The sequence below is a fragment of the Quercus suber genome, unplaced genomic scaffold, assembly GCF_002906115.3.
Source record: "Quercus suber isolate HL8 unplaced genomic scaffold, Cork oak 2.0 scaffold_544, whole genome shotgun sequence".
In the NCBI taxonomy this organism is placed as follows: Eukaryota; Viridiplantae; Streptophyta; class Magnoliopsida; order Fagales; family Fagaceae; genus Quercus; species Quercus suber.
In genome coordinates this window covers 6685-78773 of record NW_027069992.1, presented here as the reverse complement: position 1 = coordinate 78773, position 72089 = coordinate 6685, and the positions used below count along the sequence as shown (strand labels likewise).

The following is a 72089-nucleotide window of genomic DNA, read 5'->3' as shown; positions in this document are numbered from 1 at the left end:
AAGTTAATAAAACAACATAATTACCTTGGTAGAGGTATAACCGACTAGAGAGAGCACCCACATTGATAAGCCAAGTCCTAGATATCTATGCACAGTCCATTCAGGATGTGGCAGATATGGATTGAGATTAGGTAGGTATTGCACTTGATGCAATAGTAATGAATGGTTGAGATTAAAAGTTGAAAAAAGCAACTTTCAATCTCAACAATTGAAATAAAAAAGTTTAAAAACTTTTGAAAAAAGTTAAAAAGTTAAAGTTAAAAAATGAAAATAGTAAAAATTGATGTGTGTGAAAATGGGATAATTGCACTAGGTGCAAACCCTATGTATTACACCGGATCCAAATCTTGGCAGATATGGAGGCTACTGAGTAGCTCATTATTTGAGAACAAAAATCAATGGAAAGTATAATGTTTTTAATAATTTAGGGACCATAACAAAAATTAATAGTTTATAAAAACGAAAAAGTAAAATTTCATGCAAACTTTAATAACAAGACAAACGCTGTTACTTTGTGCTGGTCTTTGTTTTTAATTTTTTTTTTTTTTTATTCTTTGATCCATTGGCTTTTTGTTGGTCAAGAACAAGAAGCTCTTTTCTATATTATTACCTTTTACTTGTCTTATCTGAATTTCAACAACCTTACGTCTATAAGGCTCTATATTCATAATCATATGTTTCTTGGTGCTTATATCAACAAAAATTGGTGCTCCATCCACATCATTGGAATCCATTGTACATTTATATAATGAGTTTTATTTGTCGTTCTCATAAATAATAATACTTAATTAAATATTTTTTTTAGTTGCCTTTCTCTTGAGCAAAATAAAAAAAATCCGGCTAGGGACACAATGTTACATATATTCACCACAACCCCATCGTGACACAAATGATTGAATGAAAGAGAGTGTGGATCCCATTAAAAAAATGTGGAAAATTGGTGGTAAATCTGTGTCCACGTACTACATACTCAATAAAACCTAAAAAGAGTTATCTTATAAGAATAGTTGTGAAAAAAAATTGTGGTCTTAATTAAGACCACAATTTTGATCACTTTTATATAAATTGACCATTTTTTCTTTACCACTCATTCTATCAAAGTAAAGTTGTAGCACAAAAGATTGTGATATTAAATTTTCTCCAATAAAAATGACTAGTTGACTTTAACAAAGGTAAAAATGAAAACAATATGGACATATCCAAAGTTTCACCAATTTTCATTACATGCTTGGATGTCAATTTATTGATATTGGATTCATCTCAATCAACTATTGGTAGTTGATGAAAAAATGAAGTTATTATGCACTGCAAGATGACATTCAAGTATGTGAAATAAATATATAAACTAACAATGCTGAGACGAAAAAAAAAATTATATATTTAAACCAACAATGCTTTAGGGTGTGTTTGGATGGAGGAGTGGAAAAGTGGGAGGATAGAAAAGATTTTAATTTCCCTCCCTTTTGTTTGGTTGGGAGTGAAAAAGTGGAGGAATGAAAAAAGTGAGTTTATATAAATTTACTTATATACCATTGTTAAAAAATGATGCACAATTAAAAAAAAAAAAAATGACAAGCAATTAAAAAAAAAAAAATCACCCAAATTTATTAAACAATAAAAATNCCAACCATCACGGAAACCCACCAAAACAACCACCACCACACACCTCAGCAACCACCAAAAAAAAAAACCCCAAAACCAAAGCAGCCGCCGATCTACCATGGCAGCAAACTCACAGTCGTCGCAACCGCCACACCATACACGCACCACAACACATCCAACTTACAAAAACCCACAAATCCACCATCAACACCACCAGTAAACCCACCAAAAAAAAAAAAACTAGCAACCCACAATGCTCACCATGCTGCACCATACACACACCACCACCACCTCCAACCCACAAAAACCTACAAATCCACCATCAACACCACCAGTAAACCCACCAATAAATCCATAAATCCACCATGAACCACCAAAAAAAAAAAAAAAAAAAACCCACTAGTGAGTAGAGAAACACCATGAACCACCAATAAATCCATATTCATTGATTTCTTGGGGTGATATGGTGGTGGTCCGATCTAGTGAGAAAAGTGAGTGAGGGAGGCGGAAGAAGGTGAGAGAGAATAAAGGGTGAGGGAGGCGGAGAAAAGTGAGGGGGAGGCAAAGAAAAAAGAGGGAGGCAAGAGAGAATGAGGGTAAGGGAGGCAGATGGAAATGGAGAGCATTGAGAGAAGAAAAGGTGAGGAGTAAAGAGGAGAGAGGCAAAAAAAGTGAGGAGCAAATTTATGAGGGAGAGGCGTGAATAGGGATGGCAATAGGGGGGGCGGGGCCGAAGGATGAGGTCTTCATCCCTGCCCCGCATGGTTTTGTCTTGCCCTATCCCTACCTTGCTCCACATGACGGGAAAACTTTCTCACCCCATCCCCGCCCCTTAGGGTCCTGTGAAGCCCCGCCCCTTGGGGCCCCGCAAAGCCCCACCCCGTCCCGTAAAACTCTTCTTTTTGTTAATTTGTCCTATAACTAGTACAATTTTTTTAATGAAACTTATTTCATTAATAAAAATATAATTGAAATTACAACTAAATTTATTCCATCGAATCAAATCAATTTTTAGAAAAAATTGAATAATATATCTAAGTGTTTAATAAGACAATCACAAAAAAAATCTCATAGTATAATACATGACGAAATAAAGGTAGAGAACCACATTAGGTAGAATAAAATAAGCTAATATTGATATGTTTATTTAAATAGTAGGGTTTTAGGGTATGAAAAATTTACAATTATAACCCCTAGTAACGCGACGCAGGGCAGGGATGGGGAGGAGCGAGGCGGGGCGGGTTTAAAAAGTTTTAACCCATCCCCGCCCCACCTCGTGGTGCAAGGCTAAAATCTTGCCCCATCCCCACCCCACCACCTTTGCATGGTGGGGAAAACCCATGCGGGGCGAAGCGGGGAGAGTGAGGCAAAATTGTCATCCCTAGGTGTGAAGAGAGAGAAAAAAAATAATAAAAAATAGATAGTTGGATGAGAGAGACAATTAAATATAATATTTTAGTTTTACAACCAAGTGAACAGTAGGTTCTATATATATGAACCCACTGTTCACAGGTTGCAAAAATTTTTAAGAACTCATACTCGGATGTTGGGTAGTTTTTGAGGATTTGGATGCAAAATAGCAACTAGGAGGTGTTTACACCCCCACTGCTAGTGCTCTTAGTATCTAACATTATTTTTTTTCTTCAAAATTTAAAACTAAATACTGTTTTTGAAAAAGTGAAAGGGTGATGATTTTTCATAAAATAAATTTAAAAGTGTATATATATATATATATCAGATAAACTCGTTAAAACTTGAGTATTTTGAAAACCATTGACTTTTTTATTGACCTATTCTTATACTACCACACAAGCCTTTAAAACATTTCTTATAAATTAAAAATAAAAATAAAAAATCTTTTAGAACGTTCATTTCCCCCCCCCCCCACCACATAATGGACTCTCTCTCAACCAAATTATTTGCCTTCCCCGAAATTTTAATATCTTTATGAATACGAATATTATCACATTTTTTTTAATAAAAAAAATATTGTTAGCATTTCTCAAATAAATTATAATTAAATTATATTTGCTAGTTTGTCTTTAAGAATGATCATTTTTAGCTTTTAGTTTGTTCCATTGTTTTCGTGTTAATATTGGATCCTTGTTATATTTGTTTTTGTGAGGGTTGTGCATCCAACTCACTAATCTGACAAAACAAACTAAACCCAACACCTCAAGTTGATTTTCGTGGGTTGGTGGATTGTAATGGTATAAATTGTAGGGAGATTGATGAAAATTGTAGGGAAATTGACTTAATTCGAGATAGTCACCTTCCAGAGAGAGAGAGAGAGAGAGAGAGAGAGAGATGCACTAATGCACTAAGAAATTGGTTTATTCCTCAATTGATATCTAATGTTGAATTACAATCATGTATTTATATGAGACTAGCTCTATAATATCATTGGCCCACATGGCTCAAGATAATTGGCTAATTAATTCAACATGTGCTCTATGAATTAAGTCATGTGTTAAATAAGCTACTTGTGCTCAAATCCTAACTAACTCATCCTAATCCTAGTCTCAACCAACTAGCTAATTACTTAACTAAAGGGATTACAACAATTATTTCATATTCCTGACATTTCCCTCCCCTTGAAAACACCTTGCCCACAAGATGTTGTTGTAAAATGACACCTTTATAAAAGGAGCTCTTCGAATGGACCAATACCTTAGTGACATTTTGATCACTATATTCATGCATTTCTCTTTGACAAGCGGTCTCGTGCACATGAAGGTTTCTTCTTCGTAGATCTACAAACTTTGCTCGAATTTTTGAGCCTTCAATGGTTCTTCAATCTTCAAGGTCTAATTGGTTCTTTGAACCTTGAAATGTTCTTGTATCCTCAAGACTTCATTTGATTCTAGAACCATTAAAATTGTTGGCGCTTGCATCTTGGACTCTTGGATCACCAACACTTGGATTGCCAATTCTTGAATCATAGACTCTTGAATAGAAGCCTCCATTGGTGCATCTAGAATTGGTTCTTGGAAGATCATCATCACCTTCTTTATTGGTTCTTTGGACTGAACTTCAAAGGCTGCGTCTTTATGTATAGCATCATCCACTTTGGCACAAAAATCAACATTCCTGCTTGCAACAACAACAGTAGATTCTTGGAACTTGGTTTGTTCTTCAAGTTCCATTGAATTAAGAGATTGTAACTCCTCTTCCGTCATATTCTCAAGATCCTCTTGCAATCTTGAGAGCTCTTCTTTCATGGCCTTTTTGGATTCAGCCAAGGCCTTGACTTTCTCTGAAATATCCTTGACATTCTCTAGGGCTTTGTTCAGCATTTGCTGTATTTCTTTCAAAAGTTTTCTTTAGTCACAATTGCCCGTCTTAAGATCGATGGCTCTGATACCAAATGTTAGGACCTAATGGGGATGGGTATGAATTGTAGTTAGATTGATGGAAATTGTAGGAAAATTGACTTAATTTAAGGTAGTCACCCTCCATAGAGAGAGAGAGAGAGAGAAAGAAAGAGATGCACTAATGCGCTAAGAAATTGGTTTATTCTTTAATTGATATCTAATGTTGAATTACAATCATGTATTTATAGGAAACTAGCTCTAATGTCATTGGCCCACATGGCTCAAGATAATTAGCTAGTTAGTTCAACATGTGCTCTATGAATTAAGTCATGTATTAAATGAGCTGCATGTGCTCAAATCCTAACTAACTCATCCTAATCATAATCTCAGCCAACTAGTTAACTATCTAACTAAAGGGATTACAACAATTATTTCATATTCCTAACATAATTTTATTTTAAGTTTTAGGTTGGAATATTAATTTATTTTAATCTATCTGACCTAACCCAAACCCGTCATATATATTATTTATTTTATTTTCCTTATTTTAAATTTCCAGTTTGATATATTAAAAAAAAATGCATAGGATTTTTTTTTTTAATTGACTAAGAAATCAACCAAAATACAAGGCAAAACAACCAAGCCATAGCAAAACTAAGACGGGCCTCTATAAAAAAAAGTTTATAACAAACCCACTACAACAAAACAGCAGGCTATAACTGCTTACACCCCTTAACAGTGTGCCATGATCTCAACAATCAAGCTAAAACTGGCCACTACAAAAAATTGCATAGGATTGAGTTGAATTCTATATGTATAATGAGTTCGATTGGGTAAAGGATATCTTAATCAATCTTACCCAATTGGGTTGAAAATGCCGTCCAACACAACCCACTCTGGTCTATGCATTCTCATAATTATAAATTTTTCAACACCTTTAAGTGGACCAAACTCAAGCTTTAAAAAGATAATAATAATAAAATATTAATAATAGTGGTAGTAATTATAATACAAGACAACTTATCAATACAAGAAAAGACCAACTTGAGACATCGTGTTGGTGGATAAATGGACATTTCAAGGCAAATATCAATCTAATTTTGTGTCATTCAAACCTTTGAAACGAATAACTTTAAAACTTTATGCAAAAAAATTTCATGCAGCATGTGTTAGCAATAAGTTTATTTAACTTTTTCCTTTCTTCTCCCACCCTTCCTCAAGTTCAAGCATACCCTAAAATAGTACATTTCCGTTACGTTTAGCTAATGAGATTTTTGAAAGCAAAAGCTCATTAAATTATTACGATGTACATGTGGCAGGTCATGCTCTGCATCCCACCATTTATCACGCCGGAGGACTTGAATTTGTGCTGCCGCCAAAATTGACAACCACGATGTTTTGTTTAATTTTTCTTTTTCTTTTTTTCTTTTTCTTTTTTTTTTTTTTTTTTTTGGTTTGTTGTTGTGATAATCTAATAGTTGAGGTCCTTGAGGACGATGAGGAATGATATGGGTTGAAGTATGATATCAACAATTTTTTATTCTCCACCAATATGAATATTGGACATTTTTGTTGAAAATACCATTTAGTTTCAGCTAAACTACAAGAGAATGTTTGGCATCAGATTTCAAACAACAATTTTTAGTGTTTAAAAAAAAAAAATTGTTTGGTATGAATGTTTTATTAAGAGTGTTTGGGTTACAATTATCTTGTTTTTCAAAAGAAAAAAAAAATACAATTCTCAAACTAGGGTATTCAAACATGTATTTTCAACAGTGGGGGCTCCAGGATTTCTTTTAATGGGGGTTATTAAGAAATTTAAATTAAACAAAATTCAATAAAAAGAGAACATGAACATATCGAGTTATCGATAAAAATTATAAATTATAAATCACACGCAAATGCATATCATTTTACTATATTTTTCTATAAGTTTTCATATTTTGAAATCATTATGAGTTTTCATTATCTATTGTCAATGTGGGCAGGTATAACCATTTCATTTTGTTAAGTTTGTATAATTTTTTTTTTTTTCATTTTATGCAATTGTCATCATCTATTTGTTATTGTTTTATAAAAATATTTTAATCTGAATGACAAAACTCAATCCAACTTGCATTGTATTAATCATTGACCCAAAGCGCCACACTCATCAATACATATATAAATAATACAGTATGTCTACTTAACAAATCAAATGTTTGAATAATCACTAACTTTACTATTTTTTTTAATCACTAACTTTATAACAAAATTTTATTATAACATAATAACAATTCACACACATATAACAAACCTTCTATATTTCATAACTATTAAATTATATAAAGTTATATTATATTTATACTATACAGAACTGCATGCACACATTCATACAAATAACATTATAACAAAAATAAATAAATAAATAAATAACACACACAATCAGTATCAGACATATACTAACACAAATAATATATAAATTTATAATAAAAGGAGATACAATTACAACTCACAAACACTCACTCAAAAATCTCATTAAATAACTATAAATTTATTTCCTTTTCTCTTCTCTTTTTCTTTCTTTTTCTTTCTCCTTAAATAAAATGGTATACTTTTACAATACAGTCATCACTTAAAAAAAAAAAAAAAACACACACACACACACACACACACATATCAAACACGCAATTTTTTTTAACATTTTAAAATATGTTATTAGAAATATGATACCAAACACATTTTTTGTGTTGTGAGTACTTTAAAGTTTAAGCACGTATTTTTACATAACTTTTTAAATCACATTTTTTTGCATTGTGAGTACTTTTTTCGTTTTTTAGAGAATTTTCAACTTATGGCGTTTGCTTATGATGATAAAGAGCTATCATCAAACTAAGACATCAATCAATTTTTGGTGAAGTATGGATTAAATCACAGATCTCTTATTCAACTATTAGAGACTTTATCTGTTGAACTATTTGAAACTCACGCATTGTGAGTACTTTAAACACCTTTTTTACAATACTTTTTAAACTACATTTTTCACATTATTTTGAACACCAATACTTAAACATAGCTACCAAATGAGCCCTAAGACTTTTTTTTTTTTTTTTTTTTGGAAGAGGAGGGCCCTAAGACTCTTGGGTGTTTTGTTTTGTTTTGTTTTGTTTTTGGCGGATAAACTTACGACTAAAATCCTCATGAAAGGATTTTCTACCATAAATTTAAATCTTTCAGTTCTATCAAAAAGAAAAAAGAAAAAAAAATACACACACACACACACACACACACATATCAAACACGCAATTTTTTTTAACATTTTAAAATATGTTATTAGAAATATGATACCAAACACATTTTTTGTGTTGTGAGTACTTTAAAGTTTAAGCACGTATTTTTACATAACTTTTTAAATCACATTTTTTTGCATTGTGAGTACTTTTTTCGTTTTTTAGAGAATTTTCAACTTATGGCGTTTGCTTATGATGATAAAGAGCTATCATCAAACTAAGACATCAATCAATTTTTGGTGAAGTATGGATTAAATCACAGATCTCTTATTCAACTATTAGAGACTTTATCTGTTGAACTATTTGAAACTCACGCATTGTGAGTACTTTAAACACCTTTTTTACAATACTTTTTAAACTACATTTTTCACATTATTTTGAACACCAATACTTAAACATAGCTACCAAATGAGCCCTAAGACTTTTTTTTTTTTTTTTTTTTGGAAGAGGAGGGCCCTAAGACTCTTGGGTGTTTTGTTTTGTTTTGTTTTGTTTTTGGCGGATAAACTTACGACTAAAATCCTCATGAAAGGATTTTCTACCATAAATTTAAATCTTTCAGTTCTATCAAAAAGAAAAAAGAAAAAAAAATTTTAGTTATGTCAAATTTTTATCTAATAGCAACGCACGTAATTTTTATCCCAAAATCCTCTTTACTACTTATATTGTTTAACTTCATGGATGATTATGTAGCATCGGTAGAGGAAACCCCAGTTTCTTAGAAGTTCTAATTGCTCGTCATAATGTACCAGGCTTCATTTAAGTATTTATGAATGATGATGGAGCAATTTCTTATAAATTAATAATAATATAACTTTAGGCTTCACCATTTACAATACACTTTTTTTTTTTAATTTCGTTATATTATATAGAAAATAAAAAGAAATAGGTAACTGACTTTGATTAATGGAGTACAAAGTAAAACAATTATTCTAAGGGTGTGTTTGGATACCATTTATTTTGCTGAAATTTAAAAATTATTACTGAAAATACTGTAAATAAAAGTAAAAGTTAATTGAAATAGTACAGTTTGACCCATGAATAGTGCCAAAATATGCAATAGGACTCATGAATAGTAGCAAAAATAAGCTAAATAGTAAAATAATTTCAGCTTTTAATTGCAATCCAAAAGCACGCTAAATCTCAAGTAATAAATGAAAAACAAATAAGGGTTTATGACTTGTAATCTAATTTAAGATACTTAAATTTTGTATTACTATTATTTATATTTCTATACTTGTTTAGTGCTAAAATATTGTTGAGCAAAATTTCTAGAAAATCAAAAGATCAATAATTATGTCATCAATCAAATGTTTAAATTTCAAGTTATAGTATAAAATTATGTATAAAAAATAAGTTTATGGATCGAATAGTAAGGGTGTGTTTGGATACCGTTTATTTTGCTGAAATTTAAAAATTATTACTGAAAATACTGTAAATAAAGGTAAAAATTAATTGAAATAGTATAGTTTGACCCATGAATAGTACCAAAATATGCAATAGAGCTCATGAATAGTAACAAAAATAAGCTGAATAGTGAAATAATTTCAGCTTTTAATTGCAATCCAAAAGCACGCTAAATCTCAAGTAATAAATGAAAAACAAATAAGGGTTTATGACTTGTAATCTAATTTAAGATACTTAAATTTTGTATTACTATTATTTATATTTCTATACTTGTTTAGTGCTAAAATATTGTTGAGCAAAATTTCTAGAAAATCAAAAGATCAATAATTATGTCATCAATCAAATGTTTAAATTTCAAGTTATAGTATAAAATTATGTATAAAAAATAAGTTTATGGATTGAATAGTAAATAATATCCGATTGACACAAAATATGACTTTGTATTAAGAACATAAAAAATATTCAATTCAAAAGTTAGATTTTCAAAATATATAGTCATATTAATTTTTTAAGTATGAGTTGTAACCATTGGCTAAAACCAAGTTTTTACCCAAACTTTGTCCTTAAATATATAGGTTAAAAATATCAAATTTTTTAACTGATCTTTCCACAATTTGTCCTTATAATAAATATTTTGCTTGTTGTACATATATTAGAGTTATAAAGTACTTAATTTATGTTTTAAATTGTCTTTTAGTGCTCTTTTTTATTACTATACATATAAGGGACATGGCGTATAAAAATAATTACTATATCATCCTATTTTTATTTGGCCCCCAAAAAATAATTCTTGACTAGTGTAGCTTCCATACCGGGGCACTTGTAGGAAAGGAGTAAGGTATAAGTCACTATATAAAGAGCCGCAACATGCGGCTAGTGGGGGAACTCCAACCCATGACTTATGGCATACCCAAGAACTTACCACTAGGCCAACCAACGTATTGACTGCATATATCTTTTTTTTTTTTTTTTTTTTATTTTAGGAGTAAGTCAATAAAATTTAATTGAAATTAACTGACTTTTGCATGTCTCTCTTTTTGGATGGAAGGGAGAATAAACATCCTCTATCCAGATTTAAAATTATCAACACATTCTTGCCAACATGCGTGATACGAATTCTTGACATGAACTATATTTTACAGTGTGTTTTTCATTTTTCTCAGTCATACCTAAATAAGAAATGGTACAGGAAGCATTAAAAACTTTCCCTTTCCGCTGAGTGCTTTACAACCATAGTTGTTCAATGATAGATGTAAGTTTAGACTTTAGAGAGTAGAGACATATATGTAATAAACCACGTATTGATGGTAAGTGTGAATGTTATGAATTGGACCACGCGGATATGCATGGTCCATCTTAACTAGGGGAATCTTGTTGAACATGACCATTCAATTAGAGAGTGCAGAAAGAAGGGAGAAAATAAAGGAAAGGTATTAAATATGATTTTCATTAATAATTGAAATGCTTTTGGGATTCTTGTCACCAGATTTGGTATGGAAAATCACGGCATGCCCTCTAAATCTTCCTCACAGATTTTTATGATTCTTTCATTCGCAAGGATTTTTTTTTTTTTTTTTTTGGCTGTGCATCACAAAAAGATCTACTTTCCTCAGTGGATGCCATGTCAAGGTACTTACTAGCTAAGATTCTAGATAATATTTTAGAATATATCTCCCAATATTGAAATTGTCGAATTATCAACCACAAAGAGACAAAAAACGAAGAAAAAGAAGAAGAAGAGGAGAAAAAGATAATAAAAATAAAAGAATATGCATAGAAATACTAAATTGCCAAATTTAGCAAAAAAGAATACTAAATTGCCGAAGTTACTTATAATCCATACCATTTTCCCTCTTCCTTCTCCTATTTTTTCGAAAGGTAAAATTATAAAATATTCCAATAGGTACATAAGTTTAAATTCGCCCACTTTCATTATAACTAAAAATTTATAGAATATTTTTAAAATATAATATAATGAATGCATACTTCTTATTTATTATGTTGATCCCAAAAATTAAATTCATATTAAGACATATATTTATGTGAAAAGAGTAATATGTATGTATTGTGTGAGGGGAAGTATGCAAGGATTTTTTTTAAAGCAGAATTTACAAAGATCATAGTTTGCTGTGCATCACAAAAAGATTTACTTTTCTGGAGTGGATGCCACGACAATGTACTAACTACCTAAGATTCTAGATAAAATTTTAGAATGTGTCCAAACCTTTTTTTTTTTTTTTTTTTTTTTTGGGTCTTTAGAATCAGAATATTTCCAAACTAAATGGCGGGGGAAAAACCATTATGTTTCCCAAGTCTTCAATAAATTCTTACTTCATCTCACACAATAAATGTCTACTCCCCTTCTCACATAAATGGTAAGTCTTAATATGAATTTTATTATGAGAAATGCTAACGAATGCCTTAAGGCATTAGTTAATAATCCATTTAAAGAAAGTTTTATAAAATTAAAAAAAAAAAAAACAATTAATGTTTTGATGGCTTTTTTTCATTTCCCATAAAAGTTGTGTCAAAACTTGCCTAAAATTGATTGTTAACCAATGCTCAATGGCACTTGTTAGCATTACCCTTTAATTATTTGGATCCACTAAATAACTAAGGAGTGTGCATTCAACCACCAATAGGAAGATAACATGTGTCTAGTCATGTGCAATATACATGACTCACTTGATTGGTTGAGTTAAATGAGTCATTTGCATTGCACATGACAATGACTAATGCTATTTCTCTGTTAGTGGTTCAAGCCCAAAGCTCAAAAAATGTTTGAAGCAAAACTTTGTCATTCTATTATTTCTTTGATTATTCGATAGTTATAATGGGAGTAGGGGATTGAACTCATGTTTTTGTTTGAATATTCTATAATTTTACCTTCTTTAAAAAATTTAAAAAAAAAAGTAAAAGAAAGGGAAAAAATGGTATGGATCATAAGTAAACATGGTAATTTAGTATTTATATGTATATTCTTTTATTTCCATTATCCCTTTTTCTTCTTCTTCTTCTTCTTCTTCTTCTTCTTCCTTTTTTTTTTTTTTTTTTTTTTTTGATAATTGGGTGAGAGGATTTGAATCCTTACTATTTTTGTGGAAAACTTTATGAGCTATCAATTGAACTACAAGACTCTTGATTACCCCTCCATAGATTCAAATGGGGTCTAGAAAAATATACACACTTCAAACATGAGCAATTTCTACCAAATTGTTTCTAATTCAATCTATGAATAAAAAGATACAAAAAATTAGTTAATTGAAGGAATAAAATGTGCTTTCATGACTTTTAATTTTATTTTATTCTGATTATATGCTAATATTTAAGACTGTGTAACCTTGGAAAAATCTTAAATCCAAGATAATTTCTTCTCTCAATAACTCATACAGATTTTTTGATAAAAAATAAATATGATATACAAAGAAAACAATAATAGTCTTTAAATAATATGGCATCTATAAAAAATTGAAAATAAAATAGAAAAAAAGAATGTACTCAATTTCTATATAAGTATTATTTGGGATGATATCTCCTTCCATTAAATCCTTTGATTCTCTCAAATTTTTAGTAAGATATGCAACACGTGATATTTCTTTAATTTTTTAATGCCAAATATCTTACATCTAAATAAAATAATAAGAGTGATCCATATTTAGTTGAATGTATAAAAACAAATAATTAAAAGAAAAAAAATTGTTTGATAAAGTTGTTGATAACTTGGTATCTTTGGCTTTTATAAGGACCCAACTTTTACAATATGATATATAAAAATTGATATCAACAATTAAAAAGAATTGAAAATTTAGTAGAGAAAAAGTTAATAAGAGAAATTAAGTTTTTTTTAATCTAAAAATTGTTGTGCAATTTGGTGTAACAACTTGGCAGTTAAAAAAAAAAATCATATATATATATATATGGGTTAGGTTCAAGTTACACTTAGTGTAACTCTAAATAATGTTACACCACCCAATAACTTGTTATTAAATTAATATTTTGAAAATCCAACCGTTAAATTACATATTCTATATGTTCTTAACATGCATGACAAATTTTATATCAATCGGATGCTATTTACCATTTGATCCATAAACTTATTTTTTATGCATTATTTTAAACTACAAAAATTTGAATTTTAACCATTGATTGATGACATGGCTAGTAATATTTGATTACCTTAAAATTTTGCAAGCATGAAGAATAAACAAAAATAATGTAATATAACAGTGGATTTGTCAATATTTGCATCCAATTAAAAAATATTGAGTGGTGTAACATTGCTTAGAGTTATACTATGTGTAACTTGAACCCAACTATATATATATATATATATATCAATAGCCAAAACTTAGAGAAAATTCAATTAGATTTTAATTTGATTCTCAATTTTGAGCCACGTGTCTCATTTAATTTTTAATTTTGTGCCAAGTGAATTATTGAGTGTAAAAATTGAAAAGTTTAAATCCAATTAGATTCTAAATTAGATTTTAATTGAAGTCTAATTTCCCACCATGTGTCTATCTCAGTTTGTAATTTTTGTGGCAAATGAATTATTGGGTACAAAAACCAAAAAGTCTAAAACCAGTTTTTAATTTTTATAGTAAGTGAATTATTTGGTGCAAAAACCAAAGAGTCTAAAACCAATTATATTCTAAATAATATATATATATATATATATAATTTGAATCATATAATTATGATTGTTTTTAATTGTACCCGTACATATGCACTAATACACGAGGCTACAAACTAATTTCTTTAAAAAGAAGAGAATATTCACTTGGCACAATCAATTTTTGATCAACTTTTATTATATATTCTTATAAATAAAATATTAAAATAAATAAATAAATAAATAACCTGTTATTATATAGCATATGATATCATTTTAACATAATGTAGCAAGAATGATACATCTTAAGGATGGGTTGGATAAAAAAAAAATAATAATAAAAAAAAACCAATTCATCTTTAAAGTAAATTTGACAATTCAATTGGAATTAATATTCGAATCTCTTTATTCATTGTCTAATTATTGAATTATTAAAAAATTTATAGTTACAAAAATTAGAAGAAAAATAAAAGAATTAACTTTTACCAAGTCAGTTTGAATCTTCTACCCAAAGTCAAAAATGATTCCTAACCGCGGTTTCAAACTTTCTTTATTTCTTTATTCTTAACACAAGTGAAAGAGTCAAACAGATTTTTTATTAAAAACAAATATGATTTACGGAAAAAAAAAATAAAACTCTTTAAATAATATGCCATAGATATAATAATAAAGATGAATGTACTAAATTTCTATACAAATCATATTTACCTAATTAATTAAAAAATTTCATTTTAACAGAAAGTAATGGGAGTTAAGATTTATATCTTAATTGAAAATTCAATTAGAATTAGGATTTGAATCATCTTCTCATCATCACTAGAGCAATTTAACCACATCTAAAGTTAAAAAATATTTTACTTTTGATTGACCTCATAATATAATGCCATATAACTTTTTGTAACCTCTTATTTTAATATATATTGTAAATTGAATTTAAACTATATTCTATATTTAAATCATAATCTTAGTATATTATATTTTCTTTAAATAATAAAATATATAATTTCATATATAAATACAATCATAATAAATTATTAATATTATAATATATAGTTCTATATACAAACATAATCATAATAAATTTCAATTAATAATTACCATAATTACAAAAAAAAGAATTATATTTAAACCAAAAAATATATAGTATGCCAAACTTTTTCGTGTATTGCATGTAAAGCTTGCCTCCAAAACATATTTGGAACCAAATTCAGTCCTAAAAATATAAATATATAGTTTAAAAAACATTGAAAGAAAAAGAAAAGAAGTAGCTTTTACCAATTCAGTTTGAATCTTCTATCCAAAGTCAAAAATAAATCTTTACAATGGTTGCTCACTTTCTTTTCTCTTAACAGAAGTCAAAGAGTCTAAAGTCATCTTATTCATTCAATAAATAAATAAATAATACTATCAAATATATATATATATATATATATATATTTATTAATAAAGAAAAAATACAATGAACGTGAAGAATCACAGAACTGTGGAGCATTAGCATTGGGAAATACTAATGCTATTCTATTTTACAATTCTAAAAACTCACAATTCTATTATACCATCCCATTTTACAATACCTCCACATCACAAAACTCTATTTTTATTAAAATATTATTTTTTAAAACTTTCTTTATTATTTCTTTCAACTGTCATTTTTTTTTCAGACTCCTATTTCCTAGGCTTTCCAACAGTCCTTTTTTTTTTTTTTTCCCCTCTGCTTCTCCCTCAACCTCTAGCAACACACAAGCCATCAACAACCCCAGCCACAGCACCAAAAACCCAAGCCACTGATCAACTCAAGCCACCGATCAAAAACCCACGCCGCCGATCAATCCATCAACAACCACAGCCATGGCACCAAAAGCCCATTAGCACCAATCAACCCATCAACAACCACAACCACAGCACCAAAAACCCATTAGCACCTCAACCCATCAACAACCACAGCCACGACACCTCAACCCATCAGCCCCTCAACCCATCAACAACCACAACCATGGCACCAAAAACCCATCAACCCACCATCACCACGGCAACCCCCCACCTTTACCACCATGAACCCACATATGACCCATATTAAAAACTCCACCCCCTTCCACCACCACCACGGCAACCCCCAACTCCACCACCATGAACCCACAAAAAAAATTCATCCCAAAATCAAATCAAACCAATAGCAAATTCCGAATAAAAAAGATAACCCACAAAAAAAAAAAAAAAAAAAAATCAAGTCAAAATTTACACAAACCCAGCTACAAACTGATCTCGCCGCTGCAAACCACATCCGAAACCCATGAACATGCCACTGCAAACCACCATACCATGCTGCCGCATACCCATGAACCCAGAAAACGTACCCATAAATACCTAGAAATCGCCACCATACCACGCTGATCTGACTTCCTAGTCTCACCTCCACGCCGGACCCCGACCCACGCCAGAATAGCCCATCATGAGAAAGAGATGTGATGAGAGAGAGAGAGAGACACCGTTATGGAGAGAGGAATGAGAAGAGAAACAAAGTGAGAGAGAAAGTCAAAAAATGGGAAATAAAGAAATATTATAAGTTTTAGAATTGTGCTATAGTACAATTCTACCTTTAGAATTGTACTGTAGCACAATTCTAAATATTTTTGCAATACTCCCTTTTAACATTTTCTTATGCAGTGATTATTTGGTGCATTTATGCTAAAATGCTCTTAGATATGGAATTAACATCTCCTGATGCTAATGCTGTGACATTGGTATTTGGTGAAGGGTGAGACCATTTCACCCCCAGCGAAGCAGTGGTGACATGTGGGTCCCACAAAGAAATAGTGACTGTCCACCATAGAAACATCAAACATGAACAATCCCTGAGGTGTGAGGACCAGCTCAAAATTCCTACGTGTCACCAAACCAACCACGCCTATTTCCTACTTCCATCACAGCCAGACAATTATAGCACCCACACGAACCGCCGAGTTCGCTAAAAAAAAAAAAAAAAAACTTCAACAACAAACAAATTGAACTTACTTCCTTCCCTCCTATTTTAAGAATATATTAATTGTCATCCTTAAGAAGCTCTCTCTTTCTCAAATAATAATTAAATAAAAGCTTTTTTTTAGAAGGAAAAAAAAAGCTAAAGTAAAGTAATCCAATTTTCAAATTATGTTTGTTAGTTTAAATTTAAATAGAATAAATAAAAGGTAAATTGTGAAAATATATTTATTAATACTCAAAGTGTTCTTTATTTTCTTTTTTCTTGTTTTGATAGGACTCAAAGTGTTCTTTAGATGTAGCCAAAATTTGTTTTGTCCCACAACTTAAACTATAAAATAGTATATTAGCAACGTTCCATAACCAAACTGCAAAATTTATTTTCTGTTATTATTGTTTATTTGTTAGGGTAGTAAAATGTAATTTCAAAATAAAATAAAATAAAATTAAGGCATACATAAATAAATCATCTTATGAATTGAAAGTTTATATATCATATATTTGATACTTCAAAGTTTTTTTTTTTTTTTTTTATCATACTATTATCTATTAAGCAATTAAAAGACTTGTTTAAATGTCTTATATTTAGATTAGTCTTTTAATGACCATCTATTGATAATTTTTATTCTTATTTTTATTTTACTTATTTGAAATATAGTACTTTTAGTCACATTAGAATTTGAAGCTATTCAATCATTACAATTATTGTATTGAGTCTTAACTCTAAGGGCATGTTTGGGACGTTTGGTATACTTAATGAAGATTACGATAACAACAATAATCTATCATAATAGTAATCTTTAGGGTAACTACATATTTGATCCTTATCCTTTATACCATATTTTTAATTTGGTCTCTAAACTTTCAATTGTGTCATTTTGGTTCCTAACCTTTTTGTGTTGTGTCAATTTAGTTTCTATCGTTATATCTTGGTTGAAAATTAATAACATGGCAAATGGCCAAAATAAAATTCTAGTGTATTGTCACATCAAAGAAAGCTAATTTTTTATTTTGGTCATTAAACGCGTTATCAATTTTCTTCCAAAAAATAATGGTAGGGACTAAATTGACACGGTATTGAAAAATTAGAGACCAAATTGACACAATTGAAAGATTATGGACCAAATTGAAATATGATGTATAGAATAGAGACTAAATATGTAATTTATCCTAATCTTTATTATGATTGGAATAGTACATAGAATGAAGATTAATAATTTAGAATAAAAGATGTTATAATGGAATAACTATTCTATTTCTATTAAGAAGTTTAGTTATAATAAAATTAGTTATTACATACGAAAAGTTTGCATTTTTGAAAAAATATAAATTTTGAATTTTGTTACATGTATTAATAAAAAACTATTATAGCTCTTTTAAGTTATTATTTAATTTAAAGATATTTCCTACAATGAAAATGCAACCAAAAACCTAAATAAATTTCACATAAATAACCATTCCATTAAAAGCTATTACTTTATCCCAACTTATCCTAACACTAGGCACCCAAAAAAAATTTTTTGAATCACATGAAAAAATAAGATGAAGAATTTACATACCCAATATAATAAATTATTCAGATCAATTCTCTTGATTTAGGATAATTTCCACTTACCAAAAAAATGTGACGAATAACCTTTCCATTTATCAAAAGGGTGACAAGGGGGAATGAATGATAATAGAGGTCTACCAAACTCAGTCCTACCTCTTTCTCAAAAAAAAAAAAAAAAAAAAAAAAAAAACTCAGTCCTAACCAATACAATCTTTATATTCATAAATAATAAATAAATAAAAAAACTAATACAATCTTTATATTTCCCAAAAAAAAAGGAAAAAAAAAATAGAAAACGCCAAAAGGACTTTCTCTCTCTCTCTGTTTCTCTGTTTTTCTCTCTCTCTAGGCTCTGTGACCGATCGGGTCAAAATAGAGCCAAGAGATTATAAGATTTAAAAATAAAAAATAAAAAATAAAGAAAAAAGAGAGGAAAGAAGGAAGGAAGAAAGAGGGAGAAAGAGAAACTGAGGGAAAGAGTGGAAAACAAATAAAACACCAAAAAATATTTCTCAATATTCAAAGGGAAAGTGGTATTGGTTTTTGGAAAACGAAATTCCCTAGGCTTTTTGCAGCACCTGGTATTTGGTTGAAGAAAGAAGCAATCAAAAACAGATAGCTCTCTGTACTAATCCATTTTATTACCTGACTGATTGTTGTTATTATTATTATTATTTTTTTTTAATTTTCACCTAGGACGGCGTCGGTTTTTTTTTTTTTTTTTTCTCGAGAAAATTCCGGTGATATTCCGGGAAAGTTCTAGCTAAACCCATCAGAATAATCCGGGACAAAACAAAGTTTTTTGTTTTTGTCGGATATTGGTTATTGTTGTTTTTGTTGTTGGTTGCCGATTGCTCTGTTCTCGATCATATCCAAAACCTCCTGTCTTTTACGTAATCCACTAGTAAATCACCATAACTTTCATCAACGTTTTGAGGTAGGAAAAAACAAACCGATTAAAAAATCCAAATTCACAATTGAAATTCTAGCAAAGATTGATTTGTTGGGTTCTGGGTATTCACTGAACTTCCATAATTATCGTCTTTCCGTTTCTGGGTAGTATCCAAAATCACCAATAATTCATTGTTTCGTATCTGGTTGCTATCGAAAAGCACATTAAAATTAGGATTTTGATTTCTGGGTATTGGCTAAAATCCGGTTTTTTGGATCTAGAATACCCGGGAATTCAATGATGGCGAAGAAATCAGGGTCATTGGATTACTGGAGGAATTACTTTAGGACAGCGAACTCAGACATTTTCGAGATAATCGACCATGCGATTATGGTGGCGGCTTCGGATTGTCCTAAGGAGTTCAAATTGAGGAGAGATCGAATAGCTGAGAAGCTTTTCTCTTGTAAATTATCTCGGTGTTTGGGTTGTGATAGGGTGGAGTTGTCTGTGCCTTGTGGTGGTGGTGAAGAAGATGAGACAGAAGAAGAAGATGATAGTGATGGAGGTTGTAAGAGTAGTGGTTTTGAAAGTGGTGGGTGTGAATTTGAGCCAGGTGGGAGTAAGGAGAGCAAGAATAGCAATACTGTTGATCAGGGAGAGTTGAACGTGAACCAGGTTAGCAATTATAGCTATGGAGAAGCTGAGGCATTGACTGACGAGATTGAAGAACAGTCTCAGATTGTTGGGGAGGTCTTGAGGATCAAAGAGATTCTTTATAACAGTGAATATGAGGTATGTTATTTCAGAAATATAGTTCAAAATAGTCTTTTTACCTTGTTCTCAATTTGCATTTTGTCATGTTTGTTTATGATGAATTAGATTACTGAATTCTATAGTACTATAGATTGTTGAGATGGGAATTGATTTTAGATTGATTACTCTGCTGATAATCCTTTTTTAGGTTTTTGACTTTTCTGGTTTCTAATTTGTGGTGCTTTGGTTAATGTGGTGACAGTCTGATTCAGTGTTGCTTGAGTCGTTGAGGAAGCTTCAGTTGATGGTTCTGACTGTGGATACTCTGAAGGTTTGATTTGATTCTTTCCTTTAGTAATTGAATTGGTTTTGCCATTCTTTTTGACAGCAGTAGTTGTTCTTTGGCTGCTCTTGTTTCCAAAAAAGGTTTTGATGAGTATTGGATTGACAGAGTTTTTCTTTGCCAGGCAACTGAGATTGGAAAGGCTGTCAATAGGCTTCGGAAGCATGCATCGAAGGAGATTCGCCACCTTGCCCGGACTCTTATCGAGTACGGAAATATATTCTCTGGCTTATTGCAGCTTATATATGCCATTTATGTTTAATGGCATGAAATTAAGTGTTAATCATGGCCTTTTGGGATAACATCTGCGTGTCAATCTATTTGCTTCCTCTATGGACTTCTTATCTGCCATCAATTGTAGCATTAAGCAGTGTTTATTATCACAAATTTTCTATTGGGTGCATTAATAAGTGAAGTGCTAATTTGGTAATATAAATACATCTCTTGCCAAACTAAGTTCTGAGCTTACCGGTGTCAATTGGAGCTCACTGCTTACTATTCCGTTATTCTTGTCGTTTATGGACTGAGAATGAAGTATGAGATCATCGCATGCCAAATTCCGTTATGCATTTTTTTGTCATGTTTATGAAATCACCTTCCACACTGGTAATTAGCCTTGTGTTTTTTTTTCATTGGGCATGAATTATCATTGCTTATTTCTTCATCTGCTTTATCCACAGAGCAGTTTGGATGGTCTTTTCAGTACTTTAATTTATATGGTGCATTTATAATGACAATTGAATATTTATCATCTTGATTTTGTTGATTTCAGAGGTTGGAAGGACATGGTAGATGAATGGGTCAATGCTACACAGGCTATTGCAGGTATGAACTTGATTTTCACTTTTTTGTAATAACTAGAGATGTATTTGTTGTTCTTTCAATTCTTTACTAAATCTGATTTTGGGAACTGATTTTATTCATGAAGTTGTCGGTTCAGAAGGTACCCCAGATTCTGTAAACCCATCTGTTGTTGATGAAGAAGAAGAAGAAGGGCTTCCATCTCCTCCTCTAGATGAAGGAGCTTTCTTTGCCACTCAACCCACTTCAATGGAGCTCTCACAGGTACATTTTATTGCTTTAAATTTATTGGGTAAAGTAATCTTCTTCAGGTGGTAGTATTTATGGAACTGACTGGATTCTGCTTTTTGGGTGACCCATAACTGCGTCATGTGAAGTTCTTTGATGGCATGGATGATGATGGAAGTGAGTTGAATTCACAATCTCTTATACTTATCTTAAATAACTTTTGCTATTCGGTTCTTTATTTGAATTCCCCACTTATTAGATTCATGATTATGAACGGGGAATGTTGTTTCAGATCCTCGAAACAATGGGCAATTCAGCAAGAACCGTGATTATGGAAGAAAACCATCACAAGAGAGTCAAAATAATATGAGGCTGAAACAGCAGACAATCAATGCAGCAAATGTGCTGATCAAGGACAACAAGAGTCATCAAGTGAGGAAACAGGAACTTGTTGTGAGGCCAAATATGCCGTCAAACACCAATTCTGGGCCTGGAAGACCTCTCAAACCAAGTTCGGAGCAAAAGGTCAGTAATGTTGCAAAGTCCCAGCAAAAATCTAATAAGGCTTCCATCCAGAAGAGGCCGGTCACTGTCGAGCAAGATGTAAGTAAAAATCTCTTGTAGGTTCAAATTTGTGACTTTTTAAGTATTTTCTGATCGCTATTTTTTATTCAACTAGAAATTCAAGTGTTCGGATGAGGTTGCAGTCCAAGTGAAACTTGAAGCTACAAAGAGGAAACTTCAGGAGCGCTATCAACAAGCTGAGAATGGTATATAAGAATAATTTTCATATTAGTTTGATCCAGTTGATTTTAATTGTACTCCAAGTTAATATTATAACACCCTAAAATTAGAACTTGATTACTTTAACAATTGAATATATTTTTACCTATTTATCAGATGAAAGTTTAGAGTTTTGAACAAATCTGATGAATCTATAATTTACTTTTGTTCAACAGCTAAGAGACAGCGGACGATACAGGTTATGGAGTTGCATGATCTCCCTAAGCAGGGGCTTGGCCATAGAAATCCTCATATGAAACCTGGGAACCATAACCGGCAATGGGCACATGGGAGACGATAGGATTTTTTTTTTTCAGGAGGGAACTAGCCTTTTCAAGTTTCTTCCATTGGAAAGTCAATGGAAGAACACCAGTGACTCTCTGGCATACTGTGGCATGACCTACTTGAGCAATATCAAAATCATTCTCCATTTCTGCTGGAGCAGTCTATTCTGGTTCATAGGGAAACTCTTTGATAACTTTTTTCCTAAATTGAGTACATTGAGAATAGAGACTTCTGTCAATCGAAATTGGCAGTCAGGTTTTAGTTTATGAAGTCTGTACTTAGTCCTGAGATAAATTTCTGTAGAGAATCTTGATCTGCACCTACTCATTTGATTGGCTACCTGTCAACATTCTTTTCCTCATAGTATTAGTAAGCTTGCACAGACAGAATAAGTGCATTTTCATATGCTCATAACCATATGTTAACTTGTTGGTTTGAATTAATGTATAAAGAGGGCGGATGCTAATGCAGGAAGTTTGCACTAATTTTTATAGAATCAGATTTGGTAATTACTTTTAGTTTTGGATCAAGTGATTTTCTTGAACAAGCATGTATATGTTGGTCTTTTTACCCCCATTAAATTATGAAGGGAGAAAGGTACCTTGAAATAATTTGAAAGGAAATTGCTAAGGGTAATAGATACAAAATAATTAGGGGGAATATTTTTGGAAATGGTCTCAAGATGCTGGCTAGGAGTTGATAGTCAGTGATTGAGTTATATTTATCTCATTATTTTTAGTATATTTGGCACAAAAAAAAAAAAACTATAATATAATTTAAATTACAATGACTATCACTTATTAGTTTTAAATATGGAGCTATAAAAAACTAACTTTCAATTTACCAAAAATTATGATTTTTTAAATTTGTGACTCTAAACAATAAAATAATTTTTTAAATAAAAATTTTATAGTTGTGGGGGAGGGGATTTGAACTTTTGACCTCTCTTTTTGAAATACTAAAAAGTGTCAGCTGAGTTATAAGGTTCTTGATTTCATTAACACTAAGTTGTCTAAGTTGATTGAAATCAAAGGGATGCCCTACTTAACATGTAATAATATATATGTCCCACGTAGAAAAGGCTAATGAAATGAATGTAATAATATGTATATCTCACGTAGATGACAAAGCTATAAGAAGTTATTTGGTATCTTTAATTTAGTATGAGACACATCCATATTGCTATCCAAGGTACTAAAGGAATACTGCTATAAGATTTGCTATCCAAGGTACTAAAAGAATAATACTATAAGATTTGTTTGAGTACGTAGAACAATTTGGAAGTTGCCAGCAATTGATGTTCTTCCAAAGGATATCGTTATAAATGGTGAGTCATGGAACACAAATGAAATTACATTGTCAACTAAAGATGTCACTTTCACCATTTTGATGAGTGACCATCATTACCATATTAAAATTTCAAAATGATACTATCACATCCCTTCATCTAGGGCCTTCAAGTTCTATATGGATAGAATTTTCCTATAATGAAAAAAAAAAAATGTCTCCTACAAAAGATTGCAATTTTTGTTGGGCATAAAATTTTAGAAAATTAAACTGCAATAAAGTGCCTACCATAGAAATATTTGTGTCCATATATATTTATATATATATATATATATCATAAAAATTTTTCATATTATCCAAACAATGACCTCATTAGTGCTTCCTGCCAACATTTTAGAACTTGATAGAAGTGTCGTGTATTCCACTATTGTCATTTGGCCAGCAGAAAAGAGAAATGATCTAGATAGGAATGTTTATCCTACAACTCACATATGCATATTTATTTATTTATTTTATTAAGAGAGAGAGAGAGAGAGAGAGAGAGAGAGAGAGAGAGAGAGAACAAACAGAAATTATAGAGGTATACATTGCCCATGTCAATTGTCATAAACCCATACCTTTGTTATTAAAGATTCCTATAATATCAGAAACATTTTCTTCTTTTCTGAAATTTTCTAACCTATACCCCTATGTACTCTCTGGTCCTTTATAAATTATAAGGTATACCCAACTTGAATTTTAGATTCTGAATTTTCCTTAAAATAAAACATAATCCTTGTTTTTTTTTTTTTAAATAAAATAAGTAGAATAATAATCCATTTATATTTTTATTAATAGGATCCTTTAAAAGTGAAATTTAAAATAAAAAAAAATTTGAAGAAACTTTGTGTTTTTCCCCCCTAAATCCAAAGAACGAATATTTTACCTTAAATTAGATATTAGTGCTTATTTGAGAAAAATTATTTCATTGATTTATTGGGTTTAAAAGATAAGCTGGCGAAAGTATAACTACACCTAAAAATAAGTGAGATTTAAAAATTGGTAAATAAGCTAAATAATTAAGTTGTTTTTGACAGTAAATGTTATTAAATAAGGTTGAGTTATCTTATTTATGAAAATTGAAGATATTTATTTTATACAAAAATAAACATAATTACCATTAGCATTGGAGCAACAATGCACATCCAATAATTACATCATTGTCAGGTTAGAAACTTTTTTTTTTTTTTTTTTTTGATGAATGGTTAGAAATTGTTAGATCTTGAAGAGTTGTACTGCAAATATATATATATATATATAATATACTAATTAAGTTGGCCAATTGGCAAAGATTTGTATTGAACGGTCCATGATGAATAAGCAAACTTTTTGTTTATTCTATCTCTTTGTAAGAAAAACTTTATATTACAGAAAGTGTTTTATTCTTCTTCCATCCATGTCAAAAAAGAAAGCGTTTTATTCTGGGCGGTTGATTCCTGGACGGGTCAAAATAGGAGTGAGTATAAAACACACGTGAAAATCAGAGCTCCATTTGTCGGCTTGAATTAATTCTTTATTATTATTGCACCCCACTTTGACCATCTTTCTATTCCCTCTGAAATATTATTCCAAGTGTACACATTGCTTGTCTTACAAATTAAAAAAACAAAAACGAAAACTAATTTAATTAAATGCAGCAATTGATAGAATATTTTTGTCGACGTTGGAGCCAGTAGCACCGTGTAACACATATATTGTTGTACATTCAACGTGTAACACGTTATTGTAGCTGGCTTTGAAAGTGAGTTGTTCTCTAATGGTAATTACTTACAGAGACAAATAAAATATACCCTATATATACAGGTGGGATTACGTATTAAGATGGGAAGTAGTTAGCTACAGAAAACTCCACGCTCCTAAGTTAATGCCCATTAATATCCTTGTGCAATTGGATCAACATTTATGACTCGCTGCTTTTCTTGCTTCCACTCTCGTACCTAGTAGGTAAGATGCTAGTCTAAATCTTTTTTCCTATTAATTGTGTTTCACTTTATGCTCTACCAATAAAATTTGAATAGCTGGCCTCTCCCATTAAGTAAGATAACTCCTAACGTTAACGTTAAAATCAAAAGATTTAGATCATAATTAATGAGACAGAATATTTAAACTTGTAAAATACTACTATGGTGACGTCTAGATAAAAAAGATTGTTTTGGTTAGTGGTGGCTTATTTATGGCTTAGAGTGTTCATATGAGTACATCCTAACTTACACACAAAAAAAAAAAAAAAAAAAAAAAAACACAAACAAACAAACAAACAAACAAAACAAAACAAAAAAAAAAACAATGGGCAACCACAACAACTCTACTCTTCTCAACAGTTCAACTCACAGCCGCAGTATGTATTATCCATTGCCCCCCCCCCTCTCTCTCTCTCTCTCTCTCTCTCATATCATTTCAGACTATCTCACCCTTTAATACTCTCATCTCAGCATTCTCAATTCTCACTTTATCTTTTTCATTTTATTAATTTTAATTTAACCTCTTTTTCCCTTTGGCCAACTCCTAAGTTTTTATTAGTGCTTTTATATACCCTAAAAAAATTTCTTAGAACCTCCACCGGTTCTAGTTGCCCTTTCCTACCATTTTTCTCTTAGAAAAAACAAACAAACAAAAAGGATCAGGTATTTAAATATATGAATAACGAAGCTTTTACGCTGTGTAATTAGTACTCCTATATGACTTCCGTAAGAGTTGCTTGACATTTACATATATGTTACAAATTTCTTATTAAAGCACGTAAAACCACAGTTGTACTCGTATGTATTTAACATATAGAATATGCATTAAATGATTTTAAAATAACTTTTATATATAATTATGTTTGTGTTAATTAATTGAATCACATTAATCTATCTAAAATATTAATATCACATGCAACACAGAACTTTCCATAACAAAAATAACTTGCATTACACACAACAGTGATGACCAATGACAATGCGACCCATGCTACTTAAACTTTTTGCATTTTAATAGGCAAGGATAAGATGATTAGTGATATTGTTATTAGTTTAGGATACATGCACTTGTGCTACAGAAAACTCTGTATATTCGACTAAAAAGTTGACTTATAGAGCATTAATTTCATGAAGTTAACAAAGAAATACTATAGGAAACTCAATGTTCTTTTTAATTAGGATGTCCCTATGTAACTCAAATTGAATTTAATAGAGAAAATTGAATTCCATAGAGAGAATTTGTGCCAAAAGGGACATGGACAATTTCATCCTCTTCCTTCTAATTGTAACTTAAGTTCCGTTTGTTTTGAAGTAAGATATTTTTCTATTTTCAAGTATTTGTTTGCATGTAAAATAAGATCAAATTTGTCAAATAATTTTATTTTTAAATACTTGGTAAAATATATTATAAACACACACAATGACACTTCTCTCCCCCCAATTTAGTGGTTAAGTTTCCAATCTCATGCACTAGGTAGCCATTGTCACGGTCTAGTCACCAGAGACAATAGTTCTGATAGTCTAGATATTGGAGCAGACGGTCCTACAGACCCGCCAGTACGACAATTGGACTTAAAAAATTTTACGTGTCACACCAAATAATTAATAATATTTTACCTCAAAACAAATAGATGTTAAATTATGAGAAAACATTTTCAATGTCTATTTTTAACCTTTTTCATATTCTGTATTCATTAGTACCTAAACTATTTTGAGATTGGGAAAGGTATTTTTTATTTTTGATAACCACCGCAAGATCTAAACCCACCTACCTTTTAATTGTACATTTTCATGAGATGGCCGGAGTAAGAGTACCAATCACTATGAATCACATGGGACCTATAGTTATCTGTCTACTACTTTGGGCTTTTATTATTAGTATTATAACAAGGATTTTACTAAAGCTGAGCTCAGCCATGGCGTCCTTCCCTACGCACCGTTTTGTCTCACAGCTCTATTTTATTCTGTGCAGGACACACACGTTTTTGTTCCACGTGCAAACCATGCACATTGTTTGTAGCCTACCCTTCTTGACTGTACAACAAAATTCAAGGCCATTTTAGTTTTTACTTAGTTTTTTTTTTTTTTTTTGCAAGTCTTCTTTGGTATTTTCAAAGCAAGGTGTTTGTGTTGGAGACTTGGAGTATGAAACTCTCAAATTTTCTGGATAAGGTTGGACACAACACAACACAAAGCATCGTTGCCGTGCACAACAGAAAATTTTCTTGGTAAGATGTTACTTTTTCGGTCTTTGTGGTTGAAATTAAAATAGGATATTAAGTTGACAATTTCTAATTAGAGCTGTTTTCTTTTCGTTACTTCAAAGTTTATCCAATGATGCAGCGAAATTTTAGTTTCAATTACCTATTTAAAGTAATCAAATTGGTGGTGCCATCACTTTATTGCGGCAAATTGGGACCAAGATATAGTGATAGTGATGAGGGATTGATTGTCCGTTCGGTAAACTTTTGACAAACAGACATGAACAGCTACCCCATATGCACCTATGACATTAGCAGTTACGTATTATATATGAGACATGATCCAGTTTTATTTTATTATGTAACTTTAAATTATAATAATTTGTTTCTCAAAAGAAATATATTTTTTTATTGAATTAATATTTAAAAATTGTAAAAATTATATATTCTTTATGTTTTTAACACACATGATATTTCCTTTTTCAATTCGATAGTTATTTACTATTTGATCTATACATTCATCTTTTATGTTTATTTTAAAATATAAAAATTTGAAATTCAAATATGTTATAGATGAAATATTTATTGATTTGATTATCTTGAAATTTTTGCAAGTTTGGAAAGTAGAAGAAGAAAATGTAATCTGACAATACATTTGCAAAAACTAAAACCTCACATACAATAAAAGTTTTGAGAGGTGTAATATACATATTCGTTTTTTTAGAAATGGACACACACAAGAGATGTAATATTATTAAAGTTACTTCTAGTGTAATTTTTTAACCCCGTCCATAATACATATATTTGGTAAAATATTAAATACCACAAGGATGCAACACTTCGTTAGTTCATGGGATAGTCAAAATTATGCTAATTATTTTCTCAAGCTTCTCAAAATTAGGAGTGTTCACAATGTGGTTCAATACAATTTTGATCAATTTTTATCACCACACTATACGGTTTGGTTTAGCCAAAACCATCATTGTACAACATCTCAATTTTACAATCATATGTACTATGCGATATGGTTCGATACAGTGTCAGTGTATAATAGTGTGATTTGGTCAGTTTTGGGCTAGAACATTTTTCAAAATTTCGGGCTCATTAAGAGTAGCCTAGCAAGTTTTTAGGTGTGAAATGACTCATCTTTTATATTTAAAGACACCCTTAATCAACACTTGTTGGGCTGGTTTAGGCTAGCCCAAAGCTTTTTTTTTCCCCCTTGTAAAATAATGGTGCTTAACAATAACATGACACAAACACACAGTCAGTAACTTAAAAATTTTTAAATTAAAATAAATAAATAAAAAAACCAAAATTTGTGACAAAATAATTATTACAAACACTAATTATTAGTTTACTGTTAATAACCATGACAATATAACAGTAACTTTCAACAACAAAAAATCCATGAGTTTTCACTAATGACCATGATAGTAAACATATTTAACTTATGCAACAAAAAAAGTAACACAAATATATACCCATAAAAAAACCATGACAAATTGGCAGTAAACTAAAAGTATCACAAATATATACAAAATAAATTTAAAAAAAAAAAACATGATAAAAACTATACGCAATTATACATGTTAAACAAATATAACATATAACCAAGGGCAGAGGACATATAGTCTTGGGGGCCATGCCCCCCCCCCCCCCCCCCAAAAAAATTTTTTTTTTTTGAAACCCTTATAATATTGTATAAAAATAAATTGGGCCCCTACCAAATATAATGATTGGCCCCTCCAAAACTTTTTACAGAGGCAATATTACTCTTAACTTAGTTTAAATCATATCATACTAAAAGAAAAGATAACCAACCAGTCCACATACTTGCATTACATGCAAAAAAAATTGGAGTTTTCTAAACTATTGGATAGAAGACAATCCCTAGTTTTAGAGTTTCATTTAACTATGGATGTTCATCATCTTCATATTCATATTCATTTTTTACAGTTGTTTTACTTTGTTTTCGAATAATGAAAACTTATGACTTTCCTTTTAAAATGTCACAAATGTCAATCCATGTTAGATTTTATGTTTTTCCCTTTAAAATTTAGCAATGACCGCATTTAGCTATTTAAAATTTCAATATTTAGTTAGTTTCTCAAGTGTACACCCAAACAAAACACACACTTTTACCAAAACCAAATAAATCCCTAGCCTCCAAGTGCCTTTCTTTTTATTTTTTCTAAGAATACAAATTGTTTACAATAGTGAAATGCAATGTGCGTTGCTCGAATTGGTGTGTTTTTCTTTTTCATTCTTGGTCTTCAAATTTAATTTATTTATTTTTCCCATCATTATCACCACAATCATCAATTTTTTCACAAAATTTGATCTTTTTCTCATATCACCAATTTGTTTTCCTCGTAGTTTTTTTTTTTTTTTTTCACATTATCATCATAGTTATAGTTATATTTCAATAATAAAATATGGTTATTAGTTATGAGTTATGACTAATCTATAAATACATGATTCGACGCCCCCAAATAAAAAATCCTAACTATGCCCTTGCATATAACACAAAAATACTTAACAAGTAACAACCAAAAGGTCTATAAAAATATACTATATACACTAATAACCTACTAGTTTCAAGTTTCAATTATCACAAGTTCACAACCATAATAGAAACAAGTTTGAAGTAAGCATGAAAAACAAGTATTAAATTACAAACCCAAGTTAATTCCCTTAAGTTTTTAACTTGCTAAAACAGTGAAACACATGGCATACTTCATATGATATATATATATATATATATATCTGTGTGTGTGTGTTTTGGAAGGGGGGGGAGAAGAGTACGGTGCGATGTGGTTTTTTTAACAAAGAACTGTACACCACACTACACCATGCAATTTTGGACGATTTAAATACGGTTTTGCGGTTTAAACGGATTGATAAACACCCCTACCCGAGATAACCCTTTTTTTTTTCTTTTGATCGGCCTTTATTATCTATTATATCCATGTTGTCCTAAAATCCGTGTTGGTCATTTTAGATGCCACTGCACTTTAATAACATTACTAGACTAGCTAGTAGATACTCTCAAATCTCAATAAAGCATTTCAATTGCATACAACTGTTTCTCCATAAACAATTCTTTCATAGCAACTTCTGCAATGATACAACATCCCCAAAGTGATAAGTCTTTTGCTAGTTGCTACCGTGTTCTTCCAAGCGCAGAAGTCAAAATGTATTTAATTTAATGTTCTATATATATATATATATATATAAGCTTTTCAAATATAATATAAAGTATATATAAATATGGAGCAAAACACACCTAATCTCCTCCATAGTTTGTTGGGTGAAAGGGGATAGATTCGTGTTTTTTGCTTTTTAAGAGTCACATGCAAGTCATGACAGCTAACTTTAATTAATCCTTAATTTGTTGGATGATATGGTGCATTGGCATAATTGTTATAAATTAGGGTGTTAATTACAATTTTAAAATTTTGGGGAGTAAAAGTGCAAAAACTCCCATAATTTAGGGTGATTATCTACTATTAACGCATTTTTATAACATTTCTGAATTTGGGAAAGTGTTAAATCTACTATCAAAATCGTAGGAAACACAATACTACAATTATTGGTATTAAGAAAATGATAGGTTCACACCATTTTTTTTTTCTGGTTTATGGATTCTACCTGTCTCACTTAATAAAGTGGAAGAAACCAAATATGTTCAGAAATAACGTCACTCCTTAGATAATATCTATATCTAGATTTACAGTAGAACTAAAATAAATTTTTTTTAAAAAAAAAAAATTGTCATATTGGGTGTCCTTATTGATTGTCCCTTCAACCAATTCTAGTATAATTGCTTCTTCTTTTTTTCTTTTTTTCTTTTTTTTTTTTTTTTTTTTTTTTTTTGTTTCATATATGAAAGATGAGGTTGTTTTTGTTAATTAACAAATAGGAGATTTAAGAAGAGATTTAGATTCTCCAAAGAGAGTCAAATACTAATCAATAAATCAATTGAACAACATATATAAGTTGTTAGTATTAGGTCACAAGTGGCTAGTATCTAATAATCTAAGATGGTTAAAGAAAGAAAAAGTAGAAAGCGTTGAGAGAAAGGAAAGGAACAAAGAAAATGAATGGTGGGAAGGTAAGCCATACCTTCTCACCAACCTCTATTGATGTCATTAAATTGTTGTGATCCCATTTTATATATTAATACAGGATGGGCATGAATCCATATGATGGTCAAAACGCAGGTCATGTCTTCAAGTTGGTCAAAACGCAGGTCATGTCTTCAAGTCATTCTTTTAACTTTTAAGGACTTTGTTTAACTGTTGTGATTTGCCTTCATCTGCATTCAACAATTAAGCTTTTTTTTTTTCTTTTTTTTTTTTTTAATTATTGAGGTGATAAGTCATGAATGATAAATAATAAAATGATGTTGGCAAGAACTCTTTTTCCTCTAGATCCCAAATACTTTATGTATAGAAATGTGTCAATTAAGCTACAAAACTCTTAGCATATTAATTAAGCCAGTAAAAGCATTAGTATTGGTGGAGGCAAATAAGTAAAATGCTAAATTTAGCAACTAAATATAATGAAAGTAGAACAAAAGTGTGCTGCATTAGTGGAGCAAAGCTACAAAACCCATACCTAAGATTGTTATAAAATAAATAAATAAAACTATATTTTATTAAAATATATATTATTTTATTGTGTTGGTGGTAGTAGTGGTGGTGGTTGTTGTTATTTATTGTAGTAGATATATTATTTTATTGTGTTATTTATATTATTTTATTGTGTAAGGTTGAATTTAATCAACCATTTAATTGGCTTTATTCCGTGACCAATTTGCTTGTAATTTAGCACTTAGAAACCCTGTATTTAGGTGGGAAAATTGTAAGGGTAGTGTGTGAGAAGATGTGAAGAAAAGCTCAAGAGTGTGCAAGAAAAACAGAGTCTCGCGACTAGGACTCGCGGGTGGTTCGCGACTGGCAAGCCGCGAAAGGCAAGCACGTGAGAGGCACACTGGGAAGCTGAAGGGTCGCGCCAGCTGTCACGCTACAGGACAAAAGTTCCAGTCTGGCCAGGCCATTACGTCGCAACTTTCCTACTATATATACACCCTTATACCCATCATATTGTGAGAGCTTCCAGAGAGAATTTTGTGAGAGAAAACCCTAGAGAAATACAAGATTGATTCATCCCCAATCTTCATCTAAAGAGACTCTACAAATTCCTCTACTCTCTTCCTCTCCATTGTCATACCCTTGAGAGGTCATTTACCAAACCCTTGTCTCACCACACCCACGTCTGTGAGAAGGTCCATTTGGTGCTTTGGGAAGCAGTTTGGAAAGGAACCAATATACATTGGTTGATGCTATGATCAAGTAGCGAAATCCGGGAAGCTAAAGAAGAAATAGGTTCGGCGTAACCTCGTTGGAGCAAGAAGCTTGGAGGGCTTAGGTACTTGGGTAGATTAGGCTTGGAGGGTCTTCTGCTGTTCATGTATCCCAACTACATTCTTTAGTGGATTATTTAACCGCTTGGAAGGCGGCGGAGAGGTTTTACGCCGAGGACTTCGGTTTCCTCTTCGATAACACATCGTGTGTTATCCGTGTGTTTGCATCTTCCTTCCCTTTATCTTTGCCTTATATTTACTGCTGTGGATGTGTTTATATTAGGCTTAGATTGTTTATCAATACTGTTGTGAGCTTGTTATCATGTTCCGTACATTAATTGTTTGATATAAAGCTTGAATTGGTATTTTTATATCTGGGGGTCTAAACGTTCAAAGGTAGTTCATACCCATATTGAACTTTCATATTGTATTGAATGTTAAAATAAAACAACTAATATTGAGTGTTTTGTAAGTACAAGGGTGTACTAGACTCTCACCCATTTTATATTTTACCCATGTTTGCTTAAAATGTGAGCCATTAACACACAAAAACAAACTTGTTGCCCCTCTTCATGGAGAAGTTATATTATGTTTCCGGTGTATATTACGGGTAGACCCCACACTTGTGGGGTCCACCCACTTGTGAGAGAAAAGTAATATACACCAGAAACATGGTAGAGTTTTTCCTCTTCATGGGTGTCTTCCTTCTCTTGCTTCGTCAAGCAGTTTGGATATTTGGAGTCAGATTTCCTTGTGTTGTGGTTCGGTGTCCTCAAATTTTAAAGTTGGATCACTAAACTCCAAAAAAATTTTTTTTTTTTTTTTTTTTTTTTTTTTTTTTTTTTTTTTTTTTTTTAAAAAAAAAAAAAAAAACAAAGAGAGCAAATTGTGGGTATCGGTTTATTTATTTATGAATTTAGTGTCAAGGACTGAAGAGATTCGGAATTTTGGCTTGAGCGTGACAACCCAAATCAAATTGCTCAAGTTTGGAATATGTGGAACCATATTCTTAAAAGTAATTTATCTTTTTTTTTTTTTTTGGAGGGTGAAAAGTAATTTATCTTTATATCACATAAAGCATCAAAGTGACAAAGTCCAACAGATTTCCTCTTTGTTGCCACATGTACATACACCATATTGTATTTTGGACCTTTTGATTTGTTTTCCTACTTTAGAGGGTCAAAAGGTGGGGTGAGAAATGCCATTCCCTCTTTCTCTCTCTCAAAGGAAAAGAGAAAGTCTCTTTGCAAATTGCAACCCATTTGGCATTTGGTCATTATTTCGATCTTGAATAAAATTGTCATAGGATAAAGGGACCTAATATATTCTTATTCTATTCCTATGACATATTATGAAAACCAACGCAGCAAGATCATTGCATGTTTGGAGTTTCGGTTGGGCAAGAATAGTCCACCTTACCACTCAAGTCAGAACTTACGCAATGAGAGAATATGCTGAATAAAAAATAAAAAAGAATTGTTTGTGTGTTCTTCTTGCCATTTGGACACTAATAAATTGGATGAGAATCATCTTTCTGAATTGATAATTTTTCATTTTCGTTGCTTTGTTGGGGGGTTAATGTTACCTAAAATGCACAACAACAACCACTATAGTGCTTGATAGGCTTGAAGGGCCGACTCTACAAGCTATCTAATTTGGGGGCCCATTAGCCCATATGATTCACATTGTATAGTGGTTCGTTGGTCCATCATGGGTCCTGCCGTCCTGGTGTGAACTTATTTATTGAAAAAGAAAAACAGAAGAAGAAAAGAAAACGACATGACGTTTTTATTTATCATTTTCTTGGTTGTCAAAGTCAAGCGGAAATCTCTCGCCTATAATCTTAAAAGGGAAAGGCAAAAGTCAACTTTTCAATCCCATCTTTAGCTGTAGTGGGAACCGTATATTTGGCTTTCCTCACAAGCAAGGATTCCCTCGTGTGAACATAGACAGTGTTTATTTGAAGATATGTGTAAGCATTGCGTCCGTTTCAATACTCAAAATCACAAGAGGAAAGCCAAACACTTCTTCACATTGTCCATGTAAATATAAAAGGATTCTAAAATAATAGTATTATGTGTTATTTCACTTTCTTCTCATTTTTGTTAGGTTCAATTACAATTATATCCGTAACTTTGATGCGTTTTAATTTCGGTTCTAATTGAGAATAGTAAAAATAATTTGTCTTACATGACCCAATACGGCCCCAAAGAGAAGACGTGATGTGGATGAAGCACCCATGATCCAACCCCACCCTGCTACATTTGTCTTCCTAATCCTAGATTGGTAAGCGGTTCCCTTTTTATGTTTGATGAAGATCCTAATGATCATCCTCTTACAATAACTCATGGTGACATGCTTGGAGGTCAAGATTTAGATGCTTTAGTTGGCAAATGTATGTTTAACTTCATGGATGGGGTTTGTAAGCGACTAGGCTGACTTCATCCAAGCAAGAATATAAGGTGCTTTAACTCCTCATTGTCTCAGATCATATTAATTACTCTTTTGAAGTGAAAGGTTATCAAGATTTCTGCTAAGCATGCAAGGTGAACTCTATTTTCTTTTTCTTTTTCTTTAAAATTCTCCTTGGCATCAAGTCTATGAGAGGACGTTGCCAATTACTGAACACAATTTTTTTTTTCTACTTTTGTGTCCCACTTTATATTTTACTAATTACAACTTATTATATATTCATTTGACGTTTGTTATAAAATAACCAAAGTTTAAAATAAAAAAAAATTAAATAAATAACAAGCTGTGATTAATAGAGCATACGATTAATAGAGTATAAAGAAAAACACAAAAAGTGTAATAAAATATTTGTATTCGTACATTAACCTTAAAATCTAAGCTAGGGAAACTTGAGTTGGCTATTCCTTTAGACTTGAAGAAACGTCATTGATGCCCTGCATAGACCAAATGCCTTTCTTTTCTTTTGCCTTTTGATTGATAGATGAATAATATTAGGAAAAAAAAATGTAATCACTTGGATGGATGCCCCAAGTTTGGATGTGTTCGAGAACAATTAGGCCAATTCCCTTAGTTTAGGAACTTTTTCCAAGTTGTTGGGCCAATGCCCCTGGTTAAGGCGACATGTTTAACAATTTTGTAATGATGAATGATCGTTATTTACTTTTTTGTTTCTTCTTTTTTGTTTCTTGATTTTTTTTTTTTTTTTTTTTTTTTTTTTTTGAGAAGAAAAAAAATTCATCATTGTGAGAAGAAAAAAAATCAGGGTTTTGAGAGGAAGTGTCAATCAACACTCTAAAGCCCTAGATAGACACCTCCTCCCAGAATGGAAGTGGTAATCAGCATTTTTTGTGGCTACTATTTGAGGATTTTTTTTAAAAGAAAACAACCCAAAGGGGCATATTATTTTATGGCTAAATAATCAGATACAAAAATCTTGTAAATGTCAGGAGGAACAAACTCCATCCAAACTAAAATAGGAAAAGAAAATCTTGCTCTCCTGACTAGAGTATGTGCAAAAACATTGCCTTACCGAAATATATGAGAGAAAGAATAGTTCTGAAAAGAACTTACTAAAGACATGATGTCTTTAATAAGATAACCACAAACTGGTTGTGAGAAACACCAGCTGTTGACAGTGGCGGCTCCGGAATTATTTTTTAGGAGGATCAATAAGAAACATAAATTATACAAAATTTAAATAAAAGAGAACTTGAATATATCCACATTACAAAAAACAAAAATTGAAATACATAAAATTTTACAATTACTTTCTACGATATTTCATATTTTGAAATCATTACAAAATATTTTTATTATCAATTCTATGAGTTACATCTCTTTCAATGTACATAGTCAAGCAATTATTCATCTATTGATCTCTCATTTGATTGATTTATTTCAAATTTTTTAAGATCAAAATGTGTTTTTTCTCAAATTTAAGATTAACAAATTTCTACTTTTGTTTATCAGGCTTATTAAAAAAAAAATTCCCAGATTTTAGATCAAATTAGTTTATTATTGAGCTATTTTTGTGTTTGAAAATGCCAGGATATTGTTAAGATGATCATATTCAAACCTCTTTTATCTAGGCTTAAAAAAATCTAGGATTAGGGTATTCAAAATTTTATTTTAGGGGGGGTCAAAACAAAAACAAAATTAAAAAAATATTATACATAATTTATTTGGAGCCAATTCAGGGGGTTCATTTGAACCCCCTGGGCTCCAAGTGGAGCCGCCCATAGTTGTTGATGGTCGTAATGGAGACTTCTAAATTACCCTCAAAGATTGAACCATGTTAGTCCAATTCCTGAACAAAATGGACTACCCTTCTAGCCGCAAGAGTTTCAAGAGCAACCACAGATGAGGGCAAGGGAATGATTTTGGACAAGACCCTGGGCTCCAAGTGGAGCCGCCCATGGTTGTTGATGGTCGTAATGGACCCTCAAAGATTGAACCATGTTAGCCCAATTCCTAAACAAAATGGACTACCCTTCTAGCCGCAAGAGTTTCAAGAGCAACCACAGATGAGGGCAAGGGAATGATTTTGGATAAGGCTACCATTATTTCTCCAGGAGAAATAATTTGATTTCTCAATTGTCAGGCTTTTTTTTTTTTTTTTATTACCCAACTGCTAAGTTTGAGTGGGTATTGGGCTCCACTCATGATGAAATTCTTAACCATTACTAGCTTGTAACTTCACGCATATATATAAATATACTTAAAGATAATAAAATGCATAATATAATTCTTATGTATATAATTTAAATACTATTAATAATCATTTTTATATTTTGTTAACTCTTTAAAAAATTTTGTAAGGATATTATTAGGTATAAAATGTAAATTGTCCATTTTTTTTTTTAAATTATTGCGACACACTTTTTTTTATGATTCATTTACTCTAGACTCTTTGATTTTTGTACTTAATAACTCACTTGAATGAATATTTATAATGTGGTCTCACATTTAATTCTAAAATTAAGAAATAAAACTCTTTAAGAATAAATAATTTATGACACATGGCGCAAAATTGGAACTCTAATTTGGAATTCTAATTTGAGTTTCTATCAGCTATTATTATTACTAGTATGTAACTCATGCTACCGCATGGGAATGGATATATTATTAATCATGAGTTTATTCATGTTTAAAAGGCTCAGTTAAGTCTAAATTCATATTATTAACCATAAAATTATTAACAAAACTTAGTAGTATATATATATATATGTATAAAAGAAAGCGAGTTGAACTACAATAAATTGATATAGTATACAAGTTACAGTCACAGTCATGCGTATATTGAAAGGGTAATTAAAGGGCAATTAAGCTCAAACGATTAATTGATTCTTAAGTAAATAAAACTTTAGAGACATTTGGCACAGCAATCAAACTTAAGTAAAAAAAGTTCAAAAGTAGCACAACTATAAGCCAAAATAGAGTAATATGAAACTAAATTGGCAGCCATGAAACTACTAAGAGAGAGGTGTTTGCCATAAATTTTAGAGACATTTGGCACAGCAATCAAACTTAAGTAAAAAAAGTTCAAAAGTAGCACAACTATAAGCCAAAATAGAGTAATATGAAACTAAATTGGCAGCCATGAAACTACTAAGAGAGAGGTGTTTGCCATAAAGGAGACTAATTAATAGGTTTAAGAATTCATAAGGTTGACATTGGATATTCTTCCCATGTGCTAAATATTGTTTTCAATAAGGTCACACTAAATAGGTTGAAAGCCATCTTCGTGCAAGATTGATATCTGCAAGAGAAGTCAATCATCAAGCAAGGACCAAAGGATTTCAAAAAATGTTAATATTGATTCAATGTATGCACATACACACAAACCCATCACTATATCAATTAAGGGAATCAAAACTAAATGAAAATATTACATAGAAAGATGAACCTTGGTGATAATATTTATCCAAAAGATCCATTCAAGCTTTTGAATCTTCAATCTCTATTGGTGATTGAAATTTTCGTAGCTTAAAATTTTTTTAAAAAAAAAAAAAACCCTCAGAGTTGTACTCATTTTGTAGTTTTACGATGGGTTATTTTGTAACATGATGGGCATTTGTATGAAGAAAAAACCTTTGAAGTTGCATGGCTGATAAAAGAAATTCTCTCCAATCTCTTTTTGTAGAGAGATGGATTTGTGCGTATTTTTATACATCCTTCATAGTTGTATAATCACGAAGCAAGTCCAATGGATTTAGATTAGTACTACCAATTCCCAAAGCATGAGTGTATAATGTGTTATTAATTTCATCTCATCTCATTACCAAGTCCAATGAATTTTAATTGGAATTCAATTTTCCAAGTGGTGCATCTCTTGCAATATTCTTTCATTTTTAATTTTTAATTAATTTTTGAAATTTATTTTCAATTCCCAAGGCCACTTTCCATATTTGGCTTCCTGTTATAATTCCCTAGGACTTTGAAGTTTGAACCAAGAGAACAATGAACCTACGTAAAAATAAATAAAAACAATGAACCAGAGTAATGGTTCTCTCGAAAACAACCCTAAATCATATTATATTCTTCTAATTATTTTCTTTGTACACATGTATAGTAAAATTGGACTCCAATTTCAAATTCTAATTGAACAATTGGAATGACACATGGCACAAAATTAAAACTCTAATTTGGAATTCTATTTGAGTTTCTCTCTGCTTCACCTATTATTATATATATAGATTATTATTATTATTATTATTATTATTATTGTGCGCACTCAAAACTGAAGCCTGTTGGGCTGGGCCTCACTTGGGCTCATAACTTACTTGTATAGTGGGTTTGGATTTTCTACACTGGGTCGTTCTTGACGCTAAGACTCAATGGGATCACTTTTCTTTTCTCGGGGGTCCGAACCACCTTCTCATTGCTCCCTCTCTGTTTACTCTCCTTTTACAGTTAATTCTCCAACCCCTGTCTTCTCAAAACTTCTTGTATTTATAGCCTATAGTTAGTGGAGAGGTTATGATTACTCGCCGGTAAGTGCAACCGGCGGTCCAGTATTATCGATCGTAAGTGGGTGGTTAGGTGTGAGTGGGAATCGGTGAGGATGGCGTTGGAACTTGGTTCTCACTTCCACGATAGTTCTCGGCAGCGGTGCCTCTCCGAGGCACGGCCGAGTAGGTATAGGGCGGGGTGTTCCGAGAGTCGAATATTTATCACTGCTCGGGAAAGTATTGCCGAGAAATGATGAAGAGGCAAAGTCTGGGCCCGCATCACGTGTGGCTCTGGGGCGGGCCGCTAGGTAGAGGGAGACTGGCCTTGTGGGCCATGCACTCAAGCCAGGGTCCAAGGCCCAAAATGGGCCCCGGTGCGGGGGCCGTACAATTATATATTCAAATGCTTTCCAAATTGAATTAAAAGCAATTTAAAACTCTTTTGAACTAACCAATTAAAAACAAGATTTTGATCAAGATAATCTTAAAGCATGATTTTTATAGATTTGAGCTTATCAGTCACCAAATAGTCAAGAATTTTAGATCGCAATATGTTTATGAATCATGACTTACTCTATTTTTAGAGCATTAAGGCTTATATATAAAGGTTAAGACTTAAGATCAAATTACATTGTTTAAAGTAATGTTAAACTGCTCAATATTTTTTTTATTAGATTTGAATTTTAAAAAATTCACTATTAAATTACATTTTCTTCTTACACCCTTCATGTTTGCAAAATTTCGAGATGATTTGAGATTAATGACTACTTCATTTAGAAAATGTTTAAATTTCAAATTGTGTATTAACAAATTATGCATAAAAGACAAGGTTATGGATTGAAAAGTTAATACCATCTAATTAATTAAAATTTGACATATATGTTAAGAACATGTAATCTTCTAAGATATTTAAAATATTATTTAAATAAAAAATTATTAAATTGTGTAAAATCACTTAAAGTTACACTATATGTAACTTAATCCTAAGTCCTAACTATGTGTGTACGAAGTTTTATCTTGATTAATATATTAGTAACAAAACTCAGCCCCAAACAAAAAATTTTGGCTCCTTAATTTCTAAGGCCCCTCTCAAGCTTTCTAAAGTTACTATAGACAAGGCTAACTCATATTCTTTTTACGGTTCACTCTCCAGATTTAATCACAAATAGAATTCATCAACTAAACATTTACCCTTTGGGGAATGGGGGTTGGGGTTCGGAGCTGCCATCAACAAACAGAGTTCATACTGATTGAGGGTTTTTTTTTTTTTTTTGGGTGAGTAAGACTTTGAACCCTGCATTTGTCCAGCACCTTATATTAGTGGGCTAAATTTTTCACTTGACCCAACGACCTCTAATGGATGTGCCATGAGCTAGTAATCAGCACTAGCTTCACAAACCCAGCCCAACTCAATAAGCTTTTTTTTTTTTTTTTTGGGTGAGTAAGACTTTGAACCCTGCATTTGTCCAGCACCTTATATTAGTGGGCTAAATTTTTCACTTGACCCAACGACCTCTAATGGATGTGCCATGAGCTAGTAATCAGCACTAGCTTCACAAACCCAGCCCAACTCAATAAGCAATCCGATAATGGACTAACTCATTTATAAATTTCACCCCTCATAGTGCCAACTTTTTATAGCTCAAACGGTTACTATCTCCGGTATTTTCAAATAAAATATCCAAAGTTCAAATCTCACTTTTTCTCGACTACCAAATTATAAAATTATAAAAATAAAATAAAATGAATTAAGTGTATCCAACCTATACTCAGTTCTCCCTCAAAAAAAAAAAAAAAAACCTATACTCAGTTCACAAACAATTTGATGTAATTGAAACTCAAGCTAATTAAGTAACCCAACCTGAGGTTAGGTTGCAAGGCTTCTAATCAACCTACTCAAACCAAAGGGGGTTGGCTTGGAAATTAAGCTTTAATTAATTAAATCTGAACTTGGAAACCTAATTAGGATTTCATTCTTCTCTCTATATCACCTTCCAATTCCATCTCTTTTGCTTGTTTGTGTTTTTTGATTTATAAAAAAAATAAATAAATAAAAAAAAAAACACTCCTCCCTATATTTCCTCCACTTCTACACAAATTGCTAAAAGCCTTCCAACCTAGTCTTTCATCTTTCAGTCTCACCACCAGAACCGTTTTTCCCTTGTTGCCGCTTGGCGTTCTTGTCACTGCTCTGTATTGGCATTCTCGCTCACATTGCCAGTCACTTCTCGCTCGCATTGCTAGTCACTTTTCGCTCACCCCTCATCATTATCTCACCCATTATTGAACAAAATCCAACTGCTCACCTGAATATTTTCTGTGATCAACTTCAACTAATCGATCAATTGACGACATATAGAAAATTTCCTCATAGGAAAGGATCAGGTTAAGTGACAGGTTTATGAACCCAACCCTTGTTGTCCCGTTTCTACCATGTGTAAGTTAATGTTTTATCAACTAATGCAAAGCAGATAAAAAGCTAAACAAGATTTGATTTATAAAAAAATAAAAAAAATAAATAAATTATTAAAAAAAAAAAAAAAAACACTCCTCCCTTTATTTCCTCCACTTCTACACAAATTGCTAAAAGCCTTCCAACCTAGTCTTTCATCTTTCAGTCTCACCACCAGAACCGTTTTTCCCTTGTTGCCGCTTGGCATTCTTGTCACTGCTCTGTATTGGCATTCTCGCTCACATTGCCAGTCACTTCTCGCTCGCATTGCTAGTCACTTTTCGCTCACCCCTCATCATCATCTCACCCATTATTGAACAAAATCCAACTGCTCACCTGAATACTTTCTGTGATCAACTTCAACTAATCGATCAATTGACGACATATAGAAAATTTCCTTATAGGAAAGGATCAGGTTAAGTGACAGGTTTATGAACCCAACCCTTGTTGTCCCGTTTCTACCATGTGTAAGTTAATGTTTTATCAACTAATGCAAAGCAGATAAAAAGCTAAACAAGATCAATTTGATCAAAAGAGCAAGTCACCCACTACAGAATGTACATGATACTTGCCAATTTCAACATGATATTCTTTGATGATTATGGCATGTAATAAATATGTACCATTGCAGTCAGTGACACTTTTTTTCTTGAGAGCGGAGATGGAGTGCGAGTTTTTGGCGACTGAGAAGACAAGGGAAGAAGCAGCGGAACTACAGAGGAGTACGAAGAAGGTCAAAGAGGACCACCCCACTGGTTCCACAATAGCAAGCGAAGAGGGCCTTGTGAGAGAACCTCTGTCCTACAAGGCAAAGCTCGTAGGCGAGTTACCTGGGGCGTACGCCCAAGCTTTTGAAGTACACGCTGACTCTGATATAGATGCCTATTCTGATGATGAAAAAGAGGACCTTTCGGAAGGGGAGGTTGCCATTAAGCTCTCTAGAGAGATGAAGCAGCATATCAGGGGAAGATGGGCTCACTCCCTCATTGTTAAGGTTCATGGAAGGACTGTGGGTTTCCACTTTCTGCATTCCAGAATCATGCAGCTATGGAAACCTGCGGGACGACTTGATTGTATTGATTTGGGAGAGGATTTTTTCCTAATAAAGTTTGGTTTGGTTGAAGATTATGACTTGGTTTTGAAAGGGGGGCTGTGGTTTGTGGGTGAGCATTATTTGACCATACGCGCATGGGAACCGTATTTCAAACCCAACGCCACTGCTTGCTCCAAAGTGGCTGTGTGGGCACGCCTTCCTCGGCTACCCATTGAGTTTTATGATTTGGGTGTGTTGAAGGAGATAGGGAATGTTATAGGCCCAGTGCTTCGGATCGATGCTATTACAGCTTCCGGTACTCGCGGGAGATATGCAAGAATTTGTGTCCAAGTGGACCTCGCAAAACCGCTGGTAAGGAAGGTCTTTATTGGACGTTTTGGGCAAGAGGTCCTGTATGAGGGTATTAGTTCCCTCTGTTTCGCCTGCGGCAGGTTGGGACACCGGAGAGAAGCTTGTCCTTACCTTATCAAAGAGGCTATGGTGACGCAGACAGAATTAAGGGAAACTGAAGGAACTAAACTGGATGACGTGGAGAAGCCCAAAGTTACACCGTCTGAGGAAGTAAGTAACGTGAAGGAAGAGTATGGGCCTTGGATGCTAGTGGAAAGGAGAAAACAAGGCCCGAGGCAGGGGCATTACCGTCCAAATTCCTCAAAGACTAGTGATACTAAAGCTGGAGCATTTAATGCGAAAGATTTGGGCCATCAACTAAGGTCACAGCCAACTATTGTGCCACCTTTTAGCCCTCCAAGCTACTCACCAGAGGGTAAGCGTAAGTCAGTGGGATTGGACTCTTCCAATGCTGCCAGTCAGTACTCACCACAAAAGAAGGAACATGACGATCCCCTCACTCCTTCTCCTAGTGGTACTGGTTTGTCTCAGTCCAATTTCAAACAGAACCATCCCAATCACAAAGGAAAAAATGGGTCCAAAGGGAAAGGGAAAGGGAAGCAGCAGCAGCAGGTCCAGGGAGAGCAGAAATCGGCAACCTTGGGCAATAAAAATCAACGGGAAGATCTTGAGTTTAAGCATGTCTACGCTGGAGCAGATCCGATCAAGCCCCACCATGATCTGGGGTTGGTTCGAACCGAATCAAATGGTGGCATGGAGTCATATATTCCCGTTAACTCCCAAGAGCAAAAAAATGGGGTTTCTGCACATGACAAACCCGGCTTGGCTGGAGTGGGAAAACCCCTGGTGGAGATTTCCAACGGACATACCATCAAGGGAGGAAGCAAGAATCCTGGGGTGGAAAGCGCTGTCTCCAAATTCGCTGGAGCAAATCTTGCCAAAATCAAACCTGCTGGAGGAAATACAAATAAAGAAAATGTTAGGATATCCGGTGTCAGCAACAAGTTTGATGGGGTGTTTGGAAGCCATCAAGCTAATTCAACTGTGTGGGGAAAATATCCAAACCAGACTCCTAATGTCCAGGGAAGAACCGATGGGGATATTGGAGCATGCGATATGCTTGTCGAAGATCGAGGGAATGGCCAAGGCCAATATGAGGAATCTGAGTTGGAAGTTGCTGAATCAAGCAAGGAACCAATTCCAAGGTACTAAGGAGCCTTCTTCTTTTCCTCCAGTATTAATGAATATTATATGTTGGAATTGTAGAGGGGCTATGAACCCTCGTTTCAAAACTACGTTGAACAATCTTATTAGCAAGCACAACCCACCCATGGTTATTGTTACTGAAACTCGAGTTGGAGGCAACCGAGCAAAAGACATCACTGACACTCTGCCTTTTGATGGAGCATTACACACAGACACCATTGGTTACGCTTGCGGTCTGTGGCTCTTGTGGAAGTCTGATGAGGTGGAAGTCACTCTATTGGCTAAGACTGAGCAGGAAATCCACGTCGTTATTAAGGTATTTGCTTCTGACCTTTCCTAGGTGTTAACTTGTATTTATGCTAGTCCTAGATATGCTGAGCATAAATTGCTAGGGGGTAATCTTTCTAATGTTGCTTTACTTCATAACCTACCTTGGGTGATGTTGGGAGATTTTAATGAGTTACTCTCAAATGAGGATAAGTGTGGTGGTAATCCAGTAAATTTGAGCAGAGCTCTCCGTTTCAAAGAGTGTTTGGATTCTTGTGGTATGATAGATTTGGGGTTCCATAGAGCGAGATACACCTGGGTCAATAAACAGGATGATGGCTGGTTTATTCAGGAACGGTTGGATAGAGCTTTTGCTAATTGTGCTTGGTCCAATCTCTATCCTGAAGCCACTGTGAGACACTTAACCAGGTTACACTCTGATCACTGTCCAATCCTTTTAACCTTAGAGAACCCCCCGGAGTTACACCTTCCCAGACCGTTCAGATTTCAATCGGTGTGGATGTCTCACCCTTTATTTGGGAAGTTATTGTCAGATAACTGGTCGGACAATCATGAACTAGAAGGCAACCTGCAAAATTTCATTGTTGCGGTAAAGATTTGGAATAAGGAGGTCTTTGGGAATATTATCCAGAGGAAAACTAGAATTGAAGCAAGGCTTAAGGGTATCCAGAAAGCTTTAGCTAATGGCCCCAGTAGCTTCCTCATTAGGTTAGAAAAGCAGATAAGCGAGGAGTATTGGGAAGTCAGTCAGCAAGAAGAAGAGTTTTGGTCTGTCAAGTCCCGGTATAACTGGCTTATCCAAGGTGATAGGAACACTGCTTTTTTCCATATGTCCACTCTGATTAGAAGAAAAAGAAATAGAATTTCATGTCTTAAAGATAGGATGGGGAATCTTGTTCATAGTAAGGAGGAGGTTGCTAGATTATTAAGAGAAGGCTTCCTTGCTCTCTTTGAAACCGGTCAGTGCATGGCTCAGAGGGTTCCTTGGGACATTCCAAGTTGGTCTAGGAATTTGTCAGAGGAAGAGAGAGTGGTGCTTGACGAAGAGGTGACAAAGAAGGAGATTGAGGTCAGTTTGTGGAGTATGAAGCCTTTCAAAGCTCCAGGTCCCGATGGGTACCATGCTGGGTTTTATCAGAGGAATTGGCACATTGTTCAAGAATCGGTTGTTAAACTAGTTGCAGATATTTTTGAGAGTGGGTCAATGCCTAGCCATTTAAATAAAACCCTCATTACATTGATCCCCAAATGCCCTGGGGCTGACTGTTTGGGATTATTTAGGCCCATCAGCCTTTGTAATACTGTCTATAAACTTGTTACTAAAGTCCTAGTCAGCAGGTTAAGGCCCATGTTGAATAACCTAGTCTCTCCTCTCCAGACTGCTTTTGTTCCGGGTAGGAAAGGAGTGGATAATATGATTATTGTTCAAGAACTCATCCACACCTTGAAACAGAAGAAAGGTAAACAAGGGTACATGGCCATCAAGGTAGACCTCGAAAAGGCGTACGATAGGATGGAATGGCACTTCATCCGTGATATGCTAAACATGTACAAGTTTCCTCCAAAAATGATTAGCCTCATCATGAGCTGTATTTCAGGTTCCTCCATATCTGTGCTTTTCAATGGAGGATGTCTTGAGTCGTTTAATCCTTCTCGGGGTATCAGACAGGGTGACCCTCTCTCTCCGTATCTGTTCATTTTGTGTATGGAACTACTGGGGTTCTTGATTGATGACATGTGTGATAATAACCTTTGGAACCCCCTGAAGGCATCCCAACATGGGCCTGCCTTCTCTCATCTCTTCTTCGCAGATGATCTTGTCCTCTTTGCGAAGGCTGATAGAAAGAATTGCCAAAGTGTGAAGGATGTTTTGGATACCTTCTGTAACCTTTCGGGACAGAAAGTCAATTTGAGCAACTTGAAGGTCCTCTTTTCTGCCAATGTTGACCTGGATGCATGTGAAACTTTTAGCAATCTTTTGGGAATCTCCTCTACCCACAACTTTGGGAAGTATCTGGGATTCCCTATTAAGTTCAGCAACTCCTCCACACATGATTTTGACTACATTCTTGAAAAAGTTCAGGTAAAGCTCCAAGGTTGGAAAGCTAATCTGCTCTCCATGGCAGGGAGGATAACCTTAACTAAAGTTGTTCTATCAGCCATCCCCTCATATGCTATGCAGGGCTGCTACTTGCCAGAGAGAATTCACACAAGTCTTGATAGGATTAGTAGAAATTTCTTATGGGGATCCACTGAAGAAAAAAGGAAGATTCATATGGTGGGTTGGAGCAAAGTAACTAGACCAAAAGATAGAGGGGGACTTGGCCTTCATGCAGCCAAGGAAAGGAACATCACTTTAGCTGCAAAGTTGTGTTGGAGAATGAAGAATGAGGGGGAAAATCTGTGGGCCAAAGTTCTAAGGCACAAATATTGCAGGAGAGTGGATTTAAGTAAAGCGCCAAAGTCGAGAACTTGGGCTGCGATCACTAAGGGTGCCAATCTGTGTGAGAAAGGTTCTAAATGGGTGATTGGCCATAATAGTCAACTCTCCTTTTGGACAGACAAGTGGCTTGACTGTGGGCCTTTGAGGAGCTGTGTGGAAGGACCCTTGAATAAGGGAGAGGAAGGACTTCGAGTCTCTGATGTCCAAAATGATGGTCTATGGAACCTGAATATTGTTTCCTTTGTTTTGCCCCCCTTTCTGGTTCATTCTATCAAAGCCATTCCCATTCGGGCTGCTTCGGGAAGGGAAGACCACATCAGTTGGATTTCTAGTTCAAAAGGAGAGTTTGAGACTAAAAATGCGTATATGTTAGCTATAGGATTAAACCCAAGTGAGCCTAAATTTGCTGGGAACTGGGTTTGGAAGCTAAAAATTCTGCCTAAAATCCAACTGTTTGTTTGGAAATGTCTCTTAAAAAGCATTCCCACGAAATCCATTTTAGCTCTGAGGGGCTTTAATGGAGGCACAACCTGTGACTGGTGTCATGAGGAACAAGAAACCATCACCCACGTTCTTAGAGAGTGCCATTTTGCATCCAGGTTCTGGGCAGAGGCTAACTGCCCAGCACATCTTCGGTGTTCTTTTGACCTTGGTTTTGATGAGTGGTTGAAGAAGAATGCCTGCTCTTCCTCCCACATGCTTGGCAAGGATCAACAATGGGCCACCTTTTTTCTCTTTGGAATTTGGAATCTCTGGCTTTTTCGAAACAAGAGATTATTCGCTAAACCATCCCCTTTTAACCTTCATAAGACAGTGGAGAACCAAGTTGCAGAGTATTTTTACTGTGTGTTGGATCATGCCACGGTCACAAGAGCTGTGCGGATCGTTGTGGGATGGAAAAAACCGCAGGTTGCTTGGACAAAGCTGAATACCGATGGGTCTGTGCTAGGAAGCTCTGGTCTTGCTGGTGGAGGAGGCATTATCAGAGACTGCCATGGAGAATGGATTAGTGGTTACTCTAGATCAATTGGAATTACTTCCAGCTTTGCTGCTGAGTGTTGGGCGCTGAGGGACGGTCTAAGGCTTTGTCTGAGCCTTGGGATTACTGCTGTGGAAGTGGAAGTGGATGCCTCTTCTGTTGTGTCTGTACTTGCCAATGCAGCTGGTACTAATAGTGAAATTGATCCTCTTGTTGATGAATGCAGGGACATGTTGAAGAGAATCCCTCAAGCTCGGCTGAAGCATTGCTACAGGGAGAGCAACAAGTGTGCTGACAGACTTGCACGACTTGGAACTGAAATGGAGGAGGAATTTTTTGTTTTTGATACACCTCCCCCTGTTATTGTACCCCTGTTATTTTTGGACAAAATGGGCACGACCCAGGATCGGATTTGTAATGAAGTGGGCACATCCACTTAAGTTTTTAATACAAGCTCCAGTTTACCAAAAAAAAAAAAATATGTACCATTGCAATTATATTCAGTCTTTAACAGACACTGTTTACTCAAAACCACTTCCACATATTTCGTATTATTCAACAAACGATGATTTTCAATGAACTTTGGTATTGGCCAGAATTGACTTGATTACCTGAAGCAAACAACATCAACTAATATGCTTAATATAATACACTAGATGGAATGATGAAACGAAACAAATCTCAGTACAAACATAAAAGTAAACATGACTACTAGGCAAACACTGCCGAACCTTTCTGCTTCATCCACCACGATTAATAGTCTATAACTTGGAGAGCAAATAGACATTTTACATACTCTCCTCTCCAAGTGAGGTTCACGGACCCGATATCTTCCTCAACACAAATCCAATTAACACCTCCCTCAATACAAAAATAAGTGAGAAATATTCTCCATGAAGATAATAGAGTAAAAATACTAATGCATCATTATACCATAGTGCAGCAACATGAGGCATTGGTTTTATACAATATTCACTACATCACCTTCACATATCCTCATGCTCCATTCCTTCCACTTCCTCATCTTCATATTCCCCTTCCTCATCCGCAGTGGCATCCTGGTACTGCTGGTACTCAGACACAAGATCATTCATATTGCTCTCTGCTTCTGTGAATTCCATCTCATCCATTCCTTCACCGGTATACCAATGCAAGAAAGCTTTCTTCGCTCACTCTCCTAAACATTTCCTGGATGGAGGTAGAATTTCCAATGAAGGTGGAAGCCATCGAAAGCCCCCTGGGTGGAATGTCACAAACACTTGATTTCACATTGTTAGGGATCCATTCCACAAAGTAGGAAGAGTTCTTGTTCTGAACATTAATCATTTGCTCATCCACTTCCTTGGTGCTCATCTTGCCCCTAAACATGGCAGAGGCAGTGAGGTACCGTCCATGCCTTGGGTCAGCAGCACACATCATGTTCTTGGAATCCCACATTTGCTGGGTCAGCTCTGGGACAGTCAGGGCACGGTACTGCTGGGATCCACGGGATGTCAGAGGTGCAAACCCAACCATGAAGAAGTGGAGACGAGGGAAGGGGATCAAGTTAACAGCTAGCTTTCGGAGGTCAGAGTTGAGTTGACCAGGGAACCTGAGGCAGCAGGTGACACCACTCATGGTCGCAGAGATCAAATGGTTCAAGTCACCAACTGCAACAAGGTATAAAGATCAAATTAATACAGCAATAAATAACAAGGAAGACATTAACTAAATTTTAATAGCCAAACATTTCTTGCCATAAACCAGGTATGCAGTCATGCAGAGACAACTTTATTGAGATCTGTGTGAGTGAATTGTAATTAATTAGACAAACAAAATAACCATCTGCTTCCAACATGCAGATATCAAAATTCCGTTCATAATTAATGTTATGCCTAAAACCAATGGTATATATAAAGTAACATCAGTAACAGTAAATTACTGTTCAAGGTTGGAATTCTCATCTGTAACTTCTTAACTTGGGGGGCAGGAGGTTCACACAAATACTAAACCAAAGACAATATACAGTACTAAATTTGGAAGATGAAGCTGCCTAATTGAAACCCCAAATTCCATTTAAGGTGATGATCAAGGGACTCAGGTTTAGTTTTTCACTATAGACATCTTTCCAGAATTAAATGTGTGGAGAAATAAATGAAAAACAAACATCAACATGTAGACCATAACAGGGGTTGAGGCAGCAAACAATCTATTAAAGCAAGAGTAATGTCATTTTCAATAGCAAGCAAGATACGTAAAGAGCTTCATGATTAGAGATAGTGTGGTCCATAAAAATATAGGTATCTTATGCTGACATTTCTTTTTCTTTTTCTCCACCCCCTCTCAATCAAAGCAAAAGTAATGTCATTTTCTTACTTTTCTTTTTCTTTTTTTGATAGGTAGACAGCAGGGGAGGGGGGGGGTAGGGTCTTTCAATAGAAATATCATCTAAATAAGAACAGGGGTATGCGTAGAAATATTGGAAAATAATTGAAAAAATCACTTCCCCAATAAAAACAGGGGTATATGTAGAAGTATCAGAACAAAACGCCAAGAACCACTACTTATATGCAGCAAAAACTACATATTACTTTAAAAATCCTAAAACATAAATTTCATTTGGATAGAGATTAAGACTCTCCTTAATTAAGTTAGATAAGATTGTTTGCACTTAGCAAGTCAATTAAATTTCCATTTTGATAAATAAAAATTCATATAATACATCACATCAAGAGCTTTTTGGTTTACTTACAGCTAGGAGTAGTCAACTTGAGAGTCCTGAAGCAGATATCATATAAAGCCTCATTATCCAAAACCATACACTCATCTGCGTTCTCAACAAGCTGATGAACAGAAAGTGTAGCATTGTATGGCTCAACCACTGTATCTGAAACCTTTGGTGAAGGAAACACAGAGAATGTGAGCATCATTCTGTCAGGATACTCCTCCCGAATTTTTGAGATAAGCAAGGTACCCATTCCAGAACCAGTTCCTCCACCCAAAGAATGGCACACTTGAAAACCTGCAGTACAAAAAAATTCATCATTAAATACCTAACAGCGTAAACACAATCAATAAAAATTTTGGAGCTCTCATGGTGATTATCTTCACTAGACCATGTCTATGTTCAGAATACATTACCTACCCTTAAATAAAATTGACCAGATAAAGTACTGTTCAACCTTCCGATGACAAATAAAGAGAAATTCACTACTAGTTTTCCCACTCATTGCAATACCAAAATACCTAATCAGTAATTCTCCTATTGAGTGCATTTCTAGCATTTTGAGGCTTCGTGCAACAGAGGAATTAAACAGCCTAATGGCAGCTCACATATTTTGCAATGAAACTGAACAATTACTAAATATTCTGCTAGAACTTCAAAAACGCTTATTCTTTCTCCCGGAAGACAAACCACCAGATTTTCAACACATTTATTGTCACTTCAATGTACTGATACAGATACGTTCATAAAAATAATTGCAGAAGAAAAAGTACATCCAAATAGAGTAATTATACCTTGAAGGCAGTCACAGTTCTCAGCCTCCTTTCTCACAACATCAAGAACAGAATCAATAAGCTCAGCACCCTCAGTATAGTGCCCCTTGGCCCAGTTGTTTCCAGCACCAGATTGTCCAAATACAAAGTTATCCGGACGGAAGATCTGGCCATATGGACCAGTGCGAACACTGTCCATGGTGCCAGGCTCCAAATCCATGAGCACAGCACGAGGCACAAACCTCCCACAAGAAGCTTCATTGTAATACACGTTCACACGTTCCAACTGCAGTTCTGAGGTCCCAATGTACCTTCCAGTCGGATCAATGCCATGCTCGTCACAAACAACCTCCCAGAACTTGGAACCAATCTGGTTCCCACACTGTCCACCCTGAATATGAAGGATCTCTCTCATTTTTCCTGAATTCAAAGCAAAAGATCAAATCCAAATCTATCAAAACTCTTGTAAAATTACAACAAAAAGTCCCTAAAATAAATATAATTTAAAGTATGGTCAGTCAATTCAAGAATCAAAATCGCCAATTTCCACACAATTCAATGCATAAATTGAAACTCATCATGGACATCTTATTTTCCAAAATCCAATTAAAGGCAATCATGCAACTCATAATAATCAAAATCATAAGATTTGTACAAGTTTCAATTAAATGCAGTGTGACAGTGAATCCAATAATACTCAATTGATCTAACACCAGCGCTAGTCCAATGATACTAAACCGTACAAATTGAACATAATTCACTAAAACCAAAGCAAACCCAACTAAAATGTACGATTAAGTAATTAAACTTCGAATTCTAGAAAATATATTGAGAATTTAGCAATCTAAAAATAATCTAGCAAAAAATCACAGCAAACAATATGAATTGCGACAAATTTCATTAATAGAAGATAGAAACTATTCAATACAATCAGGAATCAGTAGAACTTATAAAATAAAATAAAGTCTCCATACAATGTGACAATGCAAAGCAAACTCTAATTATACATATATATTCCTAAATATCCATATACCATAAAATTTATAGAAAATTCTTGTATGAAAAAAATCGAGTGAGAAAACTTACAACCAGAGAATTCAATGCAATGTGACAGTGAATCCAATGATCTGCAAGTGATCTAACAACAGCACTAGTATGAATTACAAGATAAATTTCGCTATAAATTACACGACAAATTTTATTCAGAAAAGAAAAATGAATTCAGAATAGTAAAGAATCAACAGATCTAACGAAAAATCTCCATACAATGTGATTCTACAATGCAAACTCTAATTACACATAAATATTTCTAAAAATTCATATACCGAAAACAAATTACCAGAAAATCCGAAGCATATAAGAGAAATAACAAAATTCCAATGCAATCAAACAAAGTCCATGAAGTTTCAGCAATCAGAAAAATCAAATAATTCCAATGCAATCGAACAAAGTACTTGAAGCATGAGCAATCAAAGAATCAAATCACTAGAATACATGTAATGAAGTGAAAGCCGAAATCTAAAAGCATCAACCAGTAATCAACAAAAACCAAATTTCAGCGTAGAAACCAGTAAAACAAGCTAATTAGCCATTGAATTTGCAAAATCTGAAAAGATCTTGAGCAATGCAAACGAAGATTCTAGATCTAGAGAGAGAGAGAGAGAGCAACGAAATTCACCTATAGAAGACGAAGCGAAATCTGAGAGAGTGTGAGGGTGTGAGAGTGTGAGAATTGAGAAATGAGGATATGTGGGAAGATTGAAATCTTTGGAGAGGTTTATATATGGAGGAGTGAGAGTGGGGAGTGAGATCGGACGGTCTGTTTTGGTTCCCTCCTTTATTAGTTTGGACCGTTTGATGCCGTCAGATTGTGGGAATGGACGGTTAGGATTGGGATTAGTTGGAGCGATTAGTGGGAGTTTGGGTTTTTTAAATTTTGATTTTGGTTGAAGTTTTTTGGACAAATATGCCCTTTGTTGAAATGACTGGAATGTCCTTTGACTACGGTCTGAAAATATCCGGATAATGTTCTCTAGAGTTACACTTAACAGTCTTACACACAGATTTTATTTTATTTTTTTAATTGCATTAAATATTGCTATATTTTCTTTATATATAATATGTAACTAAATTGTAAATTATACCCCTAATATTTAGAGGTCTTTGAATTTGACACCCTAAAATTTTAAATTTTTAAAATTTACCACTTGAATATATTTCGTTTGCGCTAACAGTCCTTCCATCTAAATTTTTCATTAAATGTCACATAAACTTGCTGTGCGTGTTTAGTTTGTCGGATAGAATAATGTCACTTTATTTTCATTGTGACATGTGTCATCATTTTATTAGACGAACTAAACATGTGTGCTAAGTTTATGTACACTTAACAAAAAATATAGGATAAAGTTTAACTACAAAATTGGTTGTAGTCAAGGCTACCTTACATAATATCTTTTTATTGATGGTGAATTTGACAAATCCATCATTAGATTACATATTCTTCTTATATCCTTCATGCTTGCAAAATTTCTAGAAAAATAAAAATCAATATCTCTGTCATTAATAAATTGTTTAAATTACAAGTTTTTGTAGTTTAAAATTATGCATAAAATATAAACCTATAGATCATATAATAAATAATATTTGATTGATACAAATTTTGACATATGTATTTAGAGAGTAAAGAACACGTAATAAAGAACATGTATAAACCTATAGATCATATAATAAAGAACACGTAATTCAACAGTTAGATTTTCAAAATATGTAGTAATGTTTATTTTGTTGAGAAATATCGTAGTCTTAGGTTATAACCAATTTTGTAATTAATTTTTATCCAAAAATTTATGCACTACTAATATTGTGAACATAATATTTCTCAAAAAAAAAAATTCATCTATTACATAATTGTTTAATTTTTCCTCATATTTCTTCTCCCCAAAAAGAAATCCTCATATATAATAAGGTATTGTAATATCCAAAACTAAAATTGCCTATAATAGCAATATCCAAATGAAGACTATGAAGTGCATTGCATCGTAGGGGGAAAATGTAACCAGGAGCTTCGTGGTCATAAGTAAGAAACAATAATATTTATTAGAACACATGAACACACACGAAAGTAGTATATAGATTTTTTTAAACAAATTTATAATATATTACATAACCAGAGTACCACCACAAAAGGGTTTAACCTTTATAGTAGTAGCTTGGAGTTATAAGGACTGGAACTCTAACACACACAACTAATGTGAGATAAATATCTTTTTTTTTTTTTTCTTTTTCTTTTTTTGAGGAAACATTAATACTTATCAAAAGACCATTCTAATTATCAACTTTTGGGTTATCAAACTTGAACCTCGGCCCTTACTCCCCGTACTCTACAAACACATACTTATGGAATGACCATCATATCAAGAGTGTGCGATGGTTCTCTAAATGAATTTAGTAACAAAATTTCTCACAATAGTTGATGTTATAGTTTGTGATTAGTGAATATTAAAAATAATGTCAATAATAGACGTGTGAAAGAAATGTTTATTCAATCACAAGTCACTACAAATTGCAACCTTAACAGGTAGTAAAAAGTAAAAACTACTGTAATAATTTTTGTGTATTTGTGTGTCATTTAATCTATTAAAATGAAAATATACCCACCTCCAAAATTTTCATAATCTCAATTATACTCCCGTCCAGTCGACAATTGAACTAAACTGCGATTCCTTTTGGTATGTGACTACACTGTAATGATATATTTCTGACCTGCTGATCATGCCTGCATGGATGAAAAAACATTAAGCCCCCATCAATGTGTCCTAAAAATGTCTTTGAACTGATGGAACCTTCGATAAAAGGAACTAATTATGCAAAAGTGTTACTATTTTTTTTTTCGTAGGTACAAAAGTTGTATATTGGTCACCTCTAGTCACTATTTGCACCCTTACTCCCAAGTCCATGTTAGTTGAGGTAAGGTATAAATCAAAACTGCCCACCCAAAAGATCATTTTTTAAATTAAAAAAACAAAAAAAGAAAAGAAAAGAAAAAATGTTAGATTCAAACAAAAATGGTTTAGGATTTTTTTTTTTTTTGGATAAACAAGATGGTTTAGTGTTAAGACTAATAACCTACCCAAGGATCAAATCTTTTAGTTCTTTATATAGAGGGAAAACTATAAGTTTAGATTCGTCTGTGTAGGAGTGTGCAAAAAACTGACGAACTGAACAAATCGGTCGAAACCGACCGAACCGTTGACAAATTTTCAGTTCGGTTTCGGTTTTGAATTTTTAAAACCGAAAATATTTTGTTCGATTTTCAATGGCAGGTTTATATGCACCGAACCGACCGAACCGAACCAATATATATATATATATATATTTATGTTACACTTAGTCAGGTTTGCGTCTGTAGCTTAGTAGTAAGATGTGGCTTTATTGACTAAGTGGTCTCTTGTTCGAGCCTTCGCCTAAACATTTTTTATTTTTTTTATTTTTTAAAACCATTAAAAGTTAAAACCCTAGCATCTTATGTTTTGACCCTCCTACCCTTTTCTTTCCAGCCACCCCTCCATTTTTTTTTCTCTCTCACCATTTTTTCTCTCTTCTCAGTGTCGACCCCCTCCCTGACTCCCTACCCACAGCCCACTTTCTTTCTCACAAGTCATAGCCTCAACTCTTCAGAGTTCAACCCTCATCTTCTCTCACCGTTGCACATGCCGCTCCACACATCGGCCTTCCTAAACTGGCCTCCACACGCCGGCCTTCCTACGCTGGCCTCAACACATCAGTCTCCACATGTCAAGCTCCCTATGCCGGCCTAATCTTTTCATTCTCACGAAGTCACGGTGATCCTCTCTCTCTCCTTAATTTCTCCATAATTTCCTCTCACTTTTTTTTATATTCCGGGTTTGTTTAATATTGAATCAATGCTATTGTTTCAATTTTTATGTGTAAATAAAGTTAGGGTTTTGAAAAAACCCATGTGCTTGGTTGTTTATATTCTAGGTTTGTTTATTTTTTTCAATTTCCTCTCTCTGTTTTAGTGTTTTATATTCTGGGTTTGTTTATTTTTTTTCTTTGTTTGCTTTCTTAGAAAATATATAGGAAGCCAAAAAAACCGACCGAAACCCAACTGAAACAGATTGATTTCCAATTACTTCGGTTAAGAATTTTACAAACCAAAAATTTCGATTTCAGTTGGCCAACACTTAGAAAACCGACCGAAACCGAACCGATACACCCCTACGTACATGAACCATCTATTGTAACAATAATTCTTAATTTCTTCACATAAATAATTTTTAAAATTTTGAAAACAATGTAATCTTACTCTTATCTCCATTTTCCTTTTAAAAATGAGGAGTGATTTTCTTATAGTTACTTTACAAATAATTGGGATTAGATGAATAGTTCACTTTGGAAACAATGAAAATGCTAGAACTATAAACTTTTTTTGAATAATGATGTTGTTGCAAACTTTTTTATAATACTTTTATAAACTATTGATATGACAATTCTTACTAGTTCTCGATTCTTACTAATATCATTTTTACTTATTAATAACTACTCACCACATAAATAGTTTGTAACAATTTTATAAAAAACTTGTAACCATGGACGAAACTATAATTGGACCAGGGGGGTTGGACTGGGGGGGCAATGGCCCCCCCAAAATTTTAAAAAAAAAATTATTATATATAGTGTGTATTAATTTTAGCAATTTTGTTATATAAAATTATATTTTTGTTTCTCTTAAACAATATCATTAATTCTTTTAAGTGTAATACTATACTCACAAACTTTTTTACAACATTTTTACAAACTGTTTTTGTAACAAATTCGTATTAGTTCGTATAATGAGCCCACCACTCACATCATTTTTTTACTTACCAGTAATCAGTTATCATATTAGTAATTTATAAATAAATAAAAAGCTTGTAATTTTAGCATTTTCCTAATTTTAGTAACCATAAAAAAATTTATAGATCTAAAATCTAAAACAAAATATATATAAGCCCAAAAAAATAGCTCAACAATAAAAATTACCAATAGTAAAACTAAAAAAATTAAGCTCAATTAACCAATTATATCCAAAATAAACATCCATGCCCTTTAAAAAATTCTAAACAAAAATAATTTTATTCTTACCCACACACAAAAATAAAATTAAAAAAAAAAAAAAATCTTAGCAGCTAAGTAGTAGCAAAGTCAGAGGTTGAACTTGTTGCACACAATCAACAGTATAGCCACCCCATAACTCAAAATTCTGGCTTCGTCCCTACTTGTAGCTCTAGCATTTTTCAATTTTTTTTTTGCAAACAGCTAATTTGATGAATGGTTTTTTTTTTTTTTTTTTTTGAGAAAGTTGATGAATGGTTATTGATAAGTGAAAAAGTAATATCAGAAGTTGGCCTAAATGAAAATAAATAAAAATTTGCCATAACAATAATTTATAAAAATATTGTAAAATAGTTATGGTTGCAACATTACTTGAGTCACAAGTTAAAAATCAGAAGTTTACTATAAGTCCCTTACAAAGTGACGTGGTTAGCACATTTATTAGTCCGTTGGGCATCATCTTGTCAGTCTAAGGAAAAATGGAACAGTAGCCCTTTCTTTGAATAAAAAAAGTCCTCTGTCCCTTGTTCGATCCAGGAAATCCAGGCAAGAGGTTTTTTTTTCTTCTTCCACAGACCAAGCAAGAGATAGCTGCTATTTCTTATTTGTTATTGATTTTTCTGTTTCTTATTNCAAACTTAGTTTCTCCATAGACAAAATAATATAATTGAACCACAAAATAGTGATGAAGATTTAACTTTAGGGTACAAAATTTGTAATTAACATAAATACACTCATAAACATACATTCCCATTTATCTACGAACATACACGCGTATACACACATATTATGTAGATTCATAATGCACGTGCATTACATATATAGATCAATCTTGTCAATAAAATGCCACTCATGTGAATACAAAACAATTTTTTCATTTGTTAGGGATTCTAAAAACTAGTATATTTTTTCTATTGTGTTTATTTGTTAGGGATTCTCATGAAATGATGTTTAGTAAGTAGAAAAATCTTAAATGCAGTTTATATCATTTTTTTTTTTGTAAAATCATGAAATTAAATTTTAAACCATATAGTAATCATATGTGCATTTAAAACTTTAGAATTTACTTTTAAAAAAATCAAATTATAGATTTTATCATTTAATTATTGCATAAAAAATTTGAAAAATACGCCCATCTTTATAAAAATTAATAAATCATTACATAAAGAGTTCTCTTTATTAAAAACTTTTGCTTCTTTATTATACTTTTATCATTGTTTTTCAATTATAATTTTTAAACCTATAAATAAATAGAAGATTTTCTTCAATTTCTTTTTTACAATGAAGCTTAATATAGAAAAGATACATTTAAAAAAATATTGTGGGTGGGGGGGGGGGTGGGAAACCCAGAGCTACTTAATGGGCCCAGGACATCCTGTTAAGGACTATTATATTTCCGAGGATCAATATGTAGTTGGGGCGGCCCATCTGAAGCAGGGAGCCCAAAAGCAAAGGGGGAGTACCGTCCGAGGAGGTCATCACTGGTCCGAAGACGTCTTACTCCTCGGCCACAAATAGCCTTGATCAAACAAACGTGTGGAAGGTCCGAATAATCTTCCTAACAATCCCAATGATAATGATAAGCCCTGGGGTGGATCCGAAGATGATCAGAGCTAAAAAATATCTAAAGGAAAAGCTGCTACCACCGTATTTAATGCACTGCAACAGCTTTTCTGGCCGCATTTATGTGGAGAAGACCCCTGAACAGTGTAACCTCGGCTACCGCCACTCACAAAGGACTAAAGTGGACACATGACGTGACATGCACTTGAGTAGATACGCAGATGAAGAACAGGTAGACGATGGAGATGATAGGAGAGGAGGCTATCTAAAGAAGAAGGGTCCCTGATAATAGGGGACGGAGGAGAGAGAGAAAAAGTGAGAGAAAAGATTTACTGTAACTCTGAATGTTGTAATCACTGTTCACTTAATAAAATATCTCTTTGGACATTCATGCATGGAGTTGTTCAAGTATTAGTTCATGTTATCATCACTGCAAGTAACCTAGCCAACCATTGTGTACTTCATAACCAGCCTAGCTCTCTCGCCCACTCTCTACAAATTTATTGTCCTGGGTTCGTTGGGCCTTCAACCCATATCTTTTGGGCTTGGGCTACCAAAACTGACCCTACAAATATCATTACATAAAAAAATCTAAAAATATAAAAAATATAATGTAAAATAGGAAATGTTTTTTATTAGCCCGAACTGCCTCTCTTTGCTATCTCTTCTAACCTTTCCTACGAAACTCTTGATAAATATATATATATATATATATATGAATTCATTTTACGTTTTTTCTACAAAATATATTATATATAGCCATTTTACCCCAATCCAAATATCCCTAAAATAACTTCAAAGGGTTGGCTTAATGGTTCCTGAGCATTTATAATAAAGAAACAAAATTTTTTAGCATTTAACAACTTAAAAACTTACTTTAACTATTTTAACTACACATTTTATAATATACCCTATATCAAAACTTCTATTTTTCACATTACCTAAAAACTATTCATTTTTTTATTCATTTCTCTCTCCCTCCCTATCATTTTTTTTTTAAATTCATTTCTCTCTTTCTTCTTCTCTTTTCGTTTGAACCAAACCCATAAGTCCACAACCCCACCTCCACAAACTCACAACCAACCACCACCACACTCTGGCCATCCTCCATAAACCCACACTCACCACCTCCACGAACCCACAACCAACCACTACCACACTCCACCCATCCTCCACAAACCCACACTCACCACCTCCACAAACCCACGCTCCGGCTATCCTCTCTCAACATCCCTTGCTCCGGCCATCCTTTATCTAGCTTCCTTTCTTTTTGATTTTGCTTAGACCCAAACTTCATTTCTTTTTATTTTGGTCAGACCCAAACCCAAAATCTCAAAGTTTTCCTCTAAGAAAGCCAAAGGCCAATGACAAAAGAAAAGAGAGAAGAAAGTGAGACCGATGAGAGAAAAAGAGAGAAGAAATGAGAGAGAATAGTAAGAGAGAAGTAATAAAAAATTGTTTTTTTATGTTTGCATTCATTTATCAATAACAGCTCACTATAGCATGAAGCTAAAATATGTGGTTGAGATGCTAAAATAAATTTTGAGTTATTTTAACATCTTTATTGTAAATGTTCTAAGGTCTCATGATATTTATGAGATCCTAGATTCAAAACCTTTTACCTTTATTTTTAGACTACTCCTAATGATCTCTCATTGTAATAACTTAATATGTGTGAGATAAGAGAACTACATTCTCCAAAGAGAATAGTAAAATATTAGAAGATGTACATCCTTGATTGTCAAAAAAAAAAAAAAAACTCCAATATATAAGTAATAAATTAATAATAATGCAGTTTGATTAATAATAATAATAATGATGCCGGCACAAGCTCTCTTCGTTATGGGCATATAGGTCATTCCGTTGAGACAAAAGCACTTTGGCCAGCAAAGATTTCGGATAAAAAGGTCAATTTAGTAAATTCAAGAAAAAAGAACCTAACCCAGCAGCGCGTGAAAAAGACAATGAACCATATTGGATTAGATTTGACATTTTATCGATAATTTTAATGATTGCAGTCTTTGCAGACTTTGCAAAATTATTTATGTTTGCTTTGTTAATCATACGCGCCACTTTGTTTTAGAAGGCGCATGAGTGGTGAGTCCGCACTTCATTTTGTGGGTACAAGCAAACTTAGCCAAGGGACAAAACTGGTCTAAAGAAAGATAAGGTTTGTTGACATGTGACCTGCCACTCAGTCACCCAATATCCAGGAACTGCAAATTGAAAAAAATAAAAATCACCAAATAAAATTAAAAAAAAAAAAAAAAAAACAGTCATATTATGGTCCATTTTGAAAGAGCTTATTTAAGCTTGAAACCAAAAACATTTTGTCGCAGGAAATAAAGTTAAAGGCTAACTTAATATTACTGTAAAATCTTTAAATAGTACAATGAAATTTTTGAATAGTATCAAAAAAGTACAATGGAACTCATAAATAATATTAAAAAGAAACTAAAAGTTCAAATAAGCTAATGCTTGTAGCTCATTCTCGAACAGGCTCTAAATATACAAAAAATTTAATATCATTTTTTTTTTGTAACAATTGAGTTAGTAAGTTCTTACTAATTCTCAGTTTACATTCATCACACCATTTTTTTTTTATCTACCATCACACAATTTGTCGTATCAACAAATGTGAAATTTTTTATCAATTTTTTTTTTTTGGATTTCTAAATAAAAAATAAAATAAAATAAAATGTCCAAAATATTCAAACTCTGGTTAGGAACTTAGGATTAAACAAACCAAACTAGTGGTTGATCTAACTGACCAGATCTCTGGGACAGTCGGCAGTGATGCTTGCTTATATTGGGGTTTAAGACTTTAATAAGCATCTGCATCTGTACCTACTACTTTGGGTCCTATGGAAAAAAGACAGAGAAACAAATTGGTGAATATATTAAAGATTGCAAGTACAAGGACTATGATAATTGCTCATAAATGGCTGCATAGTATGATTTTATGATGAAGTATATTTGGAAGGAAGTATTCTCAATTTGTTAGTATAAGAACTTTTGTCAATCACTTTTGTTTTAGGGACAGTTGTCTGATATATTAAACACAAGTTATCATATTGGGCTATGTAATACTGTTAAAATATTGGGTTGGTTAATATAAAGTTTCATCATTCTCCAAATAATACTTAGGGAAGTTCATTTGCTTAGGAACATGATTCTTTATTTTCTTTGACTCTTTTACCACAATAATTCAAAACAAAATAATCTTCCTATACTTTACCTATGTTGGATGACATGAAACTGTATATTTACATGTCTTTATCAAACCATATTAACACCTGTACTTCAAATTTTAAAAGGATGGTGTTAGATTGGTCAAATAATGGGCCAATTAGCCATCACCATGTGTCCAAAATATAGCAAAATAATGAGAGAAGAAAGATAAAGATAAAGATAAAGATAAGTCCAAAATCAATCAAGGGCTATTGTAACTACAACAGCAAATTTCATCCATATGCTACGAGTTTTGGCCTTATTACTGCAGAGGACCAGCCTGTCAAAGCAGCACCATTATATGTAGTACATGCACAAGAACGCATGAATGGAAGCACCACATGTATATTATCATTTATTTTGTCATGGCTCTATCTTGTTTTTCTTGAATGGGAAGACAACACTTTTACTCAATAGAAATGTGACACATGCCTACCTCCACCACTATTAAAGAACAAAGGACTCAAGGAACAAAAATTAATTAGCCATCCCTGTCTTGTTACAGTGGAAGCTCCTCTCATCTTCTCCTTGTCTCTTTTCTGGATTGTTTTTCATATCTTCTTCTCCATTGTAAAACAAGAACTAATTGTAACCATTTTCAAAAAAATAGTGGAATATTCTATTGGCTTGAACCTGTGGTTTTTCCTCTCTCCAAATATAAAGGTTTTCATTATATTATATACATAAAAATAAAAATAAATAAATAACCATTTTTCATTTTCCATTGCATTTAATCTTCTAAAAAAAATTCTGTAACTTTATTTTCTCATTATAAAGCATCACCAAGTCCACCAATTAGTGTGTAAATGTCGTGATAGAAATCCAATGTCCTACCAAGTACCAAATCAAAATTATCAAGTACAAGGATACAATTTAAAAGGAGGAGAGAATGAGTTCTATATGCTTCTGGTTATTTAAAAAAAGTAAATCTTATGCTTCTATAGGAATGTAGTTTTTTTTTTTTTTTTTTGGCGTACCTAATTATATTGATAACAAATTTATTCAACGAAAAAAGAAAAATCCAGACCCCCACATGCTAGACCAAACCAAGTTGGGCCTACTGTCCATTTACACATGGCTTAAAGTGCCTTAAACTTAATACTTGCCTAGTTGGGCCTACGGTCCAATTACACCTAATTCAGTTGTTCAACTTGTTCAAAAAAAAAAAATTTCCCTCAAAAAAGTAAAGAAAAAAAAATGTTTTTTCTTTTATCGGAAGGGAAGACTTTCTAGCATTTCCCCTTTTGTTTTCGTTGTTTTGCTTTTGGAGTTCAATAGAGTCAGGGCCGTATTCACAATCACAAGGGTGAAGAATTTGACGCGCTCTCTTTTTTTCGCAGGCTCTTCCTTTTGGGTTAGTGGGGGTGCATATTCGAAAGCTCTCTGGATGATTTCTTTAGCCAAGTGAGGGTTCGGACCCTGATTTCTAAACACCATTTGATTCCTTCTTTTCCAGAGCAGCCAAATGGCCATTAGGAACAAACCACACCAAGGAATATGCAGCTGGTCCGAAGTAAGCTTGTTGGTGCCATTCACCTTAAGCCACTCATTTATGCCTCTATCAAAGAATAAGGAATCAATATTCTGAGCTCCCAATTGCAACCAAATTGGCCTTACCTCGATACAGTCCCTTAAAGCATGTAAAATGGACTCATTAGAGGAGTGACATAAAGGGCAAGAGTTATCATCAGTAATACCTCTTGAGCATAGACAGTCCCTCACTCCTATGCTATTATGCAGACACAACCAAATAAAAGTTTGAATCTTAGGCAAGACTTGAACCTTCCAAATCCAGCTGCCCCCAAAGTGATTAACATGCTCCACCTTTTCCATTGCATTTAATCTTCTAAAAAAACTTCTGCTACTTTATTTTCTCATTATAAAGCATCACCAAGTCCACCAATTAGTGTGTAAATGTCGTGTTAGAAATCCAATGTCCTGCCAAGTACCAAATCAAAATTATCAAGTACAAGGATACAATTTAAAAGGAGGAGAGAATGAGTTCTATATGCTTCTAGTTATTTAAAAAAAGTAAATCTTATGCTTCTATAGGAATGTAGTTTTTTTTTTTGGCGTACCTAATTATATTGATAACAAATTTATTCAACGAAAAAAGAAAAATCCAGACCCCCACATGCTAGACCAAACCAAGTTGGGCCTACTGTCCATTTACACATGGCTTAAAGTGCCTTAAACTTAATACTTGCCTAGTTGGGCCTACGGTCCAATTACACCTAATTCAGTTGTTCAACTTGTTCAAAAAAAAAAAATTTCCCTCAAAAAAGTAAAGAAAAAAAAATGTTTTTTCTTTTATCGGAAGGGAAGACTTTCTAGCATTTCCCCTTTTGTTTTCGTTGTTTTGCTTTTGGAGTTCAATAGAGTCAGGGCCGTATTCACAATCACAAGGGTGAAGAATTTGACGCGCTCTCTTTTTTTCGCAGGCTCTTCCTTTTGGGTTAGTGGGGGGTTTTTTTTTTTTTGGTAAAGGAATATGGGGTAGTGGGAAGTGTTAAAGAACTTGTGGTAATTTTTTTTTTTTTTTGAGAGACTTTTAATTTATGACATCTATTTTTGATTATAACTCTTTATTATCAGATCAAGACACCAATTATAACATGCGGTAGTTTTATAGCACATGGATAGGTTTTTTTTTTTTTTTTTTTTTTTTTGTCGATTTATGGTTTTAACCTTCATTTTTTATGTTTTAGGAATAAAGAAAATTTAATTAAATTAAATTAGAGGTATTTTTGGAAGTCAAAAATACTATAAATAACTTTATGAATCATTTTAATATATAGAGATAAAATAGTGCATCATGTTATTGTAAAAATATTAAAATTAACTTTAAAACAATATTGTGAGTTCTAATTAACTCAATTGATAAAAAAAAATTTGTTATTGAATAAGAGATCTTGGGTTCAAAACTCGCTTAGGATGAATCATTATGAGACACCATAAGTTGATATTTTATTATGCTTAAAAAATAAAAAAATATAAATAAATAAATAAATAAAAACTTTAAAACAACATTGTTAAAATATAACCATTTCAAAAATTTTAAGAATATTGATACTAATGGCACTCACAGTTGATTATAAAGGATTTAAAAAAGAAAGTTTATGAATCCAGGGTTGAAGGTTGAAACCTTGGGCCCAAAATGTTTCAGTGTAGATCATATTACTCTCAAAATAGGTCTTCTCTAAAGAGTCATTTTACTTCAAATCACAGGTTATAAAAGGCAAGAAAAAAAAGAAGAAGAAGAAGAAGAAGAAGTTATAGGCTCCACTATTTCTATTCCTATCATTTCCCAATAAATTGCAACGCAAATTTAAAGTTTAATTTTAGCATAAAACTCTGTAGTTACATGTCTCAAACATGCCCAAAGCTTTGTAGTTTAACTAACACCTCCTCATGCATAAAATGCTTAGAAGTCTAATGGAGAAAGGGTATGAACTACAGGGTTAGCAACATATTTTAACTATCTCAAAAAACAAAAAAAAAAAAAGCAAAAAAACAAAAAAAAAAGTCTTAAACATATATTCATTAAATATGGACCAAGATTCTGCAATCATTGAGACAATCTAAACAAGTTTGGAGTTAGGACCTGCAAAGGAAAAAGTCAAGCAGGAAATATAAGACAATCCTTTCCAACTGTCTTTACAGAATGAAGTTAAAAAAAAAAAAAAAAAGAGTGGTCTTACCCAACACAAAGCCTCCACTCTTGTGGGGTCTAGAAGAGGTGATTAGTAGGTAGCCTTGCACTATTTTTTGTTTTGGAGAGGTTGATTCCAGGAAATTTCAAATTTCAATATGAAGTAATTAATATTTAATGCACATTATAAATGCCAACAAAAGGCATCAATACTGATCCAATCCACAACTTCCCATCCTTCTCTTCCACTTCACTGATAATCCTTATGGTCTTTCCTTCACTATCTTCTAAAACTTCCAAAACTTTTCCTTCCTCGCTTAATTTTATAGCAGTGGCATGGGCCTTTCCTCCTATTAATAGTGAGTGTAGCTGTTTGAAGCTAAGTGGAAGTCTTAACAATGTGTTTCCAACCCATGAGTTAGACAGAATCCACATTGCAAAAAGGCCTTTCTATAAATAAATAAATAAATAAAAACTTTAAAACAACATTGTTAAAATATAACCATTTCAAAAATTTTAAGAATATTGATACTAATGGCACTCACAGTTGATTATAAAGGATTTAAAAAAGAAAGTTTATGAATCCAGGGTTGAAGGTTGAAACCTTAGGCCCAAAATGTTTCAGTGTAGATCATATTACTCTCAAAATAGGTCTTCTCTAAAGAGTCATTTTACTTCAAATCACAGGCTATAAAAGGCAAGAAAAATAAAAAAAGAAGAAGTTATAGGCTCCACTATTTCTCTTCCTATCATTTCCCAATAAATTGCAACGCAAATGTAAAGTTAAATTTTAGCATAAAACTCTGTAGTTACATGTCTCAAACATGCCCAAAGTTTTGCAGTTTAACTAAAACCTCCTCATACATAAAGTGCTTAGAAGTATAGTGGAGAAATGGTATAAACTGCAGGGTTAGCAACATGAAGAGGTGATTAGTAGGTAGCCTTGCACTATTTTTTGTTTTGGTGAGGTTGATTCCAGGAAATTTCAAATCTCAATATGAAGTAATTAATATTTAATGCACATTATAAATGCCAACAAAAGGCATCAATACTGATCCAATCCACAACTTCCCGTCCCTCTCTTCCACTTCACTGATAATCCTTATGGTCTTTCCTTCACTATCTTCTAAAACTTCCAAAACTTTTCCTTCCTCACTTAATTTTATAGCAGTGGCATGGGCCTTTCCTCCTATTAATAGTGAGTGTAGCTGTTTGAAGCTAAGTGGAAGTCTTAACAGTGTGTTTCCAACCCATGAGTTAGACAGAATCCACCTTGCAAAAAGTCCTTTTTTCGCATGTAAGGCAACCCAAAACTCCCCCTTTGAATTTCTTCTTACATTGTCTGGAAATCCTGGAAGCTCAGCAAAAATATCAGACTTTCCAGCATAAGGGCCATGAAGCCAGAGCCTAAGGATTTGACAAGTAGTGGTTTCGGCTACAAGTACAAATGAGCGGTCATTGCTCAATGCTACTCCATTGGCAAAAGCAAGGTCATCTAGTAAGACTGTTACTTCTTTGTTTGATTTATTGTATTTAAGTAACCTGCCTGTCTTGTCTAAATTTAGGATTGATGACATGAATTGCCTGCAAACCAAAATAACAAAAGTTTTAAGATTTAAAAACCTCTTATTAAAATTTACATGAGAAGTTAGCTAAAATTAATACTCATTGAGATTTTACCTATGCTTTATTAAATGGATTAATAAGCTGCAGCACAAGTACTCCTAGTGTGTTTTGAATCCACTCCAACCCCCCTCCCTCCCTCCCCCAAAAAAAAAAAAAAAAAAAATCTTGTGGGAGGTGGAAGTACCATTTGGGCCAAAACTTAATAGCAGAACTGACATGTTTAGTCATTGGGATTTTGGGATAAAGAGACTTTCTATTGTTGGGTATCTATTTCTTTCTTCTTCTTCTTATTTATTTATTTTAAATCAGAAGCTGCAACAAGTTCAAGCATTTGCAGTGATTCCAGATTACAGGTCACTTGAAATGTTTAAGTCCAATGAGTTTACACGGCACAATCTATTTACACCAAATTTCCTTTAAACTCTTCAAAGTCAGATTTGTCTGCTTCTTGGATTCATATCTTTTTCTCTTTTTTCTTCTTCCTTTTTTTTTTCTTTTTTTTTTTTGGCCGGAGGGGGGGGGGGGGGGCAGAGGGAGAGGGAGCACTATTGTATATGGCTTTAATTCATGAGGACATGTCCTATTGTTGAACCTCCTCCTTCTCCTTTTCCCTCATGCTATATATGGATAATTCTCTTTCAAATTGCTTCTGGAACCTCTATAGCAGGTCAGAATGCAACTATGTATTTGTGATTAAAATAGTAAGTTACCTTCTTTGGAAACTTCTGCTTGTATCTGTGAAATAAATCACATCTTCATGCTCATCAATATCCATATCATTGGTGAAGCGTAAGGGCTGGCCTTCAACTTCAGCGACCACTTGAGTAGCCAAACCACCAGCAGGCCCTACTACTTGAAGACCGAAGTAGGCATCAGCAATATAGAGATTTCCAGTTTTCTTTTCAAATCGTAGTCCAAAGGCCTCCCACATACATGCTCCATTTCTGGTGCAAATGGACGAAGACACTCCTTCCTAGTAAAAGTATAGATTTTAATTACTCATAATTAGCAAAATTACATGTATTGCTGTAAACAGAACAAGAGCAATTTATTCATTAGTTTAACTACAACGGAATGGGTGTGTGCCTACATTGTCTGGAGCTAACTCAACACACAACTGTGAGACATGATGTCATTATCCCATTTCAACTAGAGTCCACATTCTTATTCTTACATTTCTCCTTACCTTATATGAGATCTAATTCCAAATACATATCTAGATTAATAGAGATGGAAAGAATAATTTCATGTGACAATTTCAAATCAATAAGACACAACCTGATTAATCAAGCATGTGTAATAATCTGATTAAGCAAGAAGCACTACCCATATTTTTAAAACTTACTATTTAAAAGAGAAAAGACTTATCAAATTCAAAACAATTTAAAACTAAAAAGAGCCTAGAAGGATTTGGGTAGTCTTTCTTTTTCTTTTTGGTTTGACACCCCATATTCATATACAGCTGAACATAAACTACACATCACAGCGAGTGAAATTTTTTTGAAATTGTCCAGTGTGTTCTATGAAATCATTTTTTATGGTGAGCTATAGAAATTTTTTTTGTTGGAGTATGTTCTCCAGACTAAAATTTATGCCCATGTGCTAAGTTTGACACGTTCCTCTAGACAGTGACCCTCTGTAGTAAAGGCTTGTGAAGTACGCTGTGTTGTAGAGAGAAGCCAAGCCTTATAGCTACTCCTTGATTCATTATTTTACAACAGCAAGTATCAATCTACAACAAGGCATAGTTGATGTCATTACTCTCAAGGATGTGAAATTATTAGAATAAGCATGACAATGGCAACATAAGGGCATAAGCAATTTCTGTCATTTTTTAGTCTTGTGTGGGAAAATGCATTCAAGGTGTGGGATGTTTTGGGTTTCAGTGAAACGCTTCTTGCCATGTATTCTACTGTTTCTATTTGATCAAAAGAGAATGGAATCTAAATGATACTGTCAAATGGCACCCGTTAATTGGCTCTTCTAGTTGTGTGGTCGATTTTAATTAAGCTCATACAAAATCATGTTTTGCACATCAAATTTAAAACCTAAATAGAAAAGCTGATTAGAAATTCCTAATAACACAAATAAGACATTCTAAAATCTAATTCATATGATTAAGATACTCACCAAAAATAGTCCTAAAACACCGGTGTGATATTCTCATATACATAATCCTAAGAAAAAGTATAGGGATTTCGTATGGAACTAACAGATAGCAAACCCCAACAGCCAACCTATTCAGTCAAATGCGGAAATCATATATGATCCTAATCTATATCATTTTCTTATAAAATAAAAGTTTGTAAACTGAAATGCATTTGTTGTGTTTATTGTGTCTTAACTCACATTCACGAAGAAAAAGCTTGTGTTAAGAGTCACCCTGGTTACAATTACCCTTCTCTGCGGAAATCTTCTCCAGTTAAAAAATGTGTACACCAGAAAGTGAATCATACGTGAATTGAAAGACAGATGATTAATTCTTTGAATTAAGTGCACAGAAACTATCATAGACTAATTTCACAGAGGTTGGTCTAATTATTGGGTTTATCATATCCTATGTGAAGCATAAGAAATATTGCAAGGTGAAATTAAAGTAAACAACAGCAGAGTCAGGAATTTTTGTTTGATGACCGAGTTATGGTACTGATAAATTTGTCGAGACAAACCCCCAGTCTGCACGCACACAACACCTATAATATATAAAGAACTTATTATCTCTTACCAAATAAAATAAAATTTATCTCTTATTGTGCATATCCATAATGAAATTCTTAGAAATTCCATTTTCAATATATATATCAAATCGTCTACCAAAGCCAATAAATAAAAATTGCAATCAAACCACTNATACAGCTGAACATAAACTACACATCACAGCGAGTGAAATTTTTTTGAAATTGTCCAGTGTGTTCTATGAAATCATTTTTTATGGTGAAGCTATAGAAATTTTTTTTGTTGGAGTATGTTCTCCAGACTAAAATTTATGCCCATGTGCTAAGTTTGACACGTTCCTCTAGACAGTGACCCTCTGTAGTAAAGGCTTGTGAAGTA

General features: G+C 33.1%; 3 protein-coding genes and 1 long non-coding RNA gene across 6 annotated transcripts in view; 1 reads left to right on the top strand and 3 right to left on the bottom strand.

The window, feature by feature from the left end:
* The first annotated feature begins 19093 nt into the window (after positions 1-19093).
* LOC112037199 (probable mediator of RNA polymerase II transcription subunit 26b) lies at positions 19094-23335 on the top strand. Of its 3 annotated transcripts, XM_024070008.2 has the most exons (10): positions 19096-19357; positions 19906-20416; positions 20640-20708; positions 20845-20927; positions 21493-21545; positions 21649-21785; positions 21899-21926; positions 22042-22352; positions 22429-22519; positions 22709-23335. In XM_024070008.2, the coding sequence occupies exons 2-10, from the start codon at positions 19922-19924 to the stop codon at positions 22831-22833; spliced, it is 1392 nt and encodes a 463-aa protein (XP_023925776.1). In that variant the 5' UTR covers positions 19096-19357; positions 19906-19921; the 3' UTR covers positions 22834-23335. The 3 variants fall into 3 exon arrangements, with proteins under 3 accessions (XP_023925778.1, XP_023925776.1, XP_023925777.1); XM_024070010.2 differs by having other exon boundaries at positions 19094-20416; positions 21661-21785; XM_024070009.2 differs by having other exon boundaries at positions 19097-20416.
* A 26557-nt stretch (positions 23336-49892) lies between these two features.
* LOC112037168 (tubulin beta-2 chain) lies at positions 49893-54654 on the bottom strand. Its single transcript, XM_024069987.2, is given in 5 exon segments — positions 49893-50536; positions 50538-51021; positions 52104-52373; positions 52871-53269; positions 54528-54654. Coding segments are annotated over 4 exon segments (1326 nt in total). The 5' UTR covers positions 53265-53269; positions 54528-54654; the 3' UTR covers positions 49893-50358.
* Positions 54655-67270: 12616 nt separating this feature from the next.
* LOC136063585 (uncharacterized) lies at positions 67271-67855 on the bottom strand. The gene is made up of 2 exons (XR_010625215.1): positions 67459-67855; positions 67271-67361 (listed from the first exon to the last, which is right to left on the bottom strand). It is a non-coding gene; the product is annotated as an uncharacterized LOC136063585 (long non-coding RNA).
* A 332-nt stretch (positions 67856-68187) lies between these two features.
* LOC112024299 (protein STRICTOSIDINE SYNTHASE-LIKE 10) overlaps positions 68188-72089 on the bottom strand; it is a 5697-nt gene continuing 1795 nt past the window's right edge. The window contains 3 exon segments of the mRNA XM_065764202.1: positions 68188-68993; positions 69746-69953; positions 69956-70008. Coding sequence (XP_065620274.1) covers positions 68423-68993; positions 69746-69953; positions 69956-70008 — 832 coding nt within the window. The 3' untranslated portion in view covers positions 68188-68422.

Bases quoted from the DNA above. Each gene is read 5' to 3' on its own strand.
- LOC112037199 (XM_024070008.2), top strand. From the start codon at position 19,922: ATGATGGCGAAGAAATCAGGGTCATTGGATTACTGGAGGAATTACTTT. The intron at 20,928-21,492 runs GTACGGAAATAT...TGTTGATTTCAG, and splicing joins CTTGCCCGGACTCTTATCGA to AGGTTGGAAGGACATGGTAG. The intron at 21,546-21,648 runs GTATGAACTTGA...TTATTCATGAAG, and splicing joins TGCTACACAGGCTATTGCAG to TTGTCGGTTCAGAAGGTACC.